Source organism: Balearica regulorum, chromosome 3 (assembly GCF_011004875.1).
Source record: "Balearica regulorum gibbericeps isolate bBalReg1 chromosome 3, bBalReg1.pri, whole genome shotgun sequence".
NCBI classification, from domain to species: domain Eukaryota; kingdom Metazoa; phylum Chordata; class Aves; order Gruiformes; family Gruidae; genus Balearica; species Balearica regulorum.
Genome location: NC_046186.1, coordinates 67,440,795 through 67,511,735, shown reverse-complemented (window position 1 = coordinate 67,511,735; position 70,941 = coordinate 67,440,795). Strand labels below are relative to the sequence as shown.

General features: G+C 47.6%; 2 protein-coding genes across 5 annotated transcripts in view; one reads left to right on the top strand and one right to left on the bottom strand.

The window, feature by feature from the left end:
• The window catches only part of SERAC1 (serine active site containing 1), a 379,919-nt gene extending 373,939 nt beyond the window's left edge, over positions 1 to 5,980 (bottom strand). Inside the window, exon 1 of the mRNA XM_075748328.1 lies at positions 5,968 to 5,980. The gene's annotated coding sequence lies outside the window, so the exon portion shown is untranslated. The remainder of the gene's footprint in view (positions 1 to 5,967) is intronic.
• Positions 5,981 to 15,816: 9,836 nt separating this feature from the next.
• TAGAP (T cell activation RhoGTPase activating protein) lies at positions 15,817 to 69,428 on the top strand. 4 transcript variants are annotated; one of them, XM_075748301.1, is made up of 12 exons: positions 15,817 to 15,977; positions 24,656 to 24,744; positions 60,892 to 60,933; positions 61,373 to 61,457; positions 61,567 to 61,620; positions 62,189 to 62,255; positions 63,707 to 63,876; positions 64,648 to 64,809; positions 65,264 to 65,373; positions 66,095 to 66,290; positions 66,899 to 67,016; positions 67,222 to 68,541. In XM_075748301.1, exons 1-12 carry the CDS (start codon positions 15,897 to 15,899, stop codon positions 68,397 to 68,399), a joined length of 2,352 nt encoding a protein of 783 aa, XP_075604416.1. In that variant the 5' UTR covers positions 15,817 to 15,896; the 3' UTR covers positions 68,400 to 68,541. The 4 variants fall into 4 exon arrangements, with proteins under 4 accessions (XP_075604416.1, XP_075604418.1, XP_075604415.1 ...); XM_075748300.1 differs by having other exon boundaries at positions 15,818 to 15,977; positions 63,704 to 63,876; positions 67,222 to 69,428; XM_075748302.1 differs by lacking the exon at positions 60,892 to 60,933 and having other exon boundaries at positions 15,818 to 15,977; positions 63,704 to 63,876.
• Positions 69,429 to 70,941: the final 1,513 nt, after the last annotated feature.

Here is a 70,941-nt window from a genome sequence, read left to right as displayed (position 1 = left end):
TTGATGGACACCTGTTCTTTATTACTGTCAGCTACGTATAGCCTTCATAAGTTTTCCAAACCTCATAGCCCTTCCAAATCAATGAACAGGGCAACAACTCAACTCCCAATTTGAAATACATAATTTGAATAATAAGTATGACAAATTAAAAAGGCCACCGGTGAAGGTGGAGGGGTTTAATACGGAGAGCAGAACAATACAGAGGTGCTGCAAAAAGCTCCACTGGTAATCAGTGAGTTGGGTTTTGCACAAAAAGAAGGAATTGTCATCAACAGGAGCAAGTAGCAGTGGGCTACTATGGTTGGTGCTGGAGCACTTGTCCTGTGTGGAGAGGCTGAGGGACTGGGGCTTCTTCAGCCTGGGGCAGAGATGGCTTTGGTGGAGCCTGAGAGCAGCCCCCCAGCACCTGTGGGGAAGTCAGCAAGATGACAGAGCTGGGCTCTTCCCAGCAGTGCGTAGCAGGACGATGAGAAATAATGGGCTGGAGTTGAAACAAGAGAGGTTCAGCTCGGGGTTAAGGAATCCCTTTTTCACCTTGAGGTCAGTCAGGTGGTGGATTAGGTCACCCAGAGAAGCTGTGCAGTCTCTGTCCTTGGAAGTTTTCAAGACCTGACTGGATAAAGCCCTGAGCTAAGTGATGAGCGGGCTGGGGTGAGACACCACACACCATGCCACAGCCACTGTGGGGGCTGCCAGGGAGAAGCAGAACACTCACCTGGACCCTACTTCTGTGTTCCCAACCCCGTCTCAGGCTGGACGTTGTTTCTACAGGGGAGAGCATTTCTTAAGATTGTAGTCTTAACTGAAAGCAGCAGAATCAGAGGACATGGAGAAGTATCTTCCTTAATTTTGCATGTAACCTCACAGCATACATTGGAGACAGTTTTGTTTTAATACCTTCTGTGAGGAGAAGGTCCCTTCTGGTTTTGCCCCAGTTTTGCGTCAGAAACTTGTTTCATACAGGAGACATGTTTTGATAGTGCTTGAGGACCTGCACCTCTCTTTTTCCTACTTGCATGGCCACAGGTCCTCCTCTTTGTTCTTGGGTGAAGAATGGAGTACATCATTGTCAGTCCAGAAAAACACCTTTCTGACTCTCTACGTGCACCTCTCTTGCTGCTCTTCTGAATGCAGCTCTAGAAAGCAAAAGCTGCAAGACTTCATTGTGATTTTTAAACCTAACAATTCAGTAAGGCAAACGTTATCCAAGAAATGAACAGTAAAATTACTTTCATAAAGCCATAACCAAAACTCAAAACCCAACTTAAAACATACAGCAGGCATCTGTGCATGCTCTGATGCCATGTTCTTTGTAACGTCTGCTGCTCTTCTTGAAAATGGTTCCTGAAAGGACATTTCACTCCACAGACTTCTGAAGCCAGCATCTAGACCTTGAAGTTTCAGCTGACCTTGAAGAACAAACAGCTCTTGGAGGAGTTAACTTTGATAAGGCAAGTGCAAAAAAGGACACCGATAGCATATCAGCTATGATGAAAACGTGTCTTTCTTTTCACAGCCCGTTCCTCCTGAGAAGCAGTGGCAAAAGAGAGACCTCTGGATCAGTTAGGTTTGGAGGCTCTGTTTTGAGCCTTGCCAGAAAGATCCTTGGGGTATCAGTACCTCTGTAACAGAATGTGCTTGAGGCAGATATTTAACACTGGAATTTAATTTTGTTTTGTGAGTGTTGCAATTTTGAACTTCTGGAAAGAGTTCCTGTAGAAAAATACTGCAATAACGTATTGAACCCTCTTCAAGTCTCTGTGTTTCCACAGATGTATTCCCATATCAAATTAAGGAATTTGGCCCAGCAGCTCCAGTCTGTGACACCCCCAGTCCGTTCTCATACCTGTGGAGCTGTCTATGCGCTCCGGTGACTCCTCAGCTGAGGCACAGACAGACAAGTATTTGTCTGTCCCCAAATATTTCTGAGCAGTTATGAGGAACCCCACCAACACCATCACCTGCACACAGATGCTGCAGACTAATTGATCTGCCCCGATACAAACCAAATGCCATCAGCCACAGCTTCAGCCTCACTGTCCAGAGGGCCCACAGGTGGCAATGCCACCGGGTGCCCCTTGCTCTCTGCGTGCAAAGTAGTCAGGAGCTGTGACATAAGGGACTGCAGGGCAACTGCTGCTTTTGCTCGGAGGAGGCAAGACAAGGGGCAGCCTTGCCCATCAGATTGCAGGCACCTGAGCTGAGGGGCACCCCAGTATCCATGGGCACTGTTTTGTTCATCTGTTGCAATGGCAGTGGGATCCCCACGGGTGGCTCTGAGCTGCCCCGAAGGGGGTGGCTGCTTGGCGGGTTCAACACACCTTGTCATTCATCTCCTTCTGCACTTCCAGTGGGAGCGCGTTGTCCGCCTCTGGGCTCAGCATATTTGGGCCAACACAGATGGCCAGGTTGCTGGAGTCCATCCTGTTGGTCTCGGCGTTTTGGCTGATGTGGTGGAGCAGAGACAGCAAGTGCTTGAGCAAGACGAGGTTAGGTCTAGGCAGGTTGTCCGCCACCCTGCATGAACACAAACAAAATGTGATGTTAATTCATGGTGCAGCAGCCGCTACTTCTTTATTTGAGCAAGTCTCAATTAAACTCAGACAGATGACGCTTCCTCCAGAACGAGGCATGCGTGTGCTGTTTTTCACTGCTTAGCAGAAGTATCATTCAGAAATCCCCAGCAGCAGCTGAGCTGAGTGTGTGGTTAATTATAAGGTCTTGAATTGCAAGGTCTGGACTGAAAGGCAAGCATTACAGCAGTCCGTGTCCTTGAGTAGATGAGATGGCGTCAGGAGATGTCACTGGAGGCTTCCCGAAGGCACGCGAAAGCCTGTGTTTGTGCCGTGCAGCTTTCACAGCACTCCCAGCCAGCCTCCACGGCTGCTCTTTCTAAAGAGCAGAACACGGCCGTGGTCTCCAGGTGCCCGACTTCGGCGCCAGCAGATGTGAAGGCTCCCTGTCATTGCCTGTCCCACAGCACAGCGACTACGTTAGCTGAGACACTGCAGCCTCTCTCCTCTTCCTATGCGAGTCATTTTGTAGGGCAATCTATCTCAGATACCTGCAGGAAGTGCTGCTCTAGAGCCCTCTGACCAAACCCCACAGAGCAATAGGAAGCTGATATAAATGACAGGCTTCTAAGTGAGACTTTCCATTCTGGGAGACGTCACTGGCTTCTACCCACCACTCCATCACATTGGGGCTGATTGCAAAGCTTCCTGATTGCAAAACTTACTCTTTCAATTCTTCAATTTTTTCCTGCTTGCTTGGCTTCTCCAGGGCTTGCATCCACTTCTCAAAGAGGTCGGCCAAGCAGTTTGGAGGGAATATTTCAGAGGAAGTCCTGCAAGGCCAAGAGATTTAGATGAGGCTTTGGACACTATCCCTGAGCACTGAGGGACCATCACAGTGACTCAGGGTGAGGAGACACAGAAGTGAAGGAGGGCGGCTGGGTGTGGGTCTGGGCCTCCAGAGGGGCTGCTGCTTCCCACTGCACGGGGACTGGTACGTGGCTGCTGCCTGCACATGGGTCTGCACAGCCGGGGCTTGGGCACTGCAGGGTGCCTGGCTGCTGCGGAAAGTGTCAGCTGCGGTTTTTTGAACATTGAGGAAAAATGCAGTGCTTGATGTGTCAGCGGGAAGGAAATGGTTTTGACTTTGTGTTTGGTAAGAAGCCTTTCACTCCTGTGGGTTTGGTAAGAAGCCTTCCACCTCCCCAGAGGGTTCTCCTGATGTCCATCACTGCAGTTTGGCTCTGCACCCCTGGTGTGAGGCCCCAGAGGTCTGCAGCTCCTGGTCCCTGCTCCAAGCCTCAGCAGCATCCCCGGAGTGCATCTGCATGTGGTGCAAGAGGGAAAGGAGAGGAGAGGAGAGGAGAGGAGAGGAGAGGAGAGGAGAGGAGAGGAGAGGAGAGGAGAGGAGAGGAGAGGAGAGGAGAGGAGAGGAGAGGAGAGGAGAGGAGAGGAGGAGAGGGGACAGAGGGAGGTGGTGCTGCCGGCACTAGAGGGCAGGACAGCCCACAGCAATCCGCCTGCAGAAACGCGTAGGCAGACGCTGATGTCACCTATTGCACACCCTGCACTAGTGACACCCGTCTGGACTTCCCTCCTCTGCTAAACCCCGAAGGCATCGACCTTTTGCAAAATCTACTCTTGTTTATAACATGAGGAGCCAACACTTAGGGTCACCCAACACAGTCCACACTAAGGTCACAGATTCACAGAATGGTTTGGGTTAGAAGGGACCTTTAGAGATCATCTAGTCCAATGCCCCTGACATGTCCACATGCCCCCTGCTCAGTCCGCACTAAGATCTTGGGTTTCAGGACTTTCTAACTGCAGCTGCTGAGTATTTCCACACCAGCCCCAGGCTGAACCCTTTCAGAAAGTTCAGCAGAGCTGTTTCAGCCTGTCCTTTGAATGAGATTGAAGGAAAAATATAATTCCCTGCCTATATTCAACCATCTTTTCAGATGTCCCAGTAAGTAACCCTTGTCACCTCTTTTCTATGGAGCCAGATTTTTGTGTTTTAGCTTCACACCACCATGATGAGGTTCCTCAGCCAGGAGGTGGGAGAAATGGTGCAGCACAGCTCCAGCACACTTTGTGAGTGAAGTGGAGGCTTTAGCACATAGATAGGCAGGCTGCTGGACTTCTGCTTTGTGTTTTGTGGTTATCATGGAAATCTTCCTGCATTTTTCAGGAGGAAAAAGGAAGTGGCAGAATCAAACTGCTGAAAACCAGAAGTTATTCTCTGGAGCAGATCCTCCACAAAGTTTATATCCCACAGGGGCTCAAAAATACCTGGGGAAATTTTCAGAAGAGCTCATGCTCCTGGCTGCTTTGAAAATATGGCCAGACACTGTCCACGTGGAAATCCAGTCCTACAGCTCACTGGAAATGGCAAGGCACCCCCTTCTTCCTACAGGTTCACATCTGAAATTGAGTACACAGATAGAAACCCAAACTGCATGTAGAGCAGGCTGCATAAAAACAAATGAAACACTCAACAGCCACCTGAAAAATGCATGCTGTGCCTCAAAAAACACAGATTATTGTAGGCTCATTACCAAACCCTATTCAGGGAGCAACCTTGTTCTGTTTGCACACTGCATTAAAATCATTTAGTCTGCAGTCCCAGAGGTGCAGCTGGTGATTCATCTCCTCCAGCACCTCTGGCTGCTCTCCCAAGAGCAGAGCTCCCGGCACAGACCCTGACACCGCTCCCACCCCAGTTCCTGCTAAATTGCTGCCTATGTAAAACACTGACATTTTCTCCTCATGGAGACTTGGAAGGAGGGCTCAGCAAACATTCAGCTATATATTATGCTATGTACTTGTAGTATTGTTTCCAGAAGGAATGCATTCCTGCTGTCTCGCTGCTCAGGCAGGATCCACCAGTAATTCCTCTGGTGCTCTTTGGCCTACAGGGACAAATATTGCCTCATCCCACGCCACCTGACGCCTGTTTCCCTCCAGACCATGGGTCTGGATTCTTTTGCAAGCAGCTCTTGCCAGTCAGGGCTGAGGACAAGAAAAAGATGCAGATGTGCCTCTTTTCTGAAGTGTACAAACCCTTTAAGATACAGTTCCTGAGCAGTCGTCGTGAAACATCCTTGCATATGCAGATCCACAGCATTTGCAGTGCCTGATCTGCACACAGCAGCTCGGGATATGATCCATGACATACCCCTACCTCGTTAGCTGACACAAACAGAAATGTCTGTCTGGGGATGACGTGAACTCCAGGCTTGGAAATAAACCCAAGGAGAGTCCCTCAAGAGCAACTGTGTGACTGAACAAACCAACCCAGGCGCAGGTTGCCTCACCCATGCTGCCTCTGCCAGCCATCAGCATCCCAGGAGCAAAGCTTTCCTGTGGCCCAACACAAGAGTCAGGTACTCTCTGGTGCTAAATATCTTCTCAAGTAAAGACGCCCTGGGTTCACAGGAGCACACAGACACACCCCCCCCCCCCCAGCCGCCCGCCATGTGAAGACACTCATTCAGTGTGGGGTCCCTGCCAAGGGCTCAGCAGATCACACTTCCCAGCCCTCTGACCCAATCCACAGAGCTTCACACAGCAAACAGCACAGAAATGAGAGGCTGCACAGAGTTTTTGAAAAAAGCTCAGGGAAAGGAGGATTATGGTGTTTGCCTTCCCAAGCCACCGTTACGCGTGCTGAGGTCCTGCTTCCCAGGGAGTGGCTGGACATCTGCCTGCTGATGAAAAGTCATGAATGAATTCCTCTTTTTGCTTTGCTTGTGCACACAGCTTTTGTTTTTCATATTAAACTGTCTTTATCTCGACCCATGAGGGTTTTTTCATCTTATTTTCTCCCCCTGTCCTGCTGAGGAGGGGGAGTGAGAAAGCGTCTGGGTGGGCATCTGGCAGCTGGCCAAGATCAACCCACCCGTCCTTTTTATTGCTGCCCAACGTGGGGCATGAGATAACGACAGTTTTGATCTGGGCATACTATAGCTGTGATCGCTGTTAATTGGCAGGCTTCCACACGGGTCACGGAGCTCGCTTGATTTACTGTGCAACAGAGCCTAGGGCTTGTCAGCGGCTGCTTTCAGCTCCTGCTCTTTGCTGCACTGCTTATCTCTGTGTTTAGCTGCGCCTGGGAATATTCTGATAAAAGCAGCGGCCATGCGCTTGGCCCTGGCGTGGGTACCGCTCCGGTGCCGGGAGGGCTGTCCTGCGGAGAGGTGAGGGATTGCACCTCCCTCTTCCCCTCCAGGTCTGACGTGGCCGCCTTTGTTACATGGGCTCCAGAGGTCCTCGCACATCCTTAGCTAAGCTGCCCGATTAATGTCGTGATCTTTTTTGCTTAGAAGCTGGTTTTGGTCTGGTATGAAGAGGAAATAGTTTGTCGGTGAGGTGACAAGGAAATGTGCCTTTAGGCCATCGATGTCTGGGTTGGCAGAGTGTGTAGGAGGATTTGGGCAGGTGGCTGGGGTGGTTATCACCTCCCATAGCCTGGGATCTTACACCTCTACAGGTGTAATCCCACTGAATTGGCGCACTACTTGGCAGAAGGGTGCCTTGCCTACCCCAGTGAAACCCGGCAGCTCTTAGCACTGCACTCGGGCTTTCCTCCTGCCCCTTGAGCCTCCATTCAGCACCATCAGAGGAGCATAGTTAAGATAGGGACCCAAAACATCTGGGAACACCATGTATAAGATTGGGACCCAAACCCCAACTACAGTAATTGACCTAGTAGCCAAAAAAAGGCACCAGATGCAGAGGTCAACAGGTCCATACTATCCATTAGTACAGGAGGAGGAGGAGGAAGGGTCTAATCAGAAAGGTGGTCCTTCAGCAAGGAAGCAAGAGGAAGAAGTGAGAGGAATCCTTTCAGGGGTGGAAACTAGCCGGTCCCTAACCTTGGGCAAACTTCGAGATATGCTGAAAGATTACAGCTACCAGACAGGCCAGCAGATTGCTGCTGCTCCCATTGAAGAAAGGCATCCAATATCTGAGAGAATTAGCAATGCTGGAAAGTCATCTACAGTGACCTGGATGACAACCAGGTCTCCAAAGATCCAGATGATGTCCAGTGTACATGGTTATGTGCAGAAGGGTTGTGCAAAATGCACCAGCATTATATTCCAACTGCCTGGTGACAGTGGACTGACCAGATTTTGATACACCAGCTACGGAGAGAGCATCCCACCAGCTCTGACGTTTTGAAGAAAAACAGCAATTCAGTGCACCTTCAGCAAGTTTGCTGATGACACCACTGTGTGGTGTGGTTGGCACGCTGGAGGAAAGGGATGCCATCCAGAGGGACCTTGACAGGCTGGAGAGGTGGGCCTGTGTGAACTGCATGAAGTTCAACAAGGCCAAGTGCAAGGTCCTGCACGGGGGTCGGGGCAATGCCAAGCACAACTACAGGCTGGGCACAGAATGGATTGAGAGCAGCCCTGAGGAGAAGGACTTGGGGGTGTTGGTGAACGAGAAGCATAACATGAGCCAGCAGTGTGCACTTGCAGCCCAGAGAGACAACTGTGTCCTGGGCTGCATCAAAAGAAGTATAACCAGCAGGTTGAGGGAGGTGATTCTGCCCCTCTACTCCATTCTTGTGAGACCCCACCTGGAGTACTGCGTCCAGCTCTGGGGTGCCCAACAAAAGAAGGACATGGAGATGTTGGAGTGAGTCCAGAGGAGGGCCACGAAGATGATCAGAGGGCTGAAGCACCTCTCCTATGAGGACAGGCTGAGAGAGTTGGGGATGTTCAGGCTGGAGAAGAAAAGGCTACAGGAAGACCTTATAGCAGCCTTCCAGTACCTGAAGGGTGCCTACAGGAAAGCTGGAGAAGGACTGTTTACAATGGCATGTAGTGATAGGACAAGGGGTAATGGTTTTAAACTGAAAGAGGGTAGATTTAGATTAGATATAAGGAAAAAATTCTTCACTGTGGTGAGACACTGGAACAGGTTGCCCAGAGAAATTGTGGCAGCCCCATCCCTGGAAGTGTTCAAGGCCAGGTTGGATAGAGCTTTGGGCAATGTGGTCTAGTGCACGGTGTCCCCGCCCATGGCAGGGGGGGTTGGAACTAGATGATCTTTAAAGTCCCTTCCAACCCAAACCATTCTATGGTTTTATGATTCTAAGAAAACCTGTTTCCCTCCTTGTCCTCACAGGCCAGTTCCTCAACTGTCAGGGCTGCCCTGCAGACCCAGCTCTCCCTGGCCAGAGGGGAAGGGAGCCCAGGCGCATGGTGCATGGTACTCTCTGGTTCCTCCTGTGTGACCAGGGGGAGGACATGAGGAAGTGGGATGGTGACCTCACCTCTAATTTAGGAGCCCATGTACACAAATTGAGAGGAAAGGCAGCTGATAAGAAGGGCCGTCCTAGACAGCTGTCAGTTCAGCTGCTGTTGAGATGGTAGAAGGCAACCAGTGATCCCTCAGGTATAGAAAAGGACTAAGAGTGCTTCCCTTGATTTTGGTGAAGAGACTTCTGGTCTGACACTGCAGGGGTCTCCAACCAGGAATAGAGGGTCCTTGCCTTTGCCTAGGAGGAGGAAAGGGACAACTACGTTTACTACACTGTGTGGATTCGGTGGCCTGGCACACTGGATCTACAGAAGTATAAAGCTTTGGCAGACACCGGTGCACAGTGTGCTCTAATGCCATCGGGGTATGGCAGGGAGAAACCCATCTGGATTTCTGGATTGACAAGGGGATCCCAACAGCTGTCTGTATTGGAGGCTGAGGTGAGCTTAATAGGCTACAAGTGGCAAAAGCACCCCATTGTGACCAGCCCAGAGGCCCCATGTATCCTTGGCATTGACTACCTCAGGAGAGGGTACTTCAAGGACCGAAAAGGGCAGTGATAGGCTTTTGATGTAGTCACCATGGATTCAGAGAAGGTTAAACAGCTGCCTACCTTGCCCAGCCTCCTGGAGGATCCCTGTGTTGTGGGGTTGTTGCATATCAAAGAACAGCAGGTGCCAATTGCTATCATGATGGCCCACCATTGGCAATATTGCACCAACCAAGACTCCCTGGTTCCCATCCATGATCTGATTCATCAACTGGAGAGCCAAGGAGTGATTAGCAAGGCTCAACCACCCAGCCACAGTTTGCTTTCACGTGGACAGTTGTCCAATGCACCTGGAGCTGACCATACCAGGGAAATACGTTTGTCATGGACTGATCCAGACTGCACTGAAACAGGGTGAAGCCTCTGAACATCTGCAATACATCAACAACATCATTGTGCGGGGCAACACAGTGGAGGAAGTGTTTGAGAAAGGGAAAAGGATAATCCAGATCCTTCTGAAAGCTGTACCTTTCATCATTTAAAAAAAAAAAAAAAAAAAAGGCAAGTCAAAGGACCCACATGAGAGATTCAGTTCTTGGGAATAAAATGGCAGGATGGACTTTGTCACATACCTACAGATGTGATCAGTAAGATAACTATGTTGCTAGCAGTTAACAAAAAAGATACACAAGCTTTTCTAGGTGTTGTGGGTTTCTGCACAATGCATATTCTGGGTTACAGTCAGCTTGTGAGCCCTCTTTATCTAGTGAGCTGAAAGAAGAACTATTTTGATTGGGGCCCTGAGCAACAGCAGGCTCTTGAGCAGATCAACCAGGAGATAGCTCGTGTAGTAGCCCTTGGTCCATACAGGATCAGCTGTATAAAATGTGCTCTACACTGCAGCCGGGGAGCATGGCCTCACCTGGAACCTCTGGCAGAAAACACCAGGAGAAACCCAAGGTCGACCTCTAAGGTTTTGGAGCTGGGGGTATCAAGGATCTGAAGCCCACTATACCCCAAAAGCAAAAGAGATACTAGCAGCATATGAAGGAGTTTGAGCTGCTTCAGAAGTTGCTGACACAGAAGCACAGGGCCTCTGGGCACCATGATTACATGTGCTGCACTGGATGTTCAAAGGAAGCGTCCTCTCTACACATCAAGCAACCGATGCTATGTGCAGTAAGTGGCTGGGGTTGATCATGCAACAGGCTTGAATGGGGAACCCCAACCACCCAGGAATCCTGAAAGAGATCATGGACTGAGCAGAAGACAGAGATTTTAGAGCATTTCCCAAGGAGGTGTCTCCTGCCCAAGAAGCACCACTATACGAGTTACCAGAAAGTGAAAGGCAGCATGCTCTGTTTACCAACAAATCCTGTTGTGTTGTAAGAAACCATTGAAGTGGAAAGCTGCTGCGTGGAGTTCCACATGGCAAGTTGTTGAAGCTGTTGAAAAAGGTGAGTCAAGTCAGTTTGCAGAAGTGAAAGCCATCCGGTTGTCCCTTGAGACTACTGAAAAAGTGGCCAGTAATCTGTCTCTATACTGACTCATAAGTGGTGGCAAGTGTCCTGTGGGGCTGTTTACAGCAATAGAAACAGACCAACGGGCAGCACAGAGGTAAACCTATCTGGGTTGCTGCATTGTGGCAAGACATCGCTGCCCAGGTAGGAAACGTTGTGAAGGTACATCATGTAGATGCTCACACACCCAACAACCATGCCACTGAAGAACATCAAAACAATGAGCAGGTGGACAAGCCACCAGCATTGAAGTGGCTCATGTGGACCAGGACTGGGAACGTAAGAGCGAGCTATTCGTAGCTGAGTGGGCCCATGAACATTGGGACATCTAGGGATAGTTGCAACATACAAATGGGCTTGTGATCAAGGGGTGAACCTGACCATTGAAGCCATCACACAGATCACCCATGAATGTGAAATGTGTTGTAATCAACCGAGCTGTGTGAGTAAAATATCCCTGGAATAGAGGGTGGTGATTGGGTTATCAATATGGTGAGGCTTGCCAAGTATATTGGACTACCTGCCAAGGCAAATGCTACAACATGCTCACCATCATGGAAGCCGCTACTGGATGACTGGAAATATACACTGTAACCCATACCACTGCCTGAAACAGCATTTGGCCTTGAAAAGCAAGCTCTTTGGTGACATGATACTCCAGAAAGAATTGAATCAGACAACAGGAGTTATTTTCAAAATAACCTCACGGACTCCTTGGCCAAGAACATGGCATTGATTGGGTGTACCACATTCCCTGTCACCCACAAGCCTCTGGAAATATTGAATGACACAATGAATTGTTAAAGACTACTGAGAGCATTGAGTGCTGAGGCATGAAAACACTGGGATGTAAATTCAGCAGGGGATCTAGGAAAGTTTCCTAGCAGAGGAACTATCCTGGTCATGCCCAAGCAATGCCCCTGCATACGGTGGGAGGAGATAAGGTCTCCGTAGTAGTGCACATTGGGAAGTGGCTGGGAAAGGCAGTGTGGTTTGCTCCTTCCTTGGGAAAAAGGCAAACCCATGCAAGGGATTGTCCCTCAAGGATCCGGGTGCATTTGATGGCTAATGTGGAAGGATGGGGAGATCCAGTGTGTATCTCAAGGTGATTTAATCTTGGGGGGAAAATAATCTGTGTATTGAGTTGTATGTTGTAGGTAGGAAGTAATGCAGCAGGAACTGCCTGAACTGATGGAGAATGAGCTTCACCAGGAATCAGGTGAGTGCAGTAATTACCCAACCCAAAAAGATCTTGGTGTCCAACAATCCCACATGCTGCTGCTTCTGTCCACAGCAATGTCCTTGACAGATGGGGCCTGAGTCATTGACTGTTCTCATGGACATTTCGGGGGGGATGCCCATGGAATGGGAGAATACTACCTCTCTATATGTCAAGGAACAGGGTATAGTGGTTAAACCTGACTGTTGGATTTTAAGAAGGTTCAAGTACGTAGTGTAAGTAGGAAGTGTTGGTAAGAGGGGATTTCAGGAATGAGAAGCAGAAAGCGATGGTCAGGCATACATAGATGCGTTAGATAACATGGGACCTGAGCATGACACAAATGGTATGGAACAAGGGTTGGAGATTGTGCTGGGTCTGGCTGGGCCGAAGTTACAAAGTTAACTTTTCCTCTTGGCAGCCTTGGCGCTGTGCTTTGCATTTGGGGCTGAAACAGTGTTGGTAACACACCACTGCTGAACAGTGCTTGCACGGTGTCAAGGCTTTCTCTCTCTCTCTCTTCCCTGCACCCCCAAAACCGGGAATGGGCAAGAGGTTGGGAAGGGACACAGCCAGGACAGCTGACCCCAGCTGACCAAAGGAATATTCCACACCATATGACGTCATGCTCAGCAATAAAAGCTCAGGGTAAGAAGGAGGAAGTGAGGGGACGTTAGCGATTATAGCATTCGTCTTCCCATGCAACTGTTAGGTGTGCTGAGGCCCTGCTTTCCACGGAGTGGCTGGGCGTCTGCCTGCCTATGGGAAGTAGGGAATTAATTCCTCTTTTTGCTTTGCTTGCTTGCACAGCTTTTGCTTTTCTTATGAAACTGTCTTTATCTCAGCCCATGAGGGGGTCTTTTCATCTTATTTTCTCCCCTCGTCCTGCTGAGGAGAGGGAGTGAGAAAACATCTGGGTGGGCATCTGGCAGCTGACGAAGGTTAACCCACTACACTCATGTGCACATACATACTCACAGGCTTCGTACATATGTTTATATACCTGAACATACATATGTACTCCCCTGAGCTTAGTAACAGAAGACAAAGACAACCAAGTCAGCTTTTCAGAGGGTAAAAATAAATTTGAAATAAACTTCAGGTTGGAGAATTGCTATTAATTCCTCAAAAAAAAAAAATTATTATTATTATTACTACTGTATTGCACAGAGCTCCCGGGGGTAAGAGCGAGCAACGTTGACTGAATGTCAGTGAAATGCTGTCCCTGCCCCAGGGGAAACCCAGACTTGGGTGCAGGTCCTGCACCGTTCAGGTGGTGCCAGCAGTGCCGCTGGGGACACCTGAGGGGTAACTGTCAGCAGAAGTGATGGTCGCAGAGCCTGGATCCCAGTATGTACAGGACGTGGCAGATGGAGTGCAAAAGCAAACAGGCTGGCTGGCAGCAGGCTCTTTAGTAATGAAGCGTCGCAGGAGCTTGCAGACTCCTCTCTGATTTTACTGGGCTATGTTCCAGAGTGCGTTTTCACTTTTTTTTTTTTTTTCCCCTTAAGTATCTGCAAATGAAAGCCTGCTAAGCTCTTGGATAAGATAAGTGTCTCTTTAACTTCTCAGTCTCTTATGAATTTCAAATAGCAATTTTTTATTATCTTAATTGGTGACTGCCTGTTTTAATTAGGCATCACAGTTAATCTTACACTGCTGACATGTATGAGGCTTTGTGCAGAGCAAAACACGGCTTTTTTTTAGCATACGCACCAAAAGAAATATGAATTATGAGAAATAAGATGACCACGTTTGCAATTCTGATTTTCATTTTCTTCCTTTCACTGTAGTTTTCAGTTGCCACCTTCAAAAATTCTCCAACATTTTACATGATGCTAGGTCCTGGCCAAGACATTGTGTGAGCATAGAAAAAATTTCTTCCCTTTGCAGTGATCTAGAAAACATTTCTGATCTAAATAATAGGCAGAAAGCAATGGTCTGTCTCGCTTCTCTGAAGATCTCAAGCCTTAATTTTACCTGTCAAACTTGATTTAATATCAAATAATAAACAAATATGTAAATGTAGAAATCAATCAGTCCTGATCATGTTGTCTGGGAACATATTGCAACTTCCACAAAAACTGGCCTGTGTTCATGTCCTCGGGGGCTTAACTGAGCCTTCACAATAGTTGCACTGATGATACCAAACCTCGTGTAACTTCCCCGTTGATTTTTGCAGGCTGCCAGAGGGTGTCATGCAGGGAACCCAGCACCTTGGAAAGGAGTTTTATTAATATTTTATACAAGAGATCCACTCAGCAATAAAGCAGAAAAAATACAAGGGGAAAAAGAGCCCAAACAAACCAAGAAGCCCCCAGAACTCCCTGGACCACACAGAGCCAGGAAAAGGAGGATAATCCTGGCAGAGCTAGGCAGCTGATTTGCAGCAGACGGCTGTACGCAACCAAAGGCAGAGCTGTTGTGGTTAATTGCAACTTTTGCGGGAGTCTGTATCTACCTGTCTTTTCAAGGGATCTGAGTGGTTTGGAAAGGTGCTATATTTTGCTGGATTTTTTTTCGAAGGAGTGCATTGTGGACAGTCAGGGACATGATAATTCATCCCTCCCCCTCCTCAAGGACAAACTGGAGCTCTTATTAACCAGCCCACATCTGACAGGACACTTGTCCTTCTCATGGGAAAGAGCAGTTCCTATGCTTCTTCCTAGCAAAAATGCCATAATCTGGACTGCAGGAGGTAGTGTCCCATCTGGAGGCAATTCATCATTACTTGAAACAAATCCTTCAACTTTCTCTCTAGCTGCTATGCAGCACAGCTCAGTGAGAGCAGGTCACTGGTAAAATATGATGGTTAAATATAGGCAAGTCCATGGAAGAAGTAGCCCACTTTGAACTGATAAAGCTCCTTTGTGCTGGGATTGCTTAGATTTCACTAAGAAGATGGAGAGTGTTGGGTAGTAGAAAGTCAATCCCAGTTGTTTAAGAGCCCTGTGAAATCCTTATCCCGGTTACAAGGGTGATTCCCCAAACCTGTGCCCAGGAGGCTGCTGAAGATGTGTTTTATGGACCAAACAGGATATTTACTTCCACTGGCCTTTACCTTCAGACCAGTGAGCGCACAGCCCCCTGTCCTGTTGAAAGCTGGAGAGGCACTGTTTACAAGGGCAAGTAGTGATAGGACAAAGGATAATGGCTTCAAACTGTAAGATGGTAAATTTAGATTAGATTTTAAGAAAGAAATTCTTCACTGTGAGGGTGGTGAGACACTGGAACAGGTTGCCCAGAGAAGCTGTGGATGCCCCATCCCTGGCAGTGTTCAAGACCAGGTTGGATGGGGCTTTGGGGAACCTGGTCTAGTGGAGGGTGTCCCTGCCCATGGCAGGGGGGTTGGAACTAGATGATCTTTGAGGTCCCTTCCACCCCAAACCATTCTGTGATTCTATGATTCTACCTCTAATGTCCTTTGGCCCCATCCCTCATTCCTGCATGCCTGATGGACTCAAATTTGGGCTGCAAGTTCCCCAGCACCAGTGCTCATTATTTCTGACACCCCAGGTTGTTACGTTCATACCTGCCACGCTGTCTCGGTAATAATCCTGGCAGGGAGGGCTTGGCTACGCCACCAATAAATAAGCAGCCGTGAGGGGTTTTCTCTTTGTAAGTCACTTTTCACTTCGTATCTCCCCACGGCTATCGATTTTTGCTCCCTTTTCCGGCGAGAAGACGGCGCGCCCAGCTCAGCATCCTGACGGTCCCCTCGGGTTTTGCTGCCACGGGAGGGAGCGACTCCTCCCTCGGCGGGGAGGGGTGGTGGTGGCGGGGGGGAGCCGGCAGCGGGGTCTCCGCTCACTCGCTCCGGCTCCGCGCCCGAGGCGGACCAGCGCTGCGCCCCCCAGCTCCTCCGGCCGCCTCCCGGCGCGATGCCGGGGCCGCGGGCAGGCGGAGCGGGGCGGCGGGGCAGCTGCGGCGGCGGCGGCGGCGGGGTCCCGGCGGCCGAGGCGGTGAGTGCGGCGGGGCGGGGAGGGGGGTGCGGAGCGGGGCAGGGCCGGGCTGGGGGCGCCGGGCAGCACCCCGCCGTCTCGGGTGTTAAAGGTGCTGCTGGCTGCTGCTGGGGTTATCTGAGGATGGAGAGCGCTGAGCCTGCTCTTGCGTACGTCTAGAAAGGCGCTTCCTTAGGGCACGGGGCTAATCCCGGGCTGTGGGGCTCAGCGCCTTCGTGCTCCCACCCCCGGACCGCAGAGCGCTCGTTTATCCCAAGAAAGAGGGCCACGGGAGTCGGGTGGTATCGGGGGCAGATTATCAGGCAAACGGGCAGTCCCTCACCTCCTGCCAGAGGCAGAATTTGAAGAGGTTGCTTGACGGTATCGCTGCGTGGTCAAACTGCTCAGACACCGTGTCAGGGCAGTAGAGTCCTGGAAAAGAGAACAAACAAACCCAAACCCTCAGCCACGAGTAGATGGATATTGGTTAAAATAAACCCGGAGGGTTTCTTGGCTATATCTGTGTGCAGGAAAGAGTTAAAGAGGGTTTTTTTTGTTGCTGTTGTCGCTGTTGTTGTTCTTGTTATGGAGAGGTTTAACATCATTGCAAGAGACATGTTTCACATTAGTGCACGCTGTGAACTCTGTCCCGCAGCACCTGGTAGTCTGGTGTGAGCCCAGGACCAAAGCCCGGTCCCTGGAGGGGGTCTCAGCTGCAGCGATCGCTCCTGTCAGCAGGGAGAGGAGCCCCGGCCGCCAGCGCATCGACTGGGAGGCCAGAAGGGACCGTTACATCATTTAGTCTGACCTCAGACAGGAGCGAGGTGCTGGCTGGGAAACAAAAAGGAAATTGCCAGGAACTGAATCTCTGCACCAAAGCACAGTATATCTTCGTGACATTGTCAGCTTTGACAAATAGACTCTTCCACAAAAAATGAGATTAGTGGCAGGGGCTCTCTGCATGAAACGCTTACACAGAGATGCGTGTATCATAGCAGAAGCTTCAGAGCTTCCAAATATAATGACTGGAAGTGTATTTTACATGCCAACTGATCTGGCTTTCCATTGTTCCTCCTGCTCTTCATAAGTAGGGCTGCTAGCAGAAATGGACTGTTTTCCAGTAACAAAGAGCTTACTGAAAAAAAGAGTTAAGAGGAAAAAAAGAAAGAAAATAATATGTTTTGTTCAAAGTTGTCAGTGGAGACATTGTAAAAAAAATCAAAATTTCAGATAAATGTAGTTTTCTTTCTCTTCTTCCCATTTCTCTCTTTTTAACATCTCTTTATTTTTCTAATTTTGGTGAGAAAGTAAGAAAGGAACAAAAAGGTAGGTGATTATTTAGCAAAGAAAGTTGGGATGCTGACTGCCCTGAGATCAACTTTTTTCCTTACTTAACTCTTTTCAAAAGTAACCCTTCAATATACATTGAAAAAATGCTCTTTTCTTTGGACATAACCCAAGCCTGGCACTCATGCCCATAGCACAGGACAGGATCTGTCTTACTGCACTTTGACGTTCAGTCTTGGCTTCAATTCTAGTTCTGTGGATCCGGCTGCCCACTATTTTACCTAAGCCTGGTACTTTTTCAGAGTACCAATGGTCTCCGAAAATGGAGCAAGACAGTACCAAATAAGGCTCCTCAACTTAAATCCCGCTTTTTCCGATATCAACAATGTACATAAACCCCTTGCAATGGCACAGGAATGGAGTGTCAGCGGAGTGCTAGGCTCTACTGGGACACGATCCCAAGAGACAAGGAGGGCGAATCGCCTCCCCAGCCCCGTGCATCCATCAGTCCACTGCACCATCTGCCACGCACCAGTGGGTCCTCCCGGGAGCTTGAGAAATGCGTATCTCCTGCAGATAGTCATGGATGTCTGGCTTGCATGGTGCGGCAGGGAAAGGGACGGCAGTGTTTGCGGTTAATGAAGTTCAGTGCAAAGCTGCATCCCGCAGTAATTTATTGCCTTGGAAAGCAGGGTTGTGATGCCAGACAAGTAACTGGTCCTGTGGGAGAGCAGGACACCAGGAAGGCAGGATGAGGAGGGTGGGAAGATGATGATGATGATGACGAACAACCTCCCAGTGCCACCACTGCTGGGGACAGCAGCAGTGCCCAGCAGAACTTGTGGGGGGATTTGTCACAGCTGACCCTTAGAGAGCCTGCAGCAGGGTGCCTGAGGGGGCTCTAAATCACACTGATTGCACAGTCAATAAAAAAAATGTCACCAGTCCCCGTAACCAGGCTGTTGGCTTTTAAACCTCTTTAGATAAAAATCTGTTTATTGCTGTGTTGTTTGAAGTTCAGAGTCACTGCACTGACTCCAGTGATGTTAGTAGCACAAAGCAGCTTTGGGAAAGAGCTTTAATACAGACCAGCTTGAGGCAAATTCCAGTTTGCTTTATTCCACGTAAGCCAGGAGCCACTCCAGTGACCTTGGGACAGCTAGCTTAAATTGAGAGTGCTGCTGCTTATTTCAGAGGAACCACTCTCTGCCCACACTGATACAACAGAGACCAGAAATCCTTCTCTTCCATATATTTGTAAGTTCCTTCCCAGCTTGCATGACTGTTTTGGGGCAGCAGTGTCCCGGGCAGTCCCTGTCGGTCGGGGAGCAGAGCCCTGCCTTGGGCCGGGCAGCGCTGGCTACTGCAGGCACAGCCTGCACCGCGGCACCAGCAGCATCTGCAGACGGTTTGGTTTGGTTTGGTTCGGTTTGGCAGCACAGCACTGCCTCAGAGAGTGTCTGGGTGCTCCTGCCCTGCGCCCTGCTCCGAGCCCTTCCCGCTCCCTTGAGGCCATGGGAACTCGCCCCAGCCGTTCCCACCTGCCTTATCCCCTTTCCTCCTTCTCTTCTTCCTTTTCTCCTCCCCTTCCTCAACGACACCAGTTATACAGTGATAACAAGATTTGGTCCCTTGCTCCCATCACCTCAGTCATGCCCATTACATCCTCACCTCATCCGTTCCCACCATGCCGGCCCAGGCCAGGCCCTCTGCGCCGCGGTGCTTGTACGCGCCGGCTGCCCCTGCTCACCTCCCCGTGGGAGGGAGCCAGACCCTCTCCCTTCGCAGCCGGGTGGGGAGCTATGGGTGAGGACGCCCCAGCTGTGGTGACCGCTGGAGGGTTAAGGCCTGGCCATACCGGGGGGAGAGGTGGTCCCGCTTTCAAGGTGGAGTGGGGCTGCCCCATGGCTCTTGCCCTCTCCTTGCTGCTGGTCTTGGGCGAGAGACAAACTGTGGGAGATGTCCAGGCAAAAGCTCATTTAAAGTTCTCATCCCCCCCAGGAGCCCCTTTTCCTCCTCTTTTTGGTGGTCCGATGTGCTGGGCTGGTCACAGCTGCCTGTCCCCCAGCCTCCTCCACGTGTGCATGTGCGCGTAGCCGGGGAAAGGGAAGTCCCCTGGAATTTCGATGTGTCCCCTGGGAAAACCTCATTGAGGAAAGACAGCTTTACCTGCCAGCACACCTCCTGGAAAGTCCCTGGGCTCCCCTCTCTGCTTCTGCTTTTGGTGTCTCGTGGGGTTTGGTTTACATGATCACTTAAGGTGAATCCTGTGAAATTTCTGTGTTCCCACCAGTGTTGGATTCTTTCAGGAGAAGGAAGGACATAGGTTTGACATTTTCACAATGTCTCTCACCTACCACGGTGGAGGGGGGCAAAGAGGCTTTTAGTTTGTCCTTAAGGATTGTAGAAGTAGGTTTGTAAATTTGGGAGCATTTCTAAAAGTCCCGAAGAAACAAAAGTCCAAGGTTTTAGAAATGGGTTTCCTTTTCAGCTAATGCCAGCCCTTGCCTGCTGAAGGATCTGGTCACTTAAAAGTCTCTCCAGGAGGCCAAATCATGTTCCTGTGTATCTCATGTCCCCGTAACACTTTGAAAAGCTTTTATGAATGAGTAAAAGTAGTGATGGGTTTGTGCCTATAAGCTGGCAGCACATGGTTAGCCCATCCAAGGAAGAATGACTAAACTCTGGATTTTCAGTTCTTTTGGTGGAGTTCTTTGAGCTAATAAAGGAGTTGTGACTTCTCTGCCGGTTTCAAAAAGCGAGTCATTTGGTGCCAGGCTTGTTCAGCACTCTCAGTGCCCTATATCCCACTGCAATGTGCAGAGCAGCAGGAATTCTTTCAGGCTTTCCCTCCCGTTTTCCTGATTATGGTCCAGCCTGCAGGCAGTTCTCCTTGTGGATGCTTGGGATGAAGCTCTGGTGCAGTCCGTGTAGGTGGTTTCATTAAGTAAATGGCTCCCAGTGAGTTGTGCACCTGAAGTTCTGCAATCTGCAGGTGGGATCCTTGTGTCAGCTGCTGCACGTCTCAGAGTGAGAGCAGGTTACAGGCTAGAGTAAGAAGGGCTGGAGTTTAACTTGTGGCAAATACTGTGATATCCTCTGTGAAGCAAGAAAAGATTTCTAAGTGGAGGGAAACTCCCAAAGAGAGAAAGTATGATGTAATTCATAGTCCATACTGGTATAAATGGGTTCAAATTCCCCCAGCTTTTGGACCATAAGGCAAACTTGAGTTGGCTTCTCTGTGCCTGGTACATTCTTTCATTAGAAATCACATGTAGTTTTTTCCACTGAAGTAGCAGCAACACTTGGGAAAAAAGTTTTTCTTCATGGCAAAACATTGTTTGGTTCAAATGAAAATGGCCATCTTCTCCATGTAAATTAAAGACCAAACACAAAATTCGACAGGTATACCCAGGGTTTGCACCACCAACCCCTGACCTTGGCATTGCCCAGCTGTACTGATTTTCTAAGGGATTTCCAGAGAGAGCAGGGAGGTTTTACTGGGGATCACACATGAGGCTGGGGAGGGGACAGCATCCCCAGTAAAGATGCTCACTAGCTGTGGAGAAGCACGAAGGCTGGGAGACGGCTCAGCAGTCCCAAGGGGCTGGTGGGAGCTTCTCCTGGAGCTCTTCTAGCACTGATGAGGACTCAGGCCAGAAGGAAAAAATACGCAACCCATGTGGGAATTTTTATGTGAACTCTTCTAACAAGACATTAATTTAATTTTTAAAACCATACAAAACTGAATGCACTTTCCATGTGGCAATAAGCCAGTTCCAAGCCCCTGGACCCTAATGAAGTAATGTATTGCTTTTACCTGAAACACGTTGCATGTGCTGGATTCATCCCCCACATCCCAGTACCTCCCACTTCCTAGATTTAGCTCTTTGCTACTGAATCACAATAGGAACCTCTCACCCCATCCAGGTAGGATTTTTTTTTTTTTTCAATTCACTGAGAGGACAGGCCATCACCTAGATACCTAAGGGGGGGAATAACGTGGAAGGATTTCTCACCCGTCTCAGCCGGCAGCCAGCACATACCTTCTGCAGGTGACAAGCAGTTGGGTGAATCAAGGAGATCTGTGCCCCATCCTCACTGCTGGGCCCAGGGCCCTGCTCCCCCAGCTCTGCAAGGAGGTAGCGAACTACTGTGGACCCTGTCCCTCGCCCAGAGCTGAGTCTGCTAAAGCACATAGCCCAGCTACAAAGCACAGTGGTTTCTGCAGGACCCGCCGTAGCTCCCCACCCCAAAGGAGTAACACTTGGGTTCATGCCTCAGCCTCTCCAGAGACCCTCCAGCATCACAGCCCAGAGCCAGGTCTCGCTCTCTGTTGTATTTGGAGTGACAGGAGGAACATCAGGTCTGGTATTTTCACTGGTGCCAAAATGTGTGTATGTGTACATACGTAACTTGAAACATATTGCTCATTTAATCTTCGCTATATGCACTTGGTAGATAAAATTGTGGCGATTGTGGTAACAGGAATAATTTCCTTTATACTGGTTCAGGGAGAGGAGCAAACCTGTTCTTTCCACCATGCAGCTCTCTTTCTTTGCCCTCCTGGTGACACGTCGTCCCAGGCACCCCGAGCATTGTGCTGCCACCAGCTGTAACCCCCATCCCCACCCCGGGGCAGCAGTCCAGAAGGTTGTGTTTCCCTGAGCATCCCCCGTCTGCTCTGCAGAGAGCGTGCCTCCGGCTGGCCCTAGGTAGGTTTAGAAATGGCACCTGGCTGACCTCTCGGTGTCGCTTGCTGGCAGATGTTGCACCAGACTAAGAAAGTGGTGTCTGCCCTCCCATGTGCAGCTCGTTTGGAAGTCTGCACTGAACAGTCCTCGTGGGTTCAAACGGAGGCGGGAACGACAGACAAGACTGCCTGGTATGGTCAGAGCTCATGATACAAGGGAGCAAGCTGGGGAGAAAACAGACCTCTGCCTGGGTCAGGATTGTCTCTGACTCCCCCCGCAGTGTGCATCTATTTCCATCACAAGACTGGGGATTTTTCCTGATACTGCAAGCCCAGCGATGGACAGACTGTGTCCTCCACACATACCATATTTTAAACTGGAGCTGGAGGACTCCTCCAAGCTGGAGTCCTGATGGGCTCAAGAATGAGGACAACACCCTACAGCATCTTAGGATAACCTTTCCCCAAAACATGCTTAACTCTGTGTGCTCTGCAGTGGCTGCTGTGTGAGCAACACGGGCCTGGTCACGTACTGCCTTTTGTTGAGCAGCTGATTTCAAAAAAGCTTCTGGCAATAACGAGTCAATGTTTATCAAAGAAAAAACCCGCTGCTCTGATAACAGACACATGTACGTAATAAGCAATTTCAATGTTCATTTCTTTGACTTCTGATTGTGTGTTTTAAGGTATTTGTCAAAGGTGGGCAGCAGAAAGGGCCACGATAGTACAAGCATGGGAACAACCATTGCATTCAGAAACCAGCTTCTCTGCAGATATGAAGCAGTGTCACCTACTCCTGTCACACAAGCTCCCCCATGCAGAGAGGCCACAGGAGTAAATATACGAGTGTCAAACTGGTATAAACCAGGTATAAACCAGCAGTAAATATACCAGTGTCATCCTTAGCATTCGAGTCCTCCTCCAGAGCCAGACATACCACAGCATGCCCACTCCTGTCTTTCACTGTTCCTAGCAGAAAGGGGTTTCCTAGCGTCTAACTGTAGTGCTGCTGCACGGCCACGAGTGCCAGCGCCTTTCCCTGCAGCGAGAGCAAGTTGACTTTTCCCACTACTGCTTTACTTTTCTCTGCTGATAACAGCCAGGAGCATCACTCATCTCCTCTGGGAAACTGCATTTGCTTTGGGCTACACAGGCCAGGGCACCACAGGGGTGGACTCAGCCGGCTCGACTCCCCATCACCCTTCACAGCGCTCGGTCCCCGACACCCTCACGGAGCACTCGGTGCCTCCAGCTTACGCATTGCAAGGTGCCCGTCTTTGCGCTGGGCTGGTTCGCGCTGACTCGATGAGATCTTCTTGGTTTCTGCCCTCTAGGAAATTACTCAGTTTGTCATCTCACCTTCAGCTTTGGCAGCAGCACTTGGTGAGTGTGCGCGTGCACACACACACCCCCCACACCACCACCCCCCCCCCCCACACACACACCCCCACACACACCCACACACCCCCCACAGACACACACACACTCAGCTCTTCTGTGACTCCCCAGCAGAAGACTGAGGCCACTTTTCCAGCTCTCCCAGGAGAGAAGATTTGCAGACACAGACAGTCGAGCTTGTTTGCCATTTGTAAACTGCATGGAGTGGTATGTTGCTAACAACTTTCAGGAGTAAAAAATGGAGAGTTAGAGGTGAAAGCTACTGAAATTCTGATGAATTTGGGACAAAGTTTCGATAAAAAGCAGATGGCATTTTTAGTCATTCTTCTTCCACTCAGTAAATGGGGCCAAGTATTCAGAAAGTTGTCTGTAAATATATCACCCTGCTTTTCAATGATCTCAAAAAAATACTGCAAATACAACTTTAATAAGACAGGCATACCCCTCAGGGCAGCAACCCACCCTTTATCAGCCTCATGTCAACGCTTGGCAGCAAGGAGCTGTTTCTTGCCTCTGATGCTCCTCTGCGGTATCACTTGTTCCCAAAAGAGCCTCGTTCCATGGCGCTCGTGCTCATGTTTGGATGGTGGGTGGCCACACAGAGCCCACTGTCCCGAAGCACAGATTTGAGGGATGTGAGCTCTTTAAAAGGCAGGCAGCTCCCCTGTGGATTTGCAGGAGACAGCTTACCCACCTCAAACTGAAGCCAGCGTGGCTGCCTCTGCGGGGCACCTGGCTTGCTTCTGGTAGCCCTGTTGGGCTCACCGAGGGCGACCTCCTCTCACCCTGCGTTACAGAGATAGAGTGTGGAGGTCTGCATCCAACCCAGCTGCTCCAGGGGCCTTTTATAGTCAGCGTGGAGAAGTGGGCACTTCTGGGAAAGGACATGGTTCCTCTTCTCCTAAAGCCAGCAGCAGAAGTGGGGAAGGAACAATGGCACCCTACAAGCGCCAATACCTCCCCATCACTCATAAAAGGAGCTCAGGGTGAGCAGCCCCCATGCAGACACTGGTGCTGAGCTTGCCCTAAATTGGGCAGACACCCACCTATGGTGCTGTGGCTGTGCACCTGCCCTGGCCAGTGCTGTGGGGCCCAGTCGGCTCCACAGGGTGGTGGCTGTTGTGCCGACTGCTGCAGGCCTTGGAGCCCTGGCACTTGAAGGGAAATTTGGCAGCATCCAGGAGTTAGGAGCACAAACAGACTTCGTTCTCTTCCCATACACACTTTGTAGCAATAACTTCTTTAAATGCTCAAATCCCTCACCCTTGTGGGAGCTTTGTTGGATGATGGAAACTGATAACAAACTAATTCTTGTTTTCAGCCTCTCAAGATTGTTCATCCTCGCCGCTGTTCAGCACCATCACTCTTATTCAGCAAAGGTTTGAGTAAGCCATGGTTGCCTTCGGCCAGGTACGTACATCATGTGTCATATACGCAGTGCCTGCACAGATGTTTTATGCCCAGGAGCAAGGTGATATACCTTGGCTTGTGCATGCACATATTGTGTGGTGCTGCTGTCAGTGTCCTGCACTAGAGGACCCCAGGCGAGTTGTAGATGGAGGAGCATACACATGGTGCCTGGGGCAGCTGAGCTGGCAGAGTCGTGGTTGTGGAGCAGGGGCTGCTGTTGTAGAGAGGATGCAAGGCAGAGGCGGTGGGACCTGCACCTCCTGGCATTGCCCTCAGCTGCTCTTCTCGCCCTCCCACCAGGCCTGTGCAAGCCCAGCGGGAGCTCAGCCTCTTCCTCCTGTCTCTCCCACCCCATGACAAGGATTGCCAGCGCTGGCTCCTTGTTCATATTAGTTTCTGCCTATGCTGTTGAGAAGCCTCTGTTGGCAGTTTCCCCTACAGAGCATTTAAATTCTTTGCTTTCCAACTGTTTTTCTTTCTTTTGGGTAGCAAAGCCTTTAAAACAGGCAGCAGAGTTGTGATGCTGTGATAGCATGTACTGCCTTATTTTGTTACAGGTCATGGCTTGCCTAGCCAAACCGATTGGAAATTTCTGCTGACAGTAGTGGCAGTGCCTTCTCCCTTCATTAAACTGATTTCCAATAAGCAGGGGAACACTATCATTTGAACTGCGGTTACTTCACTGCAATGCCCTGACTTCCCTTCTATCCTTTCATAAACCCAGTCCAGTTAGTCAACCAGTACTGTTAACTGGGCACAGCAGTGGTGCAAATAGGCTCATTATGTGTTAAGAATAAAAGCTTACAGAGGAAAGGCAGGAAGGGCAGCAGTATCTTGGGTTTTCAGGTAGCAAAAGTCTGAGTCCTTGAGCATTCCTCCCTTGGGGAATGGGGCAAATTGTGCTGTATGAGCACTTGCAGTTAATTATTATTCAGTTATGTCTCTCTTCAGAGTGAGCACATTTTTTTCATTCATTTATTGACACGAACATCAGGAGCTGTCAAACTGTGAGAAAGGCTGAGTTTAACACATTTTCCTTTCACTGGAAACATTCCTGATTGAAGTCTGCACAGCAGCTCTGTGTGACACCTCCTGGCTTGCCATATGGCTCCATCTCAGAGCCCAAAATCATCCTACAGCTCAGGGGAACAGGTGGAACTCAAATACTGAACAAGTGCTCAGTAACTCAGGACTCACTGCTCTGTTTTCTTTGATGCCACAATTTACTAGGTGTTACAAGTGAAAAATGCTACCCACCACCCCACCCCCCAAGCCTGCAGGAAAAAGGGGCTGCTGACATCTCTATAGGAAGGAGACAGCAGCATCACTACGTTGGCTGGTGATGGGTGACTGGCTGGAGGGGCAGTCGTGCCTCCCCTCCAGCCCCGCATCCCTGCCTCCTACAGCCTCTAGCTTTGCTTTCAGACCTCTGTCTGTGAGAATAGACCCAGCTGGACAGGAAAGTGGCCCCAGTGCTTCGTCCCCACTTCATGCACAATATAGGTCCTCCCTCTCTTTTCTGCAGGAGGCAGCATTTACCAAGAGCACAGTGCACCCCCGGTGGTGTAATCTATGTTGTTGATAGTGCCATCACCTAATTTGCAGCTGGTCCCAACAGCAAATTTGCCTGTGGCCTGGGTGTATGGAGGAGGGAGGTGTCCTCTGGCAGTCTCCCCTGTTTTACTACCCCTCCAGACAAAGCCAGTTTAAGGTATATCTCAGCAGGACAACCAAATGTCAGGTGCCAGCACTGGGCTGTCCCTATGATGGGAAAAGGGAGGGAGAGGGCAAGCAGCAGAACTGGGACAAATAGCCCTTGGGACCCGGGTTTGTCTGTTTGTGCTTCAGGCGGTGAGCTGGGTCAGGGCAGAGCAGGGGCTGCTGCTCCTCCAAGCAGCGGTTCATCAGGAGCTGCTGCCTCCCTTCGCCCCGAGCCTTGCCTCCGCAGCCAGCTGGGCTGCCCAAGGAGCATCGCTCTCCAGGCAGTGTGGGCAGGAGAGCTGTGGTGGTTTTCACACTCTCGGCAGCTTGATCCCCTGGTGACTGCCTGCTTTGCCTATCCCTGAAGATGGTGCTAATCCCACCAAATAGCCCAGGCAGAGCCTCAGCTGCTTTACCGGCACCTGCCTCGCAGCACTAATGGCCACAAAGGCCTTGAATTACCTCATCTTGTGAAAGGAAGTATCATTTCCACTGAATACATTTGGGTCAATGGATACACAAAACCTCTGAGGCACAGAAGAGGCCTGCGTGAAAGGTAGGTTAAACCCAGCTTCCTTTGTGCCACAAATACAGTCCCTCCTCAAGAGCTCCCAGCCCCGTGGCCAAGCCGCTGGTGGTTTCACTGTGACACAATGCAACAGAGAAGGTCCACAAAGCTCTATGGAAAGAGCTTTTTGTTTGTGATCAGCACAAACTAATCAGCCTTTAAAGGAAAAATGTCTTTTGTATCCCAAAAAATGTTGCTATCTTGGGCAACAGTCCAGATGTGCTGCCTGCAGACATGGTCTAGAGCCTCTGAATCTACAGAAGCATAAATAGAAAAGTCTCTATTACACTTAATAGCAGGAAAATTATCACGAGTTGGAATTGTCACAAAGAACCCACCCTTCATAAAGCTGTCACCATTCAGGATTCAGAGCAGTCACAGATGGAATATCCCCTGAGTTTTTCTGTGCAGGTAGTAAACTCTACAAATACCAGGGAGCACTTACTGGAGCATTACCCTTCATAGTCACTGCACAGCGAGGATGAATTTCAAATGGAGGTGAAAGCCTTTGTGATCTGGTTGCCAAGCCTGTGAACCAGCCATTCCTGACTTGGTCTAAATGGTGATTTTCCCTTTACCCTGCAGAGGTTCACAAACTACCTGACTGGGCTAATGAAAGTGATTGTAGTAACTGAACCATAAGTCATTTCCAAAAAAATAGATGAGTTTATTCATCTTGCAGATTCAACTGCCCAGAGATTAGTTTTCTTCAGGTCTCAAACCAATTCCTGGTTGCAGTACCATGCGGGACACGCTCTAATCAACTAGTGCTGATCCAGACATTGACCGAAGAGTTAGCTCATGAGATAAAGTCACTGCAGCGTCTGGTTTCTGGACCTACTGAGCAATTATCAGTAGCATTAGGAAAAGGTAACATAAACGTATTCCCACGCTTACTTTCTGGTTATTAACCAACATGCCAGTCAGAAATCCTTTGGATGTATGTTGGAAAACTATCAATGACAATCTTCAAGAAGTAATCAGGGCACACCTTTCATTTTAAAGCACACATCCTCCATAGCAAACTGAGACCCTGAAGGAACTTATTCCTTGGGATGTTGCCCAGAGGACATTTCCTGACAGTTGATGTTTGTACCAGGCATCTTCTCTGAGGCTGAGTTTGCATATTGCTTATTAGGTGCTAACTTCATTACCTGCTCCTGGCAGGGAAGGTGTTAAACAAGGTGCATCCTCTTCAAACATTTATGGAGACAGGATTCCTACTCCAAAGGTTTTCCACTGGGTTTTCCACTGATGTAGTGCTGGGAGAGGTCGGTAGACCCAGACCAACTCTTGCCATGACTGCAGACGCAATTGCAGAAGATGAGAGGAGCAGCGTACTGAAGACGGCACTCAACTGGGCTTTCAGGAGAGTGAAGCAAGTCTGATCTGCAGCTATTACTGCGACATCGGGAAAGTGATTTCTTTAACCACTGTCTTGATTTCCAGCCTGATAGTGAAGCTAGCACTGCATTTCCTTGCAGAGGGAAACATCTGTTTGGGGGGGTCTTCACACTGACAGAACACAGAGTGGGAGAGCTTGGGCTCTGTGTCATCTTTTCTGTGTTGCCCTGGCTCCTTCCCCTGCCCAGGCAGCCAGGCCCGAGCAGGGAGGCACAGCATGTACTGAACTCTTTTACAGAGATGCTGGATCCCATCCCAACACTGAAGATTTGATTCCTGTCATCATGCAGCCACATTTAGTCACCTTTTTGTTATTTTTTTTTTTCAATGGTGTGACAGACTTGCCTTGCCAAGCTGAGAAAGCTCAGGGAAATATCTGCAGAGATGCAAAGGGGGTGAGTCATGCAGAGTTTGGGGGCTGACGGCAGAGACCCTTGTCTGGAAGGCTGTGGTTAAAGGAGGTAGGAGGGTTTCCTGCTGGCCGCAGGACTGAAGTGGGCAGGTGTAGATGAGTCAAGTGAAGGCTGCTGCAAAACAAGATCTTTGAGGGTGAAATCAGAGGAGTTGCTGGTAACGCAAGGGAGTTTTATGGGTCAGCTTGAAGCTTCAATTTCCTTGCTATACCCTCCTACTACTTCTTGACAACCATGCTGCTCCTGCCCTCCACTTTTTCTCTTCATTCACTTTTACTCTCTTCTATTTTTCATTCTTTTTGTGCTTATACTAGCTAAATGCATTCACTCCCTTGTTTAGCCAGCTGATGATGTCAGAGTACTCAACTCGCAGTACTGTGAGTTTTCTTTCATAGGCTGACTGACGGGAAAATAATGAGTAAAAAAAAAAAAACTATCATAGCACCAGCCGTATGGAAGCATAGTGGGTAGGGTACTGCCTTTCAAGGGAAGAGTGGACATCCACCTCTGCTCTGGTCCAGATGACCTGTATCATCTTCAGCATGACATTTCACCTCTCTGCACCACAAGTCCCCATCTGTAGCCTGGGGTTAATGCTGCCTTTCCTCATGGGGATATGGCGAGGAAAGGAGTAGTTAACATCAGGAGGCACTCAACACAGCAATGGGGCTGTTTTATTCGGAGGCAGGCATAAGACATTGAGGAACTGCAGAGACCTGGAGTAAACCCAAAATATGAGGTTTTTAGGGTAAAGCTCGTCCCTTTATTGACTGTTAATATAACAGGACTCTGATCCCTCTTTTTTTATAATACAAATAATATGTGAAAGTACTTCATATTAATTGAGAGCAGTTTACTTGAGAAAGAGTTTTATGAAAACAGGGCTATTTATAAACACAGAAGTAACATTCAGCATGTCGTGCGGGTTGGTTCAAAACAGTTCATAGAAACTGTTTTGATAAGACACTCAGAGGTTGGCTGACATTATTACAGAAGGTGTCTGCTTTCTCTGGAAATGTTACATTTTTGTTGAAAAAAAAAAATACCCTGCTAAAAATATCACCCAAACTAAAAAGCTTCTCAATGGGCAAAATATGTCATAGTTGTTGGTAGAGACCTTACAGCTTTCATTCGACATGTTTTCCAACTTTCATGTGAGCTCTAGAAGCTTGGCCTGCATGACTCACCTTTGTGCTTTTGATAAATTACAGTCTCATGGAAGTTGCAATCCAAATTTGTTCAATCAACACCGAACACCAGGAAAGCTAAGCACGTTTTGAAGCAGTATCGTCCTGCCACTAACTGATGTCACCACATACATACATGTGGCTCCAAGACCAGTCACTGAGGGCTGTGATCGGATAAATTTGATGGGGTGAATTGGGAGCTGAGGCATCTCCCATACAGGTGTTAGCCTGCAGCAAGACGGCCTGCAGAGGCCACGCTGCTGGCGTGACGGGAGAGGTGTCCAGGTTGTCCCCAGATGCAGATGCATTGGGGCACCCATGCAGCTTTAAAATGACTGGAGGCACTTCAGGTGTTACTGTCCTGTTCCTACTTGTCACCATTCCCTGTCTGGAAGTTGTAGCCAGCAGCAAAGGCCAGTGGGAGGGAGCTCACAGCTCAGGTACCGAGTCGGCTACTTCTGTATTATGGAGCTGAGTGATGGGGCTTGAACTAAGCTGGAGATTTTCCCTTGGAAACCTCGGAGTACTCACTTGCTCGATTTTACCTGCAGACCGGTGGGAGCAGGGCGCACTTTGGGTGGACAGTGACAAGCAGCATCCAGCTGCTGGGCAGCAGCATCTGCCCTCCTGGATGCTGAACCGTACAGTTATTCCAGACAGGGCAGAGTCTGTGCTTTCACCAACGCACTGTGTTTAAAGTGGTTAAACTTTATTATGTGACCAAGACTCAGTCATAACCAGCTTATCTCTGAACAGCTAATCATTTCATTTAGTTTCTAAATTAAACTCTCAGGCAAGCCAGAAAAGGTTTTTGTAGCCTTTCTGCATACACACAGCTATTCCCATGTATGTGCCTCAAGAAACATGCAGGGTCAAGTGCGATGTTGCTACTGGACACATCTCGGACTCAGCTGAGTCCAGCAGTACTGCAGACATCTGGACAAACACATCTCTCTCCAGAGACGGCCAGCACTCTGTGAAGCTCACAGGATGCTTTTAGAAAACAGGATTCTGTAGGTTTGGTTTTTTTAAAGTGTTGTACCTAGAAAAGAGAGCTTGTAACAGATCTCACAGGGATGGGGGCTTCAATGCTGTGGCCCTGGCAAAAGACCAGTCTGAGAAGAGATAGTCTCAAACCGCGAGATGAGAGATGCGCTGACAAAAATCAGGAGCATCACATTGCAGGTCTCGGTGAAGACTAATTAACACCCATGACAGCTTACATCCTGTCTGCTGGTGGAAAGGAAACATGCCGTAGGCGTCCCAAGGCTGACATTCACGCTTGGCATTTCCCCCATGCTGCTGCCATGGGGTGGGCAGCACAGCCGGAAGCATGCTGGACACAGACCACTGGCACCCCGGGCCCGGGAGAGCCAGCAGGCAGGCACCCAGCTGAAACCGGGGGGCTTGGGGGAGCAGGATTGCTCTGATGGGGGTCACAGGCTGACTGGGCAGGGGACTCCCTGCTGATGCCTCCTCCTAGTTAACCACCATCCCTTCCGCCTCAGTAGTTTTCTGCGTGCCATTTGCTGCTGCACTCAGAAATCTTGGAAAGGCGTGCACAACCCATTATCACGCAGGAGGACCAGTGCTCCTGAACCTGCCAGGAGCACTGGTAACCCTGCCCATTGCTGGTGATGCCTCCAGGGTCTCCAGCCAGGACCTCCCCACACTTGGCAGCACAAGGCAGCCCGTGGCACCAGCTCTGCTGGCAAACGGGGTGCTCTCAGGGCCTTTCCCCATCATTGGCACGGGATTGTCTCTGTCAGAAAGTGTTCAGGTGTTCCCAACACGGCTCTGCCTGTATGAGCCACCCTTGCCAGCAGGTCCCTGGCACCGACCAGATACTGGCACGAGGTGGCCATCCCCAGCAGGCGGCTTGGAGGAGGTGTCCCTGCTTGGCAGGGCGATAGCCTTGAACAGCAAGGACATGGACTGCCCTGTGCCAGGCTGCCCCGGAGCCAGGTCCATGCAATGTGGCAGCATTGCTATAGCCTGTGTTTGGCATCTCCCCGGTCACTGAGTGAGGACACTACGAAGGACCATCCTCTGCCGAGAGCCCAGGACGTGGGCAGGACCCAGCCATGCCAGCTGTGCAGCCCTGGTCTGTTTAGCTCCCTTTCCCACCCAGCAAACTCACTTTCCCCCTGTTTATTTCATAAATCAGACGTGGGTGTGAGATTCCCTGGTGCTATGAGAGCATTTGGGAGGCCATGATAACAGCACCGTCTACCTCTTCTAACTGGGACTGCCCTGTGCAGCACCTTACCCCTTGAGTGAATTTCACAGGATGCTCCTTGAGCAGCCGTGGCACACGGCTGCTTTTAGGGCATGCAGGACAACCCTGGCTTCCCCATAGATGCCGAAGACTTTCACCTTGGCCGCCCGCAGTGCTGTCCCCTGTAGGGTTGGAAGATTTCTTGCCAGGCACAAAGACAAAGCTGTTTCCCCTTGGAAGACATACCACAGGACCTTTGCATGTTTTCTCTGTGTGCAAAACACCAGCAGCCACTGCTTTCCATGGCAGCCGGGTGCGCTGCCCTGCCAGCTCTCCTGGTAGCAGGTCCTGTCATCTCGGCCACCTCATGGAGGAAAAAATGGGGAAAGTGATGGATGTTGGGCAGAAGAAGACCTGTGGGGAAGAAACCAGGCAGGAGTGGGAGCAAGTGAGAAAAGGTTCCCCCTCCTCAGCCTGGCAGGAGGTCCCCAGCCCTGCACTCACGATGGGTTGTCACCGTGACTGGGTGAGCAGAGGGTCTGCTAACACCAGCACAAAACCTGCCTGTCCAGGCCAGGGAAGAGCATTTCAAAGCTACAAATCGTGCCTGGAAAAGCACAGGAGAGAAGCAGGGAAAAAGCATGTGTCTCCGCCCTGGTGCTGCCCTAGGAGTTTCCTGTGAGGCCCCCGTTCAGGCAGGGAAGTGCAACTTCCAGGTGGGGGAATTTGAGATGAAGATGGTATGGAGGATTTGTCTTTTGCACTGGTTGGGAGTGCCTGTACCCCAAGCCCCAGCTGTGCAGACCCACATGCAGGTGGTAGTTACGAACCAGCCTCAGTGCAGTGGGGAGCAGCAGCCCCACTGGAGGCCCAGACCCACACCCAGCCACCCTCCTTCTTTTCGTGTCTCCTTGTCTCCAGGGCTGACAGGTCAAATAATAGCCACAAACACAGAAGTCTCTTTTTCTAAAGCATCTTGAGAGCTTGAATCACTTTCGCACTTGGCATTTATTGGTGGCAGCCTATAGGCCTTTTGGAGAGGTTGCCACTGGTCCTCTCCATATTCTCATTCCCTGGGTCCATCTAGCACTGGCTGCACAGACCTGCTTTAGCTACGGGTCTCTGAGTCCTTCACAGCCCCCCAGGGAGCCTCTTTTCCCACCCTTGCCCCTCACACTCCATTGTGTCCGGGGGATCCCTGCCAGTGCCTGGGCTGCAGGGTCCTCCCCAGCCCCGGGTGAGCCCCAGGGTTGATTTGAAAAGCAAATCTGCGCACCTGCTGGCAGTGGTCTTGAAGGTGAGCTCCTCTGACCTGCAGCGGTGGGAGCACATTGCTAATCTGCACAGGCCCACTTCAGTGCCCAGAGCGTACCTAGGTGGGACTCCAAGCTAAAGTCAGAGCGAAGCCAGACTAAATGTTTCAGGCTTAGGAAAGTTTGGCATTTTCCTTTTCCACCTGACTTTCAGTCCCACTTGTTGTGCCACTGATTTCCTGCATGCCCACAGGAAACTCACTTTGTCCTGCTCCTCAGCATCCTCCCCAGGGAGGAATACTGAGATTTATGGGTGAAGGAGAAGCAGCTAAGAGCTGGGTCCCATTATTACCCGAGTGCAAGTGTACTTGGCATGTACTTGTGCCAGTGTTGACAGGCACCTTTGAGAGCAGGAAAAAGGAGAGATGGAGGGTTGCAGGGCACTCCCAGTGCTATGATAAGCCCCAGAGCTGAGCTGAGCCAAGTAACTCTTATCCTCCCCTTGCTCATGTGTGCCTGAGGCAGTGCCTGTTGATGCTCACTGAAGCTAGAATATCTGGGCAAGTCTCATCTCAGCAGGGTGAGACAGCTCCAGGCTTTTTGGAGATCAGCTTCAGACCGTGCCATGGGGTCAGCCCATATGGGCTATTTCAGCCACCAGCGTGAATGGAGCCAGAGGGTTTCTACCCACCCCCCATCTGTGCTCTCACATTTGGCAGGCTTTTAAGCCCAGTCACACAGTTATCCGGTGCTTCCACTGCCAGGCAATCTCCTGCTAGCCAGGCCCAGGAGTACTAAGCACCCACAGTCAGCCAAGCACAGGTATCTGGAGCCTCGCATGGCTGCAAGGGACCCAGAAGTGCTCCATCCTTAAGAAAACTAAGGTTAAAGTGGGTAAACACGATCAAACAGCTCTTACTGCATGACACCTACTACTCCTACTCTTTCTCCCATCCACGCATCACCTCCCACAAACAGCACCTTTTGCTTCAGTCTCCACAAAGCTGTTTAATAGTTAAATGTCAACTGAAGCAGCAAAACCTTTGCAATTCTGCTCCAGCCCTGGGCTCCCTGGTACCATGCAGCCAGCACAGCAAGTGAGGGCTCGGGAGGAAGCGGTGCATACCGTGTACGTGGGTGTGCGCCTTTCATTGCACAAGAGGAGGGTGTTAGTGGAATATCGCTTGTGTTTTTCATTCCACACGTGACCCTGTCACCTGCTCTACAGAGGAAAAGGCATGCGGTGAGTCGTGAGCGAGATGGGGAACAACCAGATAAAGCTGCAGTAGGAGAACCTTCATATGTCCTGAAGGTGTGCTTCACACCATATCGCTCTGATTCTGCTCTCTTTGAGGTCCCTGAATATTTGAGTGTTACCTGTCACAGGAACCAGGTGTAAATGAGGTAGAAAATCCAGCTGTGCTGCTTAACTCTCCGTGAGAGAGGGCAGATGGGAAGGTACAGGATCCCGAGTCGGTCTCAGCCCAGTTCACTGGAGGATCTGTAGCCACAGCCAGAAGCAAATGCCCTTACTGCCCTTCCAGGGCAAGTGCAAGCGTGTCTAGGCCACCCAAGCCAACAGAGGACCCTGGTGTGCTGCAGACAGGTCTGAGTGTTTGGGTTTTATATGGAAACACAACCCAGCTGCTGGACCTGTTACATTCTCAAACTCCAACCTTGTCTCCTCTCTTGTCCCAGGCAGCAGTCACATCACAGTGTCCATTGCCGGGAAGCTAAGTGACAGGCTTCTAGTCTCTGATTACATCTTTTAAAACTCAGGCATTGAAGGAACTGGGAATGGGATGCAGTCACAGTGGTTCCTCTACTCCACACGTGTTGGTGGATTAATGAGAGGAGACCTGGGTGCAGAAATTAGCCCCATAAAGCTGCAGCCTGAGGAAATGCTGCTGGTTTTGCATATGAAAGAAATGGCAGTCATTGAGATTTCAAGTACCCAGTGAAAAACAAGGGACGTGAGTAGCTCCCACTGGAGGATAAAGTATCTCCTTGGTGCTTCCTGGACAACTCTTGTCCCTCAGTGGATGTGCTATTTCATGTTAAATCAGTTATAGCCATAAGAGCAAAATGCCATTTGCTTTAATGTCAAAATGAAGTCCCACTGAGTTGTCCACCGCTAGGCAGGAAAAGGAATGTTAGCCAAACTCATTGCATCTGCTTCTTACTGAACAACATAATCAACATAAATAATAAAACTACTGTCAACTGTTGTTTTTCTAAGCCTCTTGTATCCAGCCTGACCCCAGAAGACTCATCCAGGAGGATGCCTTATCCCTGTTCTCACTATGTATCAACTGTGTGCAAGCCTTTTGCTTCTAAGAAATGCTATTGATCAAAATGACTTGTCTCCTCTGAGGTGATCTCTACACTGTGCATCCATATACAGGAAATTTATCAAAGTTCTGTCTAGGTACAAGTTTGGGCTTCCTTGAGACTTTCAGTTGTTTGTTAGCAAGACAATAATTGGTAAGGAAACTTTTATATACTCAAATCTTGATGTGACCTCTGACTATATCAAAAACAATTAGGAGAAGTAAGGACATTAATTTTACCTTACAAAAGTGTTTGAAAGACTGGAACTGAAGGACTGTCAACACACTGGTGTCTATATTTTTTAAGGGGTTTGGAAACTTGATGAAACTGCAGAAAGATCCCATAAAAACTGCTGCAGGGCTTGAGAAAATCTGAAGGATATCAGCCCAGATAGATTACTACAAGAAAGATTAGGAGATGACTCAGGGTATGTGCGCAGATTCATTCAAGCAGAGCAAACAGCTGCCACAAGGAGCTCTTGAAAGTACCAGAAATAGGCATCAGGAGAACTGGTAGCTGGGAAAAATAAAATGGGTAAATAACCACACTGTTAATAAACAATTGTGAAAGTTTGAACCACAGAGAAAAAAATATCAAGGTAAATGGCAGTGTTTCTGCTGAGATCTCCAGGTGGGAAGGAAGAGCCTTTTGGGAGGTGTATGTGTTAACTAAAAGCAGGTGTATTTTAGACAGAAACGCGTTGCTGGCTGGGCTCACTCCAAGACTAATCAGCCAAAATTCCGGTGTGGACATGCAGCCAGACTAGATGATTTTTGTGGACCGTTTCTTGGCTTGGAATGGTGGATGAACCTATGTGTCCATGTTACCTGTTTTCCTAAGGAAAAAAGAAAACCATCTCTTTTCTACTTGATATTCCCTCATCCTGCAGTCCTCACCTGAGCACAGTTTCCATCTGCTTCTTCAAAGGGTTGTTCACATAATCCTGTGAGGCCAAGGCCAGATCTCACTCTTGGCCCTTCTCCTGGCTCAGACCATGACTCTGGCGTGCCACTTTCACTGCTTCATTGCAAAATAAGGGCCAAATTGCAAGACAGGAAAAGAATAAGCATCCGAAGGGACAAAATGCATCCAGAGGCATCTAGAGACACCTCCTGGCTTTCTTGGGCAAGCAGTAATATTCAACTACAGCCAGCCACACTTCGCTCTTATCCACAGTTGTAAGGTTGGCCCCATGGTGGCCTTGGATTGCAGCCTCCCAGAAACCAGCGATGAGCATCCATCTCCCCGTGGCTAACAGCAGTAACCCTACTTGTACACAAGAAAATGTGTACACTGATTATGTCTCACAAATATCAAGTCAAATGCATTTTCTTACTTCTTATACTTCTCTTTTTTTCGTATAATATTTCTAAAAATAATCCCTGAAACCCCCCTACCTTAAATGTGTTTTTGAAAAATAACAAAAAAACCCAAGAAACTCTCCAGTCAGTTATAAACAGATGACGGGAAAATCCTACACTTGACTAATTGCAGTACTGTGGCTGGGCTTCGTCTTTGGGGATTTCTCAAAGTTCAACTTCTGCATGAGTTAGCTAAGAGCCAAACTGAAAGCGAAAATCGGGCTCTGCTTGGAGCCCTGCTGAGCCAACCACAGGCCAACTGGGTAAATCTGTGACTTCACTTTTACTGACCTGCTCCAAACAAAACAAACAGCTCTTTTTGGTGCTGGCTTGAAGAAGAAATATGAAAGGAGCTTGATTTCTTAAGAAGAGCCTCTTAAAATCTGTTTTGGAAGGCTGCTGGGGACTTTCTTGCTGGAAGTGGAAGAAGTGCAAGAAGTTGACTCACATTTCAGGTAGCTGGTTTTCAGCTGAGAAAACCTTACTTTTTTCAGTGAAAGCATTTTATATTCAGTTAAACTTTTCATGATGCAGAAATCATTTCCAAAACAGCTTCAGTCTTCCCTTCATTTTGCAAAGAGATGAAGCTAACCTATTTTTCCTCAGCAAATTTACCACTTTGACCCTGATGGGGGCTCACTGTGGAGCTGGCAGTGGGGGGCACCACAGTCAAGCGGCCGCAGCTGCCCCATCAGCACCCTGCTCGCTAACCTGGACCCTGCAAATGGGCATGTCACTGCTCCCCCCCGCCCCGGGAAATCCATCTGCATCCTAACTTCAGAGAGCCTACGCATGCCAGAGCTCTCCAGGCTATTATGTTTAGGTTACAAAAAATATTTCCCAGGAAAGTGGTTAGCAGGTTTTTTGTTTGGAAAGCACTACCAGATCCCTTCAAACTGGTAATCTTCTCCTCACACGGCCCCCAGGTACCTGCTGTGTCCAGGCTATGACCTGCTCAGGCAGAAACCTGGTCCCTGTTTCACCCGTGGTGCCCTGATTTGGTTGAGCCCCAGGCACTGTGCTATAAGCAGCAAGGTTAATAATAATCATGCTAATGGCTAGATCAGCAACATCAGAGTCAATCAAGCGTGCCCACCCTCGGATCCCAAACCCAGCCTCTCTATATATAACATACTGACACAGTAACCTTTCCTTATCAAAACAATCAATTGACTGTTTATCTCGTGTTCAAGCATTCGTCACTGGCTTTCGAATCAGCCATCTGATGTTTCCCAATTTATATATGAAAGGTGCAAGCTTTCACTTCAGGAGAGTCTGTGCAAAGCCTGTGCTCACCTTGAGGAAGTCATCAATATCCACCCCTCTTGCACAGCAGTGTTCAGCCATGGGCAGCTCTCCTCCTCCTCCAGCTCCACTCTTCTAGTTGGATTTCTCCATTCAGACCCTAGTAATACAGTCTCTGGTTCAGATCTTATCTAATGAGCAGATCGTTCAAAACAAATGGTGGTCAGAGAGCCAGCAGCTCTGCTTATTTTTAAGAAACTTTGAAATGTCATCATTCAGGAGAATACTAAAGGCAGAAAGGGAATTTCCCTGGACAGGCTTGGTCTGAGGGGGGCTGCTAGCACAGCCACAGGGAAGTCCACAGCACAGAGAAAGTTAGGTCCAACATTTAAGAGAAAGTTAGGTCCAACATTTAAACAGATTTCATCTGCTTCACATGTCATAAATGTTCCTCTGGACTCTTTGCTGGGTAAAGTACCCATTTCAGGGTCCCAGCTCTTTTTTTTTTTGCAAGCTTTGTAGCTGGAGGAAAATGGAGGAGGCTAGGCACTCTGAGGGGAGCAATGCTTCTTAAGCCCTTTATCCTCACAAAAATGCATCAGGAGTCGAGTAGCCTGTGTAGGCCATTATTCAGAAAATGCTGCCAGTCTAAGCAGGTGCCAGCTGGATGCATTGCAATCTAGTATGTAGATAGAGTTAGCTAGTGGCTTTGAGTGAAGTATTTGCCCAGTGGACCAGGACAGCTCTTTTGTAGCAATAGAAGGAAAGGTTTTCTGAATCCTAGCAGACACAGAATGGGTTATGAAGTATGATGATCCCTGGTATCTGATGTTTGGTTTTTGGTTGGTTTTTGGGGTTGTTTTTTTTCCCTGCAGCTGCTCTGTATCCATGCATCTAAGCTCTGTGTGGCTCAAGCATCTAGTAAAAATGATCACATCCTCCTTCTGTGTCCCATCCAGGTAATTGTGCCACGTATTTGGAAACGCACCACAAATCAGACTAATTTTCCTTTTCCTGGCAGCACTGGAGGAAGGGACTCTGTGCTTCAGGGCCCAAAGGATTTGCTTTTGTTCATAGAAAGACCGTCTCCTCAGGTAAAATTATCAACCTAAGCTCTAAATCCTGGAGGGAGAAAAAAATACCAGCTTTTCTGAAAGAGTCTCTGCCATAGTCTTAAACTGCAAACACCCCTGAATGGCTTGGCTTTTCTCTTCACACGGGCAAAACATTCAGCCCGCGCGCAGGTCAGCCAGCCCACCGCACTTCGTTGACTTTTTGCTTTCCTCCTACATTCAAGCAAGTTGGTGCTTCTTCGTAAAGCCCACGCTTCTTAAATTACTCAGGGGAGCACTTAATTTATCAGTCTGAAGGTCTGGGAAATAACGGAGGCTACACCTCCCGATTCAGCCTCAATTGCAATGTTTGCCTTACTAATGGACAAAGTGCATCTTGTGTTTCCCATCAATGCTATTCATTTCTGCTGAGAAGTGACTTATCAGAGAGAGCTGACTGAAAAAGAACTGAAAGATCTAGATGTATTCCTATCTAATTTATTCTCACTGTCAGTTCAGATGTAGTTTTTCATTTCCATTGTTTGGGGTAATTAAAAAAGTTTCAGTTATCATATTAGATACACTTCCCATCAGAAATTCCCCTAGATAATACCTATTAGCAGAATTCTTAAAATTGATTTGCAATGTCACTTTTGCGATACTGTGATACGGGTTTGGTTTTTTTTTTTTTCTGCTGAGAAGCACAAGGAAGAGCAACAGTCTTTCCTGGTTCTTTGGGGTGGTTTTTTTTCCTGGTAGAGCTATTGGCAGTTGTAAATATTGTCTTTCCTTTTCTTGGCCTCTTCTTGGATGACAGAGGAAGGTGAATGGGAAGTCAGCTGACACTTAAAGGAGAAAAAAGGCTGTGCCTTTAATGGATACATTTTCATCTACCTTCTTGCAGCAGACAGCATTAAAAACCATAATTTTAAGGAGCCTCCAAGGAAAAAAAATAGTATTTAAACCCAGAATTTTTCCTATAAGCCCATTCAAGCATTTTCTGTCTTCCTTATGTTGTGTGAAAAGACTAAAGCAATAGCAGAACACATTAATTCACTTTGTTAGTTGTTCTTTAACATGACTGTATGCTGCTTTACAGAGAACCAAGATAAGGGTCTCTCTGGATATGACTGAGAGAACTGAGTGATACGCAAAGCATAGTCTCTAGCAGAGAGGAAGGCTCTTCTGCCTTCAAGGACAGCAAGCTCAGAGTCCTGCTGCCCAGACTTAATGCAGAAGGAAGGGCAGCATATGTGTCACAGCTTGCATGGATTAGACAAACGTTTGTTAATTGATTCTATTTTAGGGGTAGCAGATGCCCCAGAAGAACGCTCCGGACCCCTACCAGCAATCTTTCCTTTGAACACTGTGATCTTCTGCCCACGGGGACAGAAGCTGATGTACTGGTAAAACTGAAATGGTTACCAGTGTATTATTATTCCTACTTGTTTTAGGCAGACAGTTTCTAATGAAGTAAAAACCTAAGTCAGCCTTCTCCCATTCTCTTTTGTCAAGAATAAATAAAATCAATAAACTAGGGGCTTGGAAGGAAAAACTTCTTATAAAGGCATGAGAATTGCAACTATTTCTGAAGCAAGTAGCATCATTTGCCATTAGAGACAGAAACCTGGATTAGGTGGCTCACCAGCCTGATCCAACTTGCTAATTCCTGCTAATTCCTAACCTTCCTATGTTTTATGTACACTTTTTTCCCCCAGTGAGATCGCTCAAGCTGAAAATTCAGCTGTGTTGAAGTCTTCCACGAGCTGACCAGTTTTTGGATCCAGAGGTTAGCTGTGGTCACCTGTAGGGACTTCCCACCACCGCGTCTTCACAGATCTTGGTTTCAATTGCAACTAGAAGCAGAAGTTTCACAACAGCACAAGAAATGATCTTCTCCAAATTGTTTCTAAAAATGGGAAGTAGAAAAAAGCTGGTAAGACTTCCAGAGCTAATACAAACGCTAGCCTCATTCACAAGGTATGTGTTCTTGTTGAGTGCTTCTGCCAACCAGATTTTTGGGCTTCCCCATCCTTGAGTATGTTTTAAATATATGGTAAGGGGACTACACTTGGCTATTCAGAGAACCACAAACCCTCAGGATCAGCCCACACTGCAGAAGCCTTCAGGTTTTTTGAATATGTTGCTTGGGGATTTGCTCTCTAAACCCTCAACACAGTCAGCATGGAGAAAGGTCAGGGTAGTCCCCTTAAATGGGCACTGTATGGCTCAGAACTATTATGGATGTGAATTACAAATGCAATCTGCGTATCCACCCTGGATGTCTGTATTTTTCTTCCAAGTAGAAAATGACAGAATTGCGTAGACACACAAATGCTGCCTGTCTGCATATATGGATGTCTGTGTGTCTGGACATAACTATGCATTTAATGGGACGGAACCTGTCGGTTTTTCTTTATGCAACACATTTTTATAAGGAGACAAAGATGATAATATTCAGGTAGCTCTGTTTTAGGCCAGCCTCCCCAAAAATCAAGTTTTCTTCTTCAATTTGGAAAGACTAGATGGAATAAAAATAGTTTGTTTAGTAAAATATGGTCACCCACTCCAAAAGCAGAATCCTGCTTTACCACCATCAGCTCAGAGCAGCAGCTGGGAGGTCATCTTATTTACAATGGCTGTGTCCCCAGTGTTGTCTGGTAGCCCTGGGAGGATGGCAGAGGTGCAACCACCCGAGGCTCTCGTCTAAGGGGGATGATGAGGTACCTCAGGGACATGGCAAGACAGAGAAAGTGCCCCAGTGACTCGGACTGATAAATGCAAATGATGTTCAGCATATTTAAAATGCAACCTGCATGAGTGTCAGTGGTATGTCACAGAAAAGAAGAGTTATTTGTATTTGAGCTGATGGATACAGGTTTTATCATGTGTGTTCTGGTTTCTGAACATCTGCAAAGGCTTGCAGCCATCTGTGAAGGGTTAAAACCCCCAAGTGAAAAATGTAAAAAAAATAGCTTGAAGTCACCTAAAGGTGGTGTTGACAAATAACAGTTTCTCAGGGATCCAAGAGAAGAGATTTTGCCTCAGTTTGGGTGGGCTGAATGCTGGTTGATGAAGCATGAATGTGACAACTGTAGGCTTTTCTCTGTGTTACCAGATAATGTGAAACCCCACCTCTGGCTTTATCAAATATACTGTGGTTTGTAATCACTAAGTAGTCAGTCAGCTGCTGTGAGGATGACACAAGCAATGGTCATCTCAGCACTGGGGGAAGACCCAGTGCGGCAATCATGACCAGCAAGTCCCTGCAAATGGAGAATTCTGGTCATGGGAATGAGGAATTCAGCAAATTTCTCAAACAGCAAAAGGCATGTAGTCACTTTCAAAAGAATAACAGAAGCCAAGTTACGTCACTTGACTGGCAACAAAATGAAGAGCTCATTTAAAAGAAACCGGGCATATTTTTGTAGAAAAATGTCATGGTTGCACAACAAGCCCCTAGGTACTGAGGCAAGACACCAGCCTGCTGCCATGGATCATATGATGCCGTCGGTCACAGGAACCAGCTTTGCAGAGAAAAATCTCTCTGATGTGCCTTTCAGACAGTTACTCAGCAGATTAGCTGCCGTGGCCCTTATGGAAGGTTATCTATCTTCCCCATTTTGTAGCTTTACGTATTCTTAAACCTTTGTTCTCGAGAGTCCTTAGCAGGGTTAAAGAGAAAGACGGGCAAAGGGCCCCAATCTCTGCGAGGTGAGAATTGGCAGACTTTTACCTTTCCAAATCCAGTGTAGATTGCTGCAAGTCTAAAAATGATCATACCTGGTCAGATGATAGGGACTGTTTTTTCCCTGCTTGCTTAGTTCAACACAGGGAAGCAGACCCCCACTTCTAGTTTATCAGCTTCTTGCATGCAAACAAACAGTGTAACACCTCAGAACCTGACAGTTTCTCTCTGAGGTGGGTGTGAAGAAATGTCACCAGCAATTGCTTTCTGAATGCACAGCATGCTGGAACATCTTCTCGCTTGCACCGCTATTATGCAGCCTTCACAGGAGCCCCTTGCTGGCATGTACCATCACAACTGCAGATCTGCCTCTGCTCTCATTCCTTTTTTGCCTTTCTGCCTTCTGCTTGGTCAACCTGGAGGCATAAACCCAACTGCTGTCTGGGCCTGGGAGCATTTTGCACTCACCGTACCCTGGGCAAAGCAGGGGAGAACTCAGCTTAGAGCATCCCCGGTGGCGTGATGGGAGCCTAACGTAGCTATTACAAAACTGTCAGGAAAAATCAGATGTGGGAAATCCCAGGCTGCTTTTGTCATAAGGGAGACATGAGAGTGGTACAGACCCATGCTGCTGAAGGGAACCTGGGTGAGTAAATGAGACGCACCTCGGTGCATAAAAGAGCAGAGTGAGAGCTACTGCTGGGGGAACAATTTAAGAGCAAGGTGATACTGTTATTACGTGAGCAGTATAGGTAGAAGGAAAATGGTGGTGTTATATCCTAAGAGCTGCACAAGGAGAATGTCTGTCTTTATCAGGAATTGAAAGAAGCCCTTTTCTATAGAGAAGAGCAAGAAGAAGTTTTTATTCCATCTGTTTATTTCTTCATCTGGAAAATAGGCTCCCTCCTGTTTTCCTCTGAAGGAAGCATGCTACCATTCATGTTGCGTATGCTACTCCATACATACTATGTGTTTACCGCACATGTACAGTGTTGTGGGACATACTGAACATCTGAGCCTGTGGTTTAAGACCCTTTATAGTCAATGGGGAGAAAGAGGCAGTTCCAGCTGCAGAAAGACCCTCTGAGTTGTCCTGGGTTCCTACTGTAGGACAGGATTCCTCCCCATGTAGGCATGCCTGGCTCTCTCTCTGGACTATGGAGAGAGCCTAGGTGACTAACTTGGATGTAGATGTGTCAGTTTAGACAGAGAAAATAGCCAATGGGTGTTATACCCACACCCTTTTACCCTTATATCTCATCGGTTCCTGGTGACACTCCATGGGACTGGCTGTGTCCACTCAGTTTCAGCCTTTGACTGCATCCTCTTTGGGCAAAAGCTGTTATTTTGTGCTGTGTATGAACAGCACCTTGAGCAATAAGGGTTCAGTCTGTGCTCCTTCAGTGAACCCTTAGTGTTGCCACACACAAAACTGACTAAAACCATCATCCCAAAAAATGAAAGTATGTTTGTCTCATGCTTCTGTGATTTCAGTGTTGGGATACCAATGCTAGCATAAATGGCAGGATGGAGGGAAAAAAGAGAGATGTGTGTCATAGTTCAGAAACCATGGCAGCGTGTCTTCATGGCAGTGACTGTTGTTGGTTTCTGCCATACGAGACTCTGGGCCTCTGTTCCCAAAGCTCTGTCTCAGTGACAGGACTCTCCCAGAGATGGTTCCCATGGTTGCCCTAAGAAGGCAACCTAGAAGTGAGTCCCTGCTGCTCCCCCCGGCAGCTGTGGCACAACTTTCTCTCTGAAGCACAGGCTGGGTCTCGGCGAGCTGTGGGTTATGTGCAGTGAGAGGGCAGCGTTCAGGCGTGAAGAAGAGCAGAAGGTATTCAGCTTCAGATGCGGTAGTTCTCTTATCATTCTCTGGCCCCTCAGCTTCCCTGTTGCCACTTTCTGGTGAATTTTGGTAACATTTCACACAGCTATGCTGGGTTGTATGGCATAGCATTCATCTGCCGCCCTATCTGAGCTACCTCAGGCTTGTGTCGGACTGTGGGAAGTGAAAATAGAGGCACTGCTTTGTATTTAGACCATGACCACATTATTTTGAATTGATCCTCTCCCCTTTGTAAAGAGTCCATTGCAGTAAGCGTGCAGCACCACAGCAGCAAGGCCAGGTTTGCAGGAGGGAGTGTGCTGAGAGATGTGTGTGTACAGGCAGCCGGAACGAGAAGGGCGGGTGTGCAGGGGTGCATCTTTCGTGTACTCCTACCAAGTGGGAAGTGGTCACTCCTGATCACAGGAGATTACAGTTTTACTTTCACCTAAGAGTTGTCTAAAATCAGTTAAACACCATGCAGCAGCATTTCAGATCAGGGGTAAGAGGTATGTCAGGCCTTCACCTACTCTTAAGCCAGCAGCAAGCCGAGCCTCTGAAACTATCTGTGGCTGTCACAGCAGCGCCCAGATAACGAATTAGCTGTGGCTTGATGGCAAAACTGCTTTCACTGACAAAAAGTCCCCATGATACAGGATAGGGGCAGGTGCTGCCGTGTCAGATCCTGTTAGCAACCTTGTGCAGTCTCCGCCAGAGCTGATAGAGGAGCGTGCTGCTTTGGTAAAGCCCTGGTCACCACCCTCAGACATTGCCGTGACTACTTTAAGGAACAATCCTGACACTGCAGCCCCAGCAGGCATTATATCGGTGTGGAGGGACTCCAGACAAACAGCAGCCTTACATTCAGCAGAAGTAAGAATTGGTAAGATGGAAGGGGAAAGGCCGGCTGCATGCATTTCCCATGCAGGAGCAGTGGTCCTTCATCCTGGGATGGGACTGGGCTGGCACAGGCACGTGCAGCACCAACGGTGCTCCAGGAGAAACCTACAGTCTGTGCTCAGAGCCGAAGGGGAGGTGGGATTTAGGCTTGCTAGCTCTTGGTGGCTGACATCTAAACCCAAACCTCCCCGGCCTCCTCGGCTCCTCTTACGTGAGGAATTCCTGATCTTTTCAGATATGGGATGAAGAGCTGGGTAAGAAACACTTTACCTATCCCATTATAAGTTTCTGAGTCTTAAAAATTTTCAGAAGCAAATTCTAATCAGATTGCACAAAACACCAGTTCTCTGAGGTATTTCACAAGAAACTGAGGGGAGATTAAAGAGCTGCACTGAAATAAACAGCAGTGGGAAAATCAGGCTAGACAAACACTTAATATCAGTCACAGACCTACCAATATTGGGCCACTTTCCTGTCTTTTGTTGCAAACCAATAAAAAGAAAGTTAAATTCAGTGGGTGGATTTTAATTGCAACATCATTCTCTGTGGTGTCTGTTTATGGATATGTTGAACCTCTAAGAAAAACATCTCCATGAACCTCAGAAGTAACTGCCCTTCTGCCTCTCTTGCAAAACATATTCCAGGAAATCATGAGGGAAATAATATGTCTAGCGAGGAATCCATTTCCAGGAAAAATCTCAGGCTGAATGGGCCAAAGAGAAGAGAAACTGAACAGTGTGGAGGGGAAACATAGTCACAGAAAACTGTGTGATAGCTGCACATCTCAATGCAGAAATAAAAATGTGCTAGAAAACATCACATGGGTTGCGATGAGATGTATTCCAAAATTTTGAACTAAGATAAGAATATTATTTACATGTATCTTAAACCCACTCCTTATGCATTCATTTAAAATCCAGAATGAGACAGGGATCTTGTGAAAAAAAAAGGTCTATGTGGTCATATGACCAGAGACATTATGAGAGCTCATGGAGACAAGGCATCTAACATAGGTTTACCCATACAACCATGAAGTGGACACTTCCCAGTCACTTTCCAGTTTAAGTCAGCAATCAAGATCACTCTCTCTCTTCAATTTAATTTCCCAGGTTTTTATTAGAGGGACACCAGAGACATCTTTATTGCTTTGTCGTGCAGGCATATGCATTCTTTCACTTCAGGTTTCATTGTGAGCCTGAGTTTGAAAGTTGGGGCTCCCAAGCCCCTGGCAAGGAGAATTAGCTATGTTTATAAATCTGAATGGAAGAAAAGTGACAACCCAGCTTAAGCCAAGTCCAGAGAGATGGCCAAAACTGGACAGCATTCCCACCAAAAAGTCATAGATTTTCATTCCCCTTCTGTTCGGAATAAAAGGGTCCACAAACAGGAGAAAAAAATGGAACAGTGAGAATTAATAAAGACAGTCTATGCATATGGTTCCAGAAACCCTTTTGCTCCCTGTCCTTATTCAGAGCAAGCACAATGCATAGCTTTTTCTCGCTAACTTCAGGTGACTCTACAGAAACCCTGCAGACCCCTTCCAGCCTGTCTTCTCTCTTGACAGTCTCTACTATGGCTTTGGATCTGTCTCCCAAAGGAAGAGCAAATGGAGAAACACATGTAAACAGCTGAGCAGCTGGAGGACAGATTCTTGCTTCTTGTCACTTTTCCTGCCTACCTTGCACAAGTCTCCAACCTCCATGCTACCACTGCCCTCAACTGTGGGTGCTGCACTAGGTGGGTAGCATGGGGGTGACCAGAACTGCTTGTTCCTCAATGAGCACTTTCTTTCATCTACCCAACTTCTGCATATCATTATATATAACTTTCGCTAGTGTCTGCATTTCTTACTCCACCTCACCATCAGACAATGACATGAAAAGAGAAAATGAGAGAGAAAAAGAGAAGAATATTATATCTGAAGAGGTACTAAAGAATTCTTTCTTTCTGCTAATAATTACTTCATATGTTTCTCTACGTGAAGATGTCATCCAAATGCCCTTGCTATGAGCCCTCCCTCTTTGCACCAGCTGAGGGACTTGAACCCTTTGTCATTGTAAGGTTTGAGTCAAAAAACAAGTCACGGTGGCTTGCACCAAGTGAGGGCTGCTATCTCAAAGATAAGGATGCTTATTTGTATTTGAGGAGACAGCCAACTCCTCACTCAGCATCTCTGTCAGCTGCTGCCCCCCTTCTCATGGGCACAGCCCACCCCAGTACAGGTGGAAGCTGTTCAACTGACTAAACCATCTCTCATCTCCCTGCTCTGTTGCAGCCATTTTGACAGCTGTCATGTGTTCTCAGCACGGCAGCTGCTGCTGTTGCTGGGTTGGTACTGACGGGAACTTGGCCTTAAGTGTTCCTGCACTTAGTTGTTATTTGGACAGGCCAACAAAGTGTTCCCAAGGCAACCCAAGCTTGGGAAGGTCTTTGACAATGTTTGGTACTTCTTACCTCCCCAAAAGCCAAGTTGACTTTAAGAAAATAATACAAAGGTATTTGTATCATTCTGTAGCTTTCCATATGCTGAAGAGCAAGGACACCGAGAAGGTTTGTGGGTCCCTCAGATAAAATATTGTAAGATTCATATATAGCAAAACCAGGGATGATAATCAATTCCCCCTTAAAACATCTTTACCCCCCTCCTAAAGAGGGCTACAGTCAGTGGGTACGTAGAATCATAGAATGGTTTGGATTGGAAGGGACCTCAAAGATCATCTAGTTCCAAGCCCCCTGCAATGGGCAGGGACACCCTCCACTAGACCAGGTTGCCCAAAGCCTCATCCAATCTGGCCTTGAACACTGCCAGGGAGGGGGAAGATTTGTTACTAGCTGCTCTTAAACTGATGTGTACCCATTGCCTGAGGTGCTGAGGGAAGTGTGAGAGTACACGCACTATCTCGTAGGACAGCTGGTTAATAGGGATCAGGTTAGCCAGCATTAAAGGGGTGAGGCCCGGTGATGACCAGGGAGCCTGTAATACAAATCAAATATGACGCGTGCAAGTGCTGTTATTCATACTCAGCGAAAACAATAGGATAGCTTCTTGGTTTTCTCTACACTTTTGTTATTGTATATTTTATGGGCAGATCCAAACACCTCCTGAATTCCCACAAGACCTTAGCAGGACTCATATTTTACACTTTGCATTTTAAACTACTTATTAAAGAAAATGGTACCTTCCTCATTTTCCTGTGGTCATGCATATCACTGTTAGTGGACCCAGTGTGGGGAGAAAGAATGGCTTCTGCCCATGCACAAGATTATTAACATGTCTAAGTCCTGTTAAAAGTTGATACAGCGTGGCACCGTGGTAGAGACGTGATGAAGGATCTCAGTGATCCAGTGCCCACTAAAGGTAAAGGAAGCATCTCGCTGTGGCCCCATGAGTTAGTCCAAGGCAGAGTTCATTCAGAGCAGAGTTCCACTAGGGACACAATGAAATCTCTTCATCCATAAGGTTTTGGTTGGTAGTGGATCTTTGAATCATACTCATTATTTTAGAGATGAGTCATTGACTAAAACTTTATACAAGCATTATTTGGAACAATTGTCTCTGAATCCCAGCTTTGCAGCATTCCCGCGCAATATTTCTGTGACAACTCAAATCAGAACCTAGATGCCAATCCCCATCCCCTTTCTCTCTGACCCAGGGACCTGGCATTCCAGGCTCTGGTACTCCTGATACTAAATCCATCTTCTGTAATTATCAGATGCAGTCTAGATCATGCTTTTACTGACTGTTTTCTTTAGAAATGATTTGAGGAATGCATTATGTAGACTCTTAGTACCTCCTTCCACTGGTACTGAAAATAAAAGGGATCTCAACAAAAAGCACTAGTCAAGCACAGGTTAGTTTTATCACAGCCATGCTCAGCACACAGCACTCATGAAGAAGAGCAAACCGAAAGGAGTTACAGCTCACACTGCCAGAACCTGCCTGCCTCTCCCTGACACTGAGCTTCTCCAAAATTTGCCAAGCCAGTTGAGTTCCCAGCGCCTATTTAAAATCAGGGTGGGTAGGTGATTCAAAAGGCCCCGAGTGTCTTTGAGGATCTGGTCCTTGACTCCACTTCCTCACCAGAGCCCTCAGTGGTAAATCCCCAGCACAATGTTGCCCACAGCTGCCAAAGGCAGCTCCAGCCTCTTCCTGCGGAGACGGAGCAGAAGTCACGCCAAAGGAGGTAAAATCCCACAAGCTGGCAAATGCTGTTTCCATCCGCTCTTCTCTTCTAAGGGACAGAGACTAGGGTGGTACCTTGACTGTATAAAGTAGAGCCCCCAAACATGTGTATCACTGTGAAAAAGTCTGTGGTTTCTAATGGAAATTCCCTGTTTTGAGGACAGAAATTTTTACTAAAAGTGATAGAATATTTCATGACAGCAGGCTTTTATAGGTGTTCTCTCATAAAGGCACAATCTGACACCAAAAGCCTGGGATTTTTTCCCATTCTTATTGTCACTTATCCTTTTTAAAGTTAAATTTGAACATGATTTAAATCAGAATGGTGGCATTTTATACCTGGCGTGCATGGAGAACCAGGCTGCAGGAATCGGGCCCTTTTCAGTTATACCAACACGGAAACAGAAAAAGCCGCACAAACCATTGCAAGGGAAGGCATTTTTGGCGGGAAAATTCATTCTGCAAAACTTCCATATGTAAATAGCTAGTGGTATCTTAAACAATGAGAAAAAGTGAACCAACGAAAATTGCATTTTGAGGAACTAAAACTAGGATCCGCTAAGCAGTAATAAAGAAGAAAAAAGAGAAGGAAGAGAAAAAAACAGCCGCAGTGTCTGACTCTAATTTCCTTTTACAGGATTACCTCTGTGTAAGAAATTAAGCAACTACTTTCAAGTTGATGAAAGGTTTTTTTCAAACAGTACACCATAATTCAGCGTTTAGACACTAAACTGGAAACTACTGGCTTCTTTTTTCCTTAGTATCATTAAAATCATTTTACCTACATAGAATACTGGCCAAACCCCAGCCAAAATTCTCTAAGGTAAGCTAAGCAAAAATGACTTGTTGACCAAAGAGAGGACACTGTTCCTATTTGTTCTTCGATTCTGAACAAGTGAGAAAACTTGTGGGTTGAGATAAAGACAGTTTAATAGGTAAAGGAAAAGCCGCTCGCACAAGCAAAGCGAAACCAGGAATTCATTCACCACTTCCCACGGGCAGGCAGATGTTCAGCCATACCCAGGAAAGAAGGGCTCCATCAGGTGTAACGGTGACTTGGGAAGATGAATGCCATCACTCTGAACATCCCTCCTTCCTCTTCCCTCAGCCCCTTATATGCTGAGCATGACATCATATGGTATGGAATATCCCTTTGGTCAGCTGGGGTCAGCTGTCCTGGCTGTGTCCCCTCCCAACTCCTTGTGCACCCCCAGCCATCCTGCTGGCAGGGCAGTGTGAGCAGCAGAAAAGGCCTTGGCTCTGTGTAAGCACTGCTCAACACCACCACCACCACCTCTATATAACAAAAACATCTCTATATTATCAACACTGTTTCCAGCACAAATCCAAAACATAGCCCCATACTAGCTACTATGGAGAAAATTAACCTTATCTCAACTGAAACCAGGACATACCCTCCGTTTCCTCATCTTTGTAGCTCAAAACCTGAGTGCAGTCACCAAAGCTTTATCTGAAAATCTGAATAGGCTTTTGTGGGAACAGTGGAACCAACTGTGTGATGTTTCCTGAAGACTTGTGTCCTTTGAGTCCTGCTCCATCTCTCTGCAAAGACCTTGATCTCCACTATGATTATATTCCATTTCCATCAGGCACACCACAGTGAGCCCAGAGTTATGGGCACAGTGACTGAGTGGCTGTGATGCACATGCTGATTAGCCACCCAAGACTCTTTAATGACTTTTTCTCAGGGAAAAAAATTCCCACCACCCACTACTTTCCAAAATGCTTGTGGGAAGTTCACTGGCTTGGGGAAGAGTTGCTCACTTGCCTGTTGTGACCGAAATTAATGTAGAGACTAAAAGTTATTGGGGGTGGTAGAGTAATAAAAAACACCTGGGAAAAAAGTGCAGACACATAAGCCCTGCCTGCGAGACTAGGACCCCAAGATTACAACCATACAAAGGACTAAATCCGGTAAAAGTTCTGCATGGCTAAAGATAAGGAATTTGGCATAGGAAAGTGAAAATTAGAGGACAAAGAATATTGCGTGTGAGAAGTTAGTCACCAATGTCTTAGAGGGGATAGCTGTGGGCTGAGGGTTTCTGAGGAGCTGCCACTGAAGCCCCTCAACCCCACGCAGAATTAGAGCCTTTTTGCTAAGAGGTCTTGCAAACTTTCTAAGGAGGCAGTGAGCCTCCTTAGGAGCTTGAAGGTACACAGTGATTGCAATGACTGCAGTGCCACGTGGCCCTTCCCAAGCTCACTTTGAAGGAAGTAGCTCCTTAGAGAGCATGTAGACATCATGTGACACCATATCTCACTGTCTGCCTGATGTTTAAAGCATAGCCTCTGCTGTGACTGTGCTGGAGTCCTCACATCAGACCTCTTTCCAGAGGTCAGACAAAGAGAGGGGAGTTCACGCTTAGAAATATTTTAATTACACAATCTAGATGAAATGGTTAGTTCATTTACCATATTGTGTGGTTACTTCATTGTGACATTGTCATATTACCTCCTGAAAATAAGCTGCATGCTTAAAATAAGTGAGTATGTGATCTGGCCAGAAGGTGACTGTCGCATTTCGATGTGGTGAGTAGAACTGCAAAGACCTTGAGGGACACAAGTAATGCCCAGAAAATAACATATTGTCCTTGCAGATGATGCCCTTAAAATGCCTTCATTCATCAAAGATTTGCCTCTAAGGCTAAAATTAAGGTCTTCTCTTTGCTACGTGGCATATAGGAGACAGAAGAGGCAATAGCTGCCAAACCTTTTACTGGGTTCTCCTGTATGTATCACTTTTGACCAAAAGATATCAAAGCACCTTATGCAGCATGGTGATATTTTATTTTCAGCTCATTATTAATGAGAAACTTTGGCAGAAAGAAGGCAAGCTACCTTTCAGATATTACGTGGAAAATCAAAGGGCAAAACAAAGCATGTCCTGGAGTTCACCCACAAAACCCCAACACAAAGATGCAATTACTTTTTGGTTAGTCTGAAAATTCCCTAATAGGGGGATCACTGAATGCTGTAGGTTTGATGACTAAGCCTGTTCAATTGTTAAAGTAACGACTTTTTCCATGCTTGTGATGTTTGGTAGGATTTTTCCTTTAAGGTCAGTACAGAAATATTATCTGCGTTGTTTATTCATGTCAGTCTCACAGTTATGACAGGTTTACGCTGCAGCACACTCTCGTCCAAAGAAAACTGTCGGAATGCTCGGTTCTGGAAGCAAACAGAAATGTTGCAGGGAGGAGGGACAACCACTGGGACATAACACAGGCCTCTCAAACTCCTCTTCTAGCACATCTGGCCCTCCTAAAATAGCACAGACAGGAGCCAATTACGGTGATATGTTGTGTTTCAGCGCCTGAGTTTAGCAAACGTTTTCGCTGAGTATAGCATTGGAGGTGACTAACTGAGAGCTATAGTAATTCCGGGTGGTTATGTTTGAAAGATACACTCTGGGGATCTGTGTAAAATGCAGGCACTTTGCCTTGTTACCTTGTTACCTACCAAATGGAAGTAGGACCTCCTTGCAAATGTACCAGCATCTTAGGTTTGGCATAACTTACAGGGTAATGAGTGTTCATTTTTGCTCTCTGAATACTAAGTTCACTTAAATTACACAAGGACAGGATTGGTTCATGGTGTTGCACAAGCAATGCTAAGACTCTGTAGCAATATGGTCTTTGGTTCACACAAATGTTACAGTAGTTGCTGGACTGTACATCTTTTGCCTTAGTATTTTTGTATCTTGTGGTCCCTAAAGGTAGGAGGATTCAACCTCTCTTTGAAAAGAACCTTGTTGAGGTACTTCTGGGGTACCTATCTTGTCTCAACAAGTAACCATGCAACTAACTGATTGATGTATCTAGTAAAATTTCGTCTCAACTTGTCCTTAGATCAAAGACAGGCATTTCTTTTCAGACCTGAGGAAGGATTTTGCACCTATATCAGTTGGCCTGGTTAAAGATAGATCCTCCCCTCACAAACTTTCTCGCTAATACTAAATAAGGCAGTTCATGTCTGTAAGACCACACACAGCGACTGTTTTCAGAGAGAAAAGTCCCGAAGAAACATACTCATCTGATAAATGGGAGAAAAGGTAAAGCTCAAAGCACAAACAAACCTTTAAAAGGAAGTGGAAAGGGAGAACAAAATCTTCTGTTCAAGTCTCAGCCACCACTGAATGGGGAAATGGACACAGTGGCATGCAGGTACCTTCTCTACATACTCCTTACTGTCATCTCTGTGCAGTGACTGCAGATCTGCAAGCAAAGGCAGGGTTCAGAGCAGGCACACACGAGTGGAATAAGCAAACGCAGCCATAACGGCACCCGGTCTGCATGGCAGCCGCAGTAATTAATGGCCAGCTTTGCAGGAACACAGGCCTGGACAGAGCAGCCTGGCCTTCAAGCCAAGCCCTCTCCAGCAATGATCTGATGTAGCTGAACTCAATCACAAAAGCATTTTTTCTTCCTCCCATCCCACTCTCGCTATCAGGCAGTCCCAGGTCCTGTTTGCTCTGGAGGGTAGGAATTCCTTTCTTATTTTCGCCCTGAAAGGGTCACCATGCTTTTGCAAACGTGAAGGTGAGGACCTGGCCGCCCTGGTTCCAGGCGGGGCAGCCCTTGCCGCCCCCCACTTGTGCCGGTCGGTGCTGGTGCCCGAGGCCGGCTTGCCCTGCCCCACGGCAGCTGCTGCACGGAGCTCCTCCACCCTCTGCGTGTCCCCTCTGCAGCAGTGGCGACAGCCCCGTTTGCCCAGAGACCTCATGGTGCCCTGCAGCAGGAGGCAGAGCCCGTGCCATAAGAAGCATTTGCTTTCTGAAATCCTCATAAGGTATTCCCACTTTAAAATGGGACAGCAATACAAAAGAGGAGTGTTTATATAAAACACTAACACGGCAGCTGTTGCTAGTAGCAACAATATGGCAATCACCAGCAAATATGGAGATGTTTGTTTCAAATTTGTCTTCTTGATTTTGATGGGTGGCCAAAACTTCACAGAAGAACATTTTATTTTGCTGTGTGTGGATGAGCATGCACAAGGACAGAGGGCATGACAGCAAATAACTCTCCCAAAATACAAGGTCAGATGCGCTCAGGGGAGTTTAACTGCAGCCAGCAGAGTTGTGCTTGAAAAGATTTGCTTTGCCTGACATTGCTTTTGCCTGGAGGATGGAGTCCAGGTGTGTGGCCATAAACATTCCCATTCGTGGTTAATTTAGTGGTGACGAGGACCTGGTTACTGGCAGTTCATCTTGTTACCTAGGTACAACACAGGAACGACAAAATGACAAGGGCATCACTATGATGAAGAGTTTGGGGATAGTCCTGTCATACCACTGGGCTTGGGAGAGGCCAGCTGGAGGCAAACAATGGGGAAATTCCAACTTCTGGTTGTTCCTCCTGGGTGCCTAAGGTGACAGCCATGTTCATGGCCATGGGCGCTAGCTATGCCTGGAGCAGCTCCTGCTCTACCAGAGGAGTCTTACCACTCCTGACCCTGGCTTTCTTTTCTAGTTTTTGTATCAATGGGGCATGTACACAATGAAACCCAAAATTACACTCAGGCCAAGTTTTCTTGGTCTTATTCTGGACTGGCTCCTAGGCTACTGGCAGTCTGCAGATCATCTTTTGTGCGAAAGGGAAGTGACTTATGCCTGAAAATCACGTGCAAGTTAGAACTCAATGTGAAATCCAGGTTATCTCTGGTTTCCACTGATTCTCATTTTGAGATCTGAGATTGTTTTGATGCTGAAATTCAAAACAAAACACAAGGTGCAGAGGCAGGAGAAATACAAGCCTACACCAACAAAAATTGAAAAGAAAACATTTGTATTAATCCTGAAAAGCAAAATCGAGATTCACACCTCTCTGGATTCAGTAAGAAATATACTCTGTCCCTGACAGCGAAGGAAGTTGGCAGAAAAGCATCATCTCAAGTTTCTGATTTGCAAATGGACAACAAAAAGAAGCAAAATAAGTGAGAAACGTGCTGGAGTAACAAAAAAAAAAAAAAAAAAAGAGTAGCATTTCACTTTTGAATACTTTTTGAGTACCTTCAACCAGAAAGCTTGAAAAGAATAGAATTTAGACTTAATTACATGTTCTCTGTTATCTTGCTGTTTATCGTAAGTGAGCAAAGATTTAGATCTGCATCTGCTCAGTCAGAAATGATGGGCATCTTCGATTCCCCAACACCTTGGTGCTGGCCACCTCAGGGAGCCCAATGAATGAGTGATTCTCCAGTGCTGCTGAGATACAACAGTAAGCTGAAATCGGACACAGCTGAACACCAGCACAGACCCTTTGGAAAAATGGCCTCTATGCACCCACTCTCTGCAGCTAAAAACCCACCCATCGGAACCAGTCATCTGATGACGAGTAAAAAGCTTTAGAGCTGCCAAGTTAATCTCGAGGGAAGCACCCATGAAAGAATAAACAAACCGTCCTGCAAAGCAAATTCAACCATAAGGGTGTGGGAAGGGCACAGAATACACCTTGGGCTGTATTTATGGTATTATTTTTGATTTGTAACTTTTTCCTATGCAATAGTAACCGAGTGTGCAGAAGGGTGGTGCAATCTAACCCACATTGCAATCTAACCTTGATATCTGATTAAGGATAGAGATCAGTGGAACAGGGCTAGGAAAAACTGACAGTGGGTTTCGCTTTCCAAAGGCAGGGTTAGCATGAGCCCAGGTCCCACCTGACTAAACCTGCAGGAGTTCAGCACCAGCTAGGTTGATGGATTTCCTTCTGAACTGTTACAGGTAGGGGGTCTGGACTGGCCTGATTAAAGCTCAGACCACTGTCTTTTCTGTGATCAAACCCTGAACCGTGCCTATGCAATCTGCAAGACACTCTGGAGAGCAGTAGGAAATTGGAGCTGCCTTTAGAAGACGTGTAGAAATGTGACCTGTTCTCAGCAACTCACATGCCACCCTGTTCTTTGAGTCTGTGGACAGATCATGAAGAGGGTTCCTTTCCAAAAAAACCCCACAACCCACCCAACAACTCTCTGACTTTAGCATAATTGCTTTCCTTATTTAGGTAAATGTTCCTATCATCCCCCAGGGAGACCGCGGTTGTGCCAGTGAAGACAAAACTGGAATACAACCGCTTGTCCACACAGATAGGCACTGATGAAACCTGTTTCTGCTCTATATGGACTTGAAAGAGTCACTGCTTCCTGCGCGTCCTGCTGTACGCTTGTCCCAGCTACGCTCCGGCTGCCTCCCCGCTTGTGTGACAACAGGGTGAAGGCGAGTTTCAGGATTCATTCACACACTCCCTCATTTCTAAGAGCCATCATGTCAAACATTTGCGAAAGTAGTAGAAATAAACAAAAGTGAGCTGTGGCTGGGATTTTCCCATTTGTGGTTTGATAAGGAGAGAAGACAATAGACGCTTTCCAGCCACAGCAGATTTGTTCTTGTTTACTCTCAGCTCCCGATTCCTTTCTCCTCCCGACTGATGCTGCCCCTTCATTGCTACGATCTGGAGTCCTCGCTGAGCCACAGTGTAAGAGGACTGAGGGAGAGGCGAAAAGGGAGAAAATGCCTAGTTTGACTGTAGCTCACAGAAAGGGGAAAATCACCATTTGGTCTGTGTTGGCAGCAAGCACTATATAAGCCTTCTCTCCAAAAACTGGCTGGGCAAAGTGCTTTAGAGTGGACCACAAAAGCAGCCATGGCTGGGGCAGGGGGGGAAAGGGGCTACCTGGGCCCAGGGGGGAAGCAGAGCCATCAATCTGATGTGCTGGCTTCTATAAGGAAAATGTGTCACACCTCGAGGAGCACACCCAGTCCGAGAGGCCTGGATCCAGCCGGGACCCGCTCCTCTGCAGGACCTCCTCGCTCCTGCTTTCCCTCCAGTGAATGCAAAGCACTTCAGCAGAACTGAGGGAAGCAACCTGATGTACAGGAGGGGAAGAGCTCGTACACAGGCTAGTCCTACAAAACTCTTGTAAGTCCACTCCCTCTTCCTCGCTCTGATCATCATGTAAACTTCCCTGTGTCTTCGAAGGAGAATGCATTCACTTAGTCAGGGATGGCTTGGGAGAAACACATCACCTGCAAACACCTCCAGGTGTGCCCAAGCCATCTGCCATCTATTCTGCTTGCCCTAGGGCAACCACCTAGAGTAAGCACATTGCTCTAATGCATCACGGGGTAAGGGGCAGACCATAGCGAAGGCTCTGAGTCTGCAAAGCAGACTTCATTTGTAAACATCCCATATGAACCCATACGACAGGCCTTTTCTGTTAATACTCGGCGCGGAGACCAGCTTTGGGAGCTACGTCTATGTTTTACCCTTTACACGCTGGTGGAGGAAGCTGTGAAGCTGCTCTGGCTGGTTGGTGTGATGGGAGCTCACGCTGTGCTGGTCCTCTTGTGTTCACCCACCTGGCGCAGCACCTCTTCTGACCTCGGGACCCCGCACGCAGCTCTGCGGTGCTCAACACTCGACAGGAGCCAGCACATACTTGCTTACAGCTTTTCACAAATACAGCCAAGCTTCGTTCTCTGCCAAGCCATAGCTTTTTAGGATGCCTGGTATTCAGGTGGGGCCTGTTTGTTTATAATGAAATAAGCTGCTTTGAAGTAATTTTAGAACAAATTAAGTGTTTGTGATACACATCACAAAAGAGCTATAAAAAAAAAAGAATGATACCAGGAGGGTAAAAATCCCTCAGTTGTTTTCCACATGGGCAGGCAGGCCCGTACCTTCCACGTGCAATGGCCATTATATCCCCACAACTGTTAACAGATGGGAACTAATTAGATAGAGATACAGCAGTGTGTGCCAATGGACAGTCGGGTGATGTGCTACCAATACACCACTCATTACTGTATCTTTTCCTCCTGGGAAATTCAAAGTATTATGCCCTGTGTACAGCTGTGCCCTATTTGTAATCTAAGCTTCTGGCTTGGCTAATCACCACCCATTAAACTCCCATTTTCTTCACGAGTCGCACATTTTCCAGATCAAACCCGTGCAACAGACTGAGCTCAGAAATATGTCTGTGTACAGTGCTGGAAGTGAGGGCAAGGCAGAACAGAATTCCATAGGTCCCCTAAGCCTCTGAGATACGTCTAGATACACATTTAAAAGACGTACTGAAAAACAGATGCCCCTTGTCCCAGAAATCCTGCTGGGACTATCAGCAGGGGTTCTGCAGCTGCCAGGGAGCCTTGGAAGAAATTCTCAGGAGAACGCAATGCAGGACGACAATATTTCTGCATCGGCCCATGGAGTTTAGTAGGGAAATGACAAATGTCACGGGACTGCTAATTAACAAAAAGTCAGTTACAACGAGTGAAAGATCAGCGGTAAATGCACAGGGCTGCAGAGTAATCGGTTGAGATTCCTGTAAGTTTCAGCCCTAAACAAGTCTACAGACTGGTGTCTCTACAGAAGCATGGAAATGATGGGCTTCGGGAGGACTAGAAAGGTCATCTATAGCATCTCCCCCTGCAAAAGCAGGGCAGCTCTCCATCTGCCCTTCTAGAGACATCTCTGTCTAACCAAAAGTGAATTTTGAACCTTGGATTTCTGCCAAACAGAAGCGAGCTGAGTCCGCCTGTCTCTTTTGCATGACAACCTGGGGTCAACACCACAGGGGCCAGGTCTGATGTGGTTAAGCAAACAACAGCTTGCAGGGTGAATTCAGCAGCGGATGTAGCCGTAAGGTGCATCTGCAAAAAGCTGTGCTACAACACAGCCTCGGCCCCTGCACACGTGAAACGGAGAATCCACCAGGGGAAGCAGCAGAGACCACAGTTTTACAAGCGTGCTTTCCATCTAAACCCACCGCTGAAATGTTCCCAATCCTTTGATTCTCAGCCTTAGCCCCTCTTTTTCACTAGATCAAAAGACTGGTACCCAGAATACTGGGTTGTAATTTGCCTCTGTCGATGAATCAGTAGAACTAATATCATGCATTTAACATCAAATGTTGATGAATTTTCATGCTGGCCTGGTAGAGTGAGTACTGTTGTCCTTATGTTCCTGATGTGCCCAGGTTAGGGGGAGTTAGCAACAGACCCTGAAGAGGTACAGGTAGAGCAGAGGTAGATTTTTTCTGGATTTTTTGATCTCTTCAGTTGAATTAAACTTTATTACTTATTATTACATAATTCTTACTAAGACATATTTTAATCAAGACTTTTTATTACATATTGTCACACATTACTAAAATGTTAGATAACACCACTTCTATAGAAGTCCAATGCTTAGATTCTCAAGAACTAGTTGGCACTGGCCAAGTGTGTGTCTACATCTGCTTGCAGACAGTAACTGTTGCCATTAGTTTTTTAAGAAACATACAAAAACATTTCTCTGAATCTTGGCTATTCCACTCCCCCATCTTTAAACTATTCTTAGTGTAACTTGATCTGGTGGTACGTCTTTAAACTGCAAAATCTAAGGTGTCTGAGCAGTGAAAGGACAGACTGCACCCACTGCCCTTTAACGGTAAGGAGAAGCTGCCCACACTGCAGTCCCCTCTGCACATCCCACCTCACGCTGGTGATGCTAGATGGAACCTTTACCTGGCAAGTGTCTCATCTTTTCCATCCATAACAGCTACAAGGGCTGCTTTTTTTTTTTCTTCTTCTTTAAGAGAAAAAAAAGTAACTCCTCTAAAAGGAAAGAGGAAGCCAGAACTTTCATAGTGTCGCAGTCCTGCCCCATGATGCTTCTTCCTGTCCGTGAATTTCCACCTTCCCCTTCTGCGTATATAAGGCAGCACACGTGGGGTAGAACTGTTTAGTCGCCTGCCTCCGTCCAAAGGATTAGTAGCAGTGGGGAGTGATGCTGTTTCTCCTTTCCTCTGCAGTTCAAGGGAGGTGAAGGAACTCTGGCTGGACTCAATCCTTGGGTAAGTACTTCCTGGGATTAAATCTGTGGCATCGCGGTTGAAGTTGGTGGAGTGCTGGAGATGCAGCTGTACAGAGATGTACAGAAATATAGATGGAGGAGAGGTGCACCCAGTGCTAAGTGTAGCTCGTGGGCAGACCTGACTGAGTTGCTTAGCCTTGTGTTTGCAGATTAACAACAACCTCATGTAGCTGTCACCACTTGTTCATTTTTTGCATGGATTAAAAATGGAAAGCTGCTTTTATTCTGTTTTAATCAAGAGGCAGATAGAGCAGCAGGGCTGAATGCCTCCCAGAGAAGGGCTTTATGATTGACTTGTGTGGGATTTCTTGCTGGTTCAGGATCATACTCAAATGTTAGACTGGCTTGCAGGGGAAAAAGACAAGAAGGGTGCAGTTTTAAAAAGCTCTTTCTTTGTCCATTCCCTGTTCAATAAACAGGCAAACAAAAGGACCGAAGGAAACCAGAGCGTCCAGAGCTCCCCCGATCAAACTCCTAATGAAAGTGTTAAGCAGCTGTAATATCGTGAGTGTCTTTATTGTTTCAGCTCTGTCAACAGAGTGACTTTGAAAAGCTCTGATTTCTAAACCACAGCATTCAGTTACTCACATAGTATCTTTGTTTTCTTGCCTAGTCGAAGACACTAAATGCTGGGGACATGGAGAGTCTGATTGAGTGCCAGTTGGAGGTAAGCAGCCGCTACATTTCCTCCGATCCTTGTTGGGAGCTAATTTGAGATATCTTAGCAAAGTGTGTAAGAGCTGCCCGCTGCCTACCATTCATTGCCCTTGAGCGGGCAGAGCCCTTTGAAGTCAATTCTGTGCAGCACCGTGCAGAAGGAGCTGGGCATCGCTGTGAGCAGCCAGTGCGTTCCTTGGGCTCACGGGGAACTTTTCTCAGTAATCTGGCAGGCTCTGAAGCCACCAAGGCTCCCCGGAGAAGTTTGGGAGGAAACGTCCAGTGCCAGGGGAGGACACAGAAGGGCAGGTTGTGTCCTGCTGTGGCTCCTCTCATCAAAAGAGCAGCCTGAAAGTGCACTGGGTTGTGACCTGCCAGGCAGGTCTGAGGTGGCTGCGTGCAGGGTTGACCACAAACCCCTCTACTGGGCAGCGAGGCAGTGTCACGCCTGGACCGAGGCATCTCTTTGGCAGGTGTTAGGTTCGCTCTGGTTATTCCCCGGAGCCTCCCGACAGATTTCTGAGGAGCTGCAGCAACTCATTGGTGGCCCTCGCTGAACTCCAACATTCTTCTTGCAGGCTAATGCCAAGAATTGCCCCCCGCTGGTTCCAGCAGATACTGAAGACAGACTTTGCCACTCGACTGGTGAGTTTTAAAAACAAACTGAGGAACTGCCTTCTTATATAATGCTTGCAAGCTGGCGCTTCTGCAAAACCACCCGAAACTGCTCGCTTCTCCTCCCTGAGAGCAATCCACAGCCCTCAGCCCCAACCAGGAGATGGCTTAACCCCTGGAGTGCCGCTTACTCACAAACGACCTCTTTCCCTTGCACTCAGTGGCAGAGGTGACAGTGCTGAGTGCCAGAGGTCTTGTCTTGTTCCCTGGTCCTCAGAGCCATGTTTCATTGTGTTTCCTGGCAGCGATGGCAAGTAAATGTGCTCCTTTCTCACTTGAGCATCACCACTGAGGTGTGGCACTGCCAGCGAGTACCGCTAACAGCGGTTGCACGCCAGAGCAAATAAACACTCTTGGCAGCAGCAACTTCACTTGTTTTCTCTCATCATGCAAAACCTCAGCACCTGTAAACAACCCAAGACCATTAGCAGAGCAGGGCCAGATTTGGAGCAGACCATCATATCAGACCATTTTTCAGGAGTATCAGAAGCAAACATTTTACCTGACATTATAATGTTAGGTTACTTTCTCATAGCTTGTAGCCCCTCCCTACCAAGGACTTGTGCTAAGCCACAAATACAGATCCTGAGAACTTCTCATCTGTGCAGGAGAAAATTTTGGAGTAGAAGGCAAGTGCTTTATAGGAAATTTGTAGAACGCAAGTCCTTTAGAAAGCTTTCTAGCAAAAAGATCCTTTTCTCACTGTTTCTGAAAGGGAAAAAGCGCCACACCTCATCTCAATACAACCATCATCTCCAAATTCCTAGCATGCCCTCCTCTTTAAGATGCAGATGCAAAACCCATGCTAAGAGATTTCTGACCCTGAAGCCATTGAGGCCCTACCGTAGTGCTCCCATCCTCTGGAGCAAGCATCACCTTCCACTGGCTGGCTGGCAGGGCGCAAGCTGTAGCGCTAGCAGGACCAGTATCATTAGAGCTGGCTCTGAAGCTGGCAGAGCTGGAACCATGTGTTTTCATTTCAGCCTATGAAAGAGGCTGAAAAGCAGGAGTCTCTAGTTCCATGCTTGCCCTCAGTTAGACCACATAGTGAAAATTGTTGTCGTTGCCAGCTGCCTGAGTGACATATCTGCCTTATCGCAGAAACCACTGCAGTATCAAAAATCTCTGTAAATGCTGTTATTTCTGTGCCTTGTATGTTCACACTCTCTAACAAGAAACAGTGACTAGAATCTAAAGATAAAACCCCCAAAACAGGAAAGGTGGTGTCCTTAGAGGGATAGTCAGTTTTTCAGTTTAGCCGGTTGTTTCCTTAGCAACCACTTAGTTGTCTTTCAGTTTCTCCTTGTTTAGAGTTGTTTCAACATACATCTCTGCACTGTACACAGATGAATGGCCGCATAGTGCTCTCTGTTATTTCTTTTTTTAAAATTGATTTTTTGCTTTCCTTTTGCTTGCAGCAGATGGAACAAAGAAAAGAAAGAAGGTGATATCACAGTCATTTACTCTGAGACGAAGCTCTACCAACGGGAATTCCCCAGGGCAGCTAGACTCGGGTGCCAAAATCGCTCTGTTTGGCCAGCCTCTGGCAATCATTTGCGGGGAAGATGACACACTGCCTCAACCGGTCAAGGTAAGCAAGTCTGACAATACAGTTATCATACCTCTGGCTCCCAGTGTGAGGCAGGATCCCCCGTACTTGTGCTGCAGCACACAGGAGATAAGTGATTTTGGTGTTTCCCCTCCACACACACTTTTGATAAGTTCAGGGTCCATCCTAGATGTAGAAACGGTCAGCCCACCCAACTTTCACTGGAAGTAAGTTTGAGTGGAGACAACCCAGGACCAGGAATAGGAGAAGAAGATCTGCTCTTTAGTATAACTATCTGTGATTCTACAGAAGTCATTTAAATGAATCTTTCAACAGCATAGACTTCCAAAGGTTTCTGTATTTCCTTGAAAAAAGTGTTCAGCTATGGACTGCCACTGACAAATACCTAAACACTATCTTCTGGATAAAAACAGCCTCGTGATGGTTCTCCCACTGAGCTGGCTTTTCCAATAGACAGGCTTTTGTCTCCTCTAAGCAGTATTTGCCTGGCTTGGGAGGGAGGGGATTTGAACCAAGACTTAAGCCAATCCTTGTTTCCTCCTGGAAGGAAGCAGGGATGACTCCACTGAACTGAGCGGAATCACCGGTCCAAAAGGAGGGTGGGTTGCAGGAAAATCAGATTATTGCCCATGTAATCTACTTGGAGCAAGAACTAGATATTGACCTAATTAGAGCACAGTGTACCTCCAGACAATTTTTCTTCTGTTTCTAAAGAAATGTTCACTTGCTAAAGGACTTTCCTTACACCAGCTAACTGTTCTCCCATTTCTGTCTGTTTTTTTTTCCCTGCAGGATCTCCTAGCTATATTGTATATGAAAGGACCTTCCACTGAAGGGATATTCAGAAAAGCTGCAAATGAGAAAGCACGAAAAGAGTTGAAGGAGGACCTAAACAAAGGCGGGAATGTTGATTTGAAAAGCAAATCTGTGCACCTGCTGGCAGTGGTCTTGAAGGTGAGCTCCTCTGACCTGCAGCGGTGGGAGCACATTGCTAATCTGCACAGGCCCACTTCAGTGCCCAGAGCGTACCTAGGTGGGACTCCAAGCTAAAGTCAGAGCGAAGCCAGACTAAATGTTTCAGGCTTAGGAAAGTTTGACATTTTCCTTTTCCACTTGTTGTGCCACTGATTTCCTACATGCCCACAGAAAACTCATTTTGTCCTGCTCCTCAGCATCCTCCCCATGGAGGAATACTGAGATTTATGGGTGAAGGAGAAGCAGCTAAGAGCTGGGTCCCATTATTACCCCAATGCAAGTGTACTTGGCACTTGTACCCCACTGCTCTGCCTGTGCTGATGGTCAGGTAGCTCAAGCCAGCCTGCCTCTTAGTAAGCCCATGCCACAGTGATGGTCCCTCAGTGCTCAGGGATAGTGTCCAAAGCCTCATCTAAATCTCTTGGCCTTGCAGGACTTCCTCCGAAATATTCCCTCCAAACTGCTCTCGGCCGACCTCTTTGAGAAGTGGATGCAAGCCCTGGAGAAGCCAAGCAAGCAGGAAAAAATTGAAGAATTGAAAGAGTAAGTTTTGCAATCAGGAAGCTTTGCAATCAACCCCAATGTGATGGAGTGGCGGGTAGAAGCCAGTGACGTCTCCCAGAATGGAAAGTCTCACTTAGAAGCCTGTCATTTATATCAGCTTCCTATTGCTCTGTGGGGTTTGGTCAGAGGGCTCTAGAGCAGCACTTCCTGCAGGTATCTGAGATAGATTGCCCTACAAAACGACTTGCATAGGAAGAGGAGAGAGGCTGCAGTGTCTCAGCTAACGTAGTCGCTGTGCTGTGGGACAGGCAATGACAGGGAGCCTTCACATCTGCTGGCGCTGAAGTCGGGCACCTGGAGACCACGGCCGTGTTCTGCTCTTTAGAAAGAGCAGCCGTGGAGGCTGGCTGGGAGTGCTGTGAAAGCTGCACGGCACAAACACAGGCTTTCGCGTGCCTTCGGGAAGCCTCCAGTGACATCTCCTGACGCCATCTCATCTACTCAAGGACACGGACTGCTGTAATGCTTGCCTTTCAGTCCAGACCTTGCAATTCAAGACCTTATAATTAACCACACACTCAGCTCAGCTGCTGCTGGGGATTTCTGAATGATACTTCTGCTAAGCAGTGAAAAACAGCACACGCATGCCTCGTTCTGGAGGAAGCGTCATCTGTCTGAGTTTAATTGAGACTTGCTCAAATAAAGAAGTAGCGGCTGCTGCACCATGAATTAACGTCGCATTTTGTTTGTGTTCATGCAGGGTGGCGGACAACCTGCCTAGACCTAACCTCGTCTTGCTCAAGCACTTGCTGTCTCTGCTCCACCACATCAGCCAAAACGCCGAGACCAACAGGATGGACTCCAGCAACCTGGCCATCTGTGTTGGCCCAAATATGCTGAGCCCAGAGGCGGACAACGCGCTCCCACTGGAAGTGCAGAAGGAGATGAATGACAAGGTGTGTTGAACCCGCCAAGCAGCCACCCCCTTCGGGGCAGCTCAGAGCCACCCGTGAGGATCCCACTGCCATTGCAACAGATGAACAAAACAGTGCCCATGGATACTGGGGTGCCCCTCAGCTCAGGTGCCTGCAATCTGATGGGCAAGGCTGCCCCTTGTCTTGCCTCCTCCGAGCAAAAGCAGCAGTTGCCCTGCAGTCCCTTATGTCACAGCTCCTGACTACTTTGCACGCAGAGAGCAAGGGGCACCCGGTGGCATCGCCACCTGTGGGCCCTCTGGACAGTGAGGCTGAAGCTGTGGCTGATGGCATTTGGTTTGTATCGGGGCAGATCAATTAGTCTGCAGCATCAGGCCTCATCCTCCAGAGTGGACTCACTCTCTGACTTTAAGCTAGGATTTTTTGCCAAGAAAGGTTGCACCACATGATCCCTGAGGTCCCTTCCAACCTGGTATTCTGTGATTGTATGATTTTGGAAGCCACCCTGCTCTATGCTGCCTTTCATACAAAGATAGCAGGCAGGAACAGGAAAGACACTTTAAGCCCTTTTGACTGTTATAAACTGTTTTCAGCCCTTTTGACTGTTACAAACTGTTTTCTGTGTGCAGGTGACAGTGTTGGTGGAGTTCCTCATAAACAACTGCTCAGAAATATTTGGGGAGAACATTGCCTTGTCTGTCTGTGCCTCAGCTGAGGAGTCACCGGAGCACATAGACAGCTCCACAGGTATGAGAACGAACTGGGGGTGTCACAGACTGGGGCTGCTGGGCCAAATTCCTTAATTTGATGCGGGAATACATCTGTGGAAACACAGAGACTTGAAGAGGGTTCAAGACACTATTGCAGTGCTCTACTACAGGAACTCTTTCCATATAGTTCCCTTTCATCCTCAGATGGTCAGTGAAAACTAACAAATGCTTTCTCCCCACAGAACACCTATGTGCTGCTCATCAGACTGACTCTGCCTATGACAGCCCAGATCCTGAAGCTGAAGGCAGCCCCTGTACCACTCAGATGGAGCAGCCCAAAGGGAGGAGCACTAGTGTGAGCAGAGGATATCCAACACACATCTCTGCCCCTTCACTGACTAATTTTGGAAATGACGTCCACACAATGGACAGGAGGTACTCAGAGCCAGACCTGTCCTTCCAGAACCACCTTGAAGTCGGGATAAGTAAACAGAAGCTAAACAAAAGTGAGGACAATTTTCCAGTCCAGCAGAAACAGCTAGGTTTGGAGGCACTGGAGAAACAGCTTGCAACCTTACCTTCACAATTATCATCTGACTCTCTACCCAAAACATCTTCCAGTTGCTCCCTGGAGAGCTCTGATGGCTCAGTCTTCACCAGCTCCCCAGTAGTTTCGCCCACTAGTCCCAAAAAAACCTTTTTAAATAGGCCCCAGTCCTTTTCCACCAAGGCTACTGAAGACTGCATTATGCCTAGCAGAGACATCAAAAAGCATTCCATGTCATTCTCTTTTGCAAACCGTAGGAAAACACTAATAAAAACCCAGAGTTGGGGGCCTGGAAAAAACATGGGTTTTCAGAGAGACAGTTTCATAAAGAAAGAAGATCAGTTCTCTGGCAGAGTTGTCCAGGAGAATAGCCATGATGATGACAAGCCATTGCCTGTGGCAAACCAGCAAAGGTCCCGTTTCAGGTCAGCTGATGAAGTGTTCAGAGAGGTAGACCAGAGGAATCCTGGAAGACCACCATCTTACGAAGAGGCTACTAAAAACTGCCTGGTCACTGAAGTTCCCTCCCACAATCTCACGGTTCAAACTATGAGATTAAAGGTGTCAAACCAGGACGCTTTGCTGCCTCATCCATGCAGCAGCTGCACACAGGACACAGCATATATGGCTCTAAGGGATCTACCCAGTGGCAGAGTTTCTGCAGCAAAGGATTCTGATGTGGAAACTGAAACCCTCAGCGTCACTGTGGGAATAAACTCCCGTGTGAGTTTACCCGTGACCCCGGGAGTCTACCGATTGAGAGCCATGTCTGAATCCTGTCAAAAGAACAAACTTGAGTATGTGGCTCGGAGGTGCAGCCAGCCAGTTTTTGAGGTAGACCAGATCCAGTATGCCAAGGAATCCTACGTTTAAAAAGCCTATCCTTCCTTTTCGCACTGTACAAGTAAATATTGTAAAAATAGACAATCTTGCTTATCCTTTGTAAGATTTTACTTTCGAGACTAAGCTACTTCTGCCTGAACTTGTTTTTTCTTGAGGGTCTCCTGAAGCATCTGTCACCTTGACATGTCATATTCTTTCACCAGAAGAGGTGGTGGTGGGGAAGACTTGTATGTTATTATGTAAATATGTAAGTGAATATGCTGTACATAGCTTGTTGTGTGGGAAAACTAGTTAGTAGTTGATAAACAGTATTGTATTTGTATCCCTGAAAGGACAAGTAAAAGGTTGGCAGGTCCAAAACCTGTCCCACCTTCCTTTTATTTTCTGTATGGTCACAGACTCCGTGCCATTTGTTGTGCGTGTGTACCAGGCTGATGCAATGCTTTGCTGATTTTCTGCATTAAGAAGTGGGCTGGCAGTTACCCCAACTGAGGAGGAGCTGCTCTGTCATCAAGGCCACTTCAGCACTCTTCCATAAACCCCTTGTACCTGCTGCCATTCCCTCTTCCTGCTTGCTGGTGATGAGAATGATCTGGCCACCAACCAGCATTAGTGTTGTATACCGAGCCTGGGTTTAGAGCCACCGAAGCCTTACAAGATCATTATGGGAATGTATCCAGTAAACCTCATGAGGCCTAAATAAACTGGACAGGCTAAGCAGAAAGAAAGAGTATCTTCAGGTTTGCTTTTATGAGGGGAAAAACCCCAAACAACAAAAACTCCTGTAAGGAAACATTCTGGATTCCAGCTTTAAATAGTTAAAGCTGCAGCCCATTAGGAAAAAACAAACAAAGAAAAAAAGACAAAAAAATACCAGGTGGTGTCCTTATAACCTTGTAAAAATGACTGGAAGTGCAATGTGTTTTTACGTGTAGGAATTTGTTTTGGTTAGCACTTACCTCCCCTTTTATGGCTCAGTATAGCCTTGAACCAGGAGCAGGGAGACTTTTGTTTTTCTCCTGTATAATTTCACTACAATAAAACATTTTTCTGCATGAATGCTAAACTGTCCATTGTCTGTCTTTAAAACATCTGAGCCCTATATATACTGTACCTACTTTTATACTGTTCTACAGCTACGGCAGGTCTGCTTGAATGACGTGGGATATCTAAGTAGAGGGAAGGAAAGTAACTGACCAGCACTATCACTACTATTCTTGTTGTAAGAGGCTGCAGGCTAGATTTTGGGAACAAATCCCTCTCTGCCAGGGAAACAAGTTATACTGCCGTGTAATAGCAGTTACCAATGAGGTGGAGAGGGAGCTGCAAAGAGGTGATGCTGCTCTTAAAATGAAGCAGAGTAGAAAATAGTATACCAGAATCTCATGTATGATGTTTTCCAGGTGTAGGTGTTCACAGGACACAGAGAAAGGGGAAGGAGAGTACCTGACCTGACAGGAGAAATTATGTGAGAAGGACCATACTGGTAGGCTGCAACTAGAGAAAATGCCACCTCGCTCAGCCCCCTAAGCAGGGGCACTCTGCTTCCAAGCAAGCTGAACGAGAGGGCACTGCTGCAAGCTTCAAAAGGCGTTTGCCATTTCCTAGAATGTGTAACCTCTGAGTCATGGAATCACAGAACAGGTGAGGCTTGAGATCCTCCTGTCCAAACCCCCTTCTCAAGCAGGGTCAGCTAGAGCAGGTTGTCCAGGACCATGTCCAGACAGTTTTCAAATATTTCCACAAATAGAGATTCCGCAACCTCTCTGGTCAACCTGTTCCTGTGTTTGACCACCCTTACAGTGAAAAAGTGTCTCCCTGCATTCAGATGGAATTCCACATTTTAATTTGTACCCTTTGCCTCTTGTCCTGTGTGGAGTGGGAATCACAGCTTTCTTTTGTAAAAAACACAAGCATCTTGCCCTCATAGCAGAACAAGTGTGAAGAGAGAAATCCATGTGCAGTGGAAAGTCTCAGAAGCCACAGAACAGAAAACACGAACTTCAAAATGTACTCAAACAACAACATGGCTATTTCTTTGGTAAGAGACTCATTCTTTTAGACTGTGACAAGACTAAGGGTCCCAAGAAGAGGAATATCTCGTTTCCTGTTCTGTGACCACACCAGAAAACCCACAGACAATAAGCACGGTCACTTCACCAGAGATGAGGAGAGTTTCTCTTTAGGTCCAAGGTCTCCTTAGGCAGACATGACAATCACACTCAGAAAGCTTAAATGGGTTCTCAGTATTCGATATAAATGAGCCTAAATGTTCCAGCTTCTGGATAAGAAAGCCCATTTGGAACTTCTTGTAAGGCACTTCAGTAGACAAAGGAAGAGAGAGGAGCTCTACGCATTGTTAACAAAGAAGGGGTAAAGTGAAGAAGTCGTATACGAGTGGCCCAGTACCACTAACCTTGCTCTTCCATTTCTTCAAGTCTAGGAAATAACATGATTAAACAAAATCTGAATGTAAACGGAACCCAAAGAAGATTTACTCCCTCATTGACAGGTAACTTTTGTCTTCCTCCATCTCTTAAGACTTGCCTGTTGAGTCAGCATTATTTTCATG

Excerpts from the sequence above, each read along its gene's own strand:
- TAGAP (XM_075748300.1), top strand. The coding sequence starts at position 15,897 with ATGCCGGGGCCGCGGGCAGGCGGAGCGGGGCGGCGGGGCAGCTGCGGC. Across the intron at positions 66,291-66,898 it reads AGAAGGAGATGAATGACAAG|GTGACAGTGTTGGTGGAGTT; the intron begins GTGTGTTGAACC and ends TTCTGTGTGCAG. Across the intron at positions 67,017-67,221 it reads GCACATAGACAGCTCCACAG|AACACCTATGTGCTGCTCAT; the intron begins GTATGAGAACGA and ends TTCTCCCCACAG.